Raw genomic sequence first — 67,500 nt, 5'->3', positions numbered from 1 at the left:
CTGTAATTATTCTTATAACTGAATCAATTATATTTTTATATAATAGTCTATTTAATTATCTATCTATTTATGTAAATATATTTTATATAATAATAATATTAATAATAAAACAAATAAAAATAAAAAATTATTTGAAAAAGTTTTTTAAAATTCTCTACACTTTACATTTTGGATTAAATTAACCGTATATAATTACGATTTTTTATGTAATTATTTTAAAAACTGAATAAATTATACTTTATCTAATAACCTATTTATCTATCTATCCATGTATACATATATATTTTATATAATATTAATATTAATAGTGAAAATAAATAAAAATTAAAAAAATGAGTAGGAGAAGAACCAGACGATTCGATAAAGTCTACGGATTCTCCACATAACATTTAACATACTCTGCCTCCCTTATATGCAAATTGCTAATGCAATCCCAAAAAACCCTTAATTACAGCCCTTAATTCCCTTAATTACCATAACCTCCCTTAACATACCCCACCATTTAAACCATTAGGAACCACCTAAAATACCCCTGACCCTTTAAAAAGAAATCACGGACGGAGAAATTAAATAAACCGTGAGTTTTTCCTCTCCCCATAATACAAGGCTGAGTCATCCGCCATTTTCTCGCGTCTCACTCTACGGCACCTCTCTCGACCAATCAGCGTCGAGGAAAAGGGATCGGCTCTCGACCAATCAGGGGGGGGCGTCGTCTGCCGTTCCCTCCGCATTGATTTTCTGGGAAGGTTTTTTTTTTTTATTTTTTTAGTTTTGGCGCCAAAATTGTCTTAATATTTTTTTTTAAGTTTATTTTTGGCGCCAAATGGTTTGTTTTTGGCTTCTGTAATACGTTTGTTTATGTATATATATAAATATATATTAATATATACTTTGGACATATAACCAGTCACTTTCTTTTATGAATTCTCGTACAAAGATAATTATGATGGATGTATTATCTAATATATATATATATATATATATATATATATATATATATATATATATATATATATATATACATACATACATACTATCCATATATTTATATATATATATAATTTGAAGCCAAAATATACTTACTTTCCTTATCACAAACATAGTTTTGTATATCAGTTGTATATTGACACACAAACATAATAAATATATATCCATCAAATTTCATTCCCTCAACCACGAGATGGATCCCACAGGTGGGGGTGTAAAGGGGAGGAACAACATGGCCCCGTAAGGCAATGTCTAATCAGCCTGTTTTAACTCTCTTTCTCTCTCTCTCTCTCTTAAATTTTCTCCCTCCTCATTGCTAAATTAATTCTCTTCCTCACTGTTAAGTTCTCTCTCTCTCTCTCTCTCTCTCTCTGTTAAATTCCTTCGTCCCCTCTCAGTTTAATTATCTCTCTCTCACTTTTTGTCTGTTAGAATCTACTCAATCTGTTAAATTCTCTTTCGCCCTTAAATTCTCTCTCCCTCTCTCTTTATTATCATAATTATTCAATTACCTCTACCTGTTAGGCTGCTAACCTGTGTATTTGTTTATCTACTGATATCTCTTTCTCTCTTAAATTCTCTCTTTCTCTCTCTTAAATTCTATCTCTTTCTCTTTCTTAAATCCTCTCTCTCTCTCTCTCTCTCTCTCTCTCTCTTTAATTCTCTCTCTCTCTCTTTCTCAAATTCTCTCTTTTTCTTTCTCTCTCTCTCGCTCGCTCTCAAATTCTCTCTCTTTCTCTCTTAAATTCTCTGTATCTCTCTCTCTTTCTCTCTTCCTTAAATTCTCTCTCTCTCTCTCAAATTCTCTCTCTTTCTCTTTCTGAAAAATTTCTCTTTCTTTCTCTTAAATTCGCTCTCTCTCTCTCTCTCTCTATCTCTCTCTTTTAAATTCTCTCTTTCTCTCTCTTAAATTCTCTATCTCTCTCTCTCTCTCTCTCTCTCTCTCTCTCTCTCTCTCTCTCTCTCTCTCTCTCTCTCTCTCAAATTCTCTCTCTTAAATTCTCTCTGTCTCTCTTAAATTCTCTTTCTCTTTCTCCCTCTTCCTCTCTCTCTCTCTTTCTCTCCCTCAACCTCTCTCTCTCTCTCTATCAAATTGTCTCTCTTTCTCTCTCTCTCAAATTGTCTCTTTCTCTCTCTTTCTCAAATTGTCCTCTCTCTCTCTCTCTCTCTCTCTCTCTCTCTCAATTCTCTCTTTCTCTCTCTCTCTCAAATTGTCCCTCTCTCTCTCTCTCTCTCTCTCTCTCTCTCTCTCTCTCTCTCTCTCTCTCTCTCTCTCTCTCTCTCTCTCAAATTGTCTCTCTTTCTCTCTCTCTCTCTCTCTCTCTCTCTCTCTCTCTCCCTCTCAAATTGTCACTCTCTCTCTGTCTCTCAAATTGTCTCTCTTTCTCTCTCTCAAATTTTTCTCCCTCTCTCTCAAATTCTCTTTCTCTCTCTCTCTCAAATTGTCTCTCTTTCTCTCTCTCTCTCTCAAATTCTCTCTTTCTCTCTCTCTCAAATTGTCCCTCTCTCTCTCTCTCTCTCTCTCTCTCTCTCTCTCTCTCTCTCTCTCTCTCTCTCTCTCTCTCTCTCAAACTCTTTCTTTCTCTCTATCCTCTCTCTAATTGTCCCTCTTTCTCTCTCTCAAATTTTCTCTCTCAAATTCTCTCTCTTTCTCTCAAACTGTCTCTCTTTCTCTCTCAAATTGCTTCTCTTTCTCTCTCTCTCTCTCTCTCTCTCAAATTGTCTCTTTCTCTCTCTCTCAAATTGTCTCTCTTTTTCTCTCTCTCTCTCTCTCTCTCAAATTGTCTATCTCTCTCTCTCTCTCAAAATGTCTCTTTCTCTCTCTCTCAAATTGTCCCTCTTTCTCTCTCTCAAATTTTCTCTCTTTCTCTCTCAAATTCTCTCTCTTTCTCTCAAACTGTCTCTCTTTCTCTCTCAAATTGCTTCTCTTTCTCTCTCTCTCTCTCTCTCAAATTGCTTCTCTTTCTCTCTCTCTCTCTCTCTCTCTCTCTCTCTCTCTCTCAAATTGTCCCTCTCTCTCTCTCTCTCTCTCTCAAATTGTCTCTCTTTCTCTCTCTCCCAAATTGTCTCTCTTTCTCTCAAATTGTCTCTTTCTCTCTCTCTCTCTCTCTCTCTCTCAAATTTTCCCTCTTTCTCTCTCTCTCAAATTGTCTCTCTTTCTCTCTATCTCTCTCTCTTTCAAATTGTCTCTCTTTCTCTCTATCTCTCTCTCCCAAATTGTCTCTCTCTCTCTCTCAAATTGTTCCTCTTTCTCTCTATCTCTCTCAAATTGTCTCTCTTTCTCTCTCTCTCTCAAATTGTCTCTCTTTCTCTCTCTCTCAAACTGTCTTTCTCTCTATCTCTCTCAAAGTGTCCTTCTTTCTCTCTCTCTCTCTCAAAACTCTACCCTTAAAACAAGGTCAGGTCATTGTGCGAGAGAGAGAGAGAGAGAGAGAGAGAGAGAGAGAGAGAGAGAGAGAGAGAGAGAGAGCTTATTTGTTTACAGATTTCAGTACCTCCTCTCTCATGTCACCTTTAAGACAAGCTTGAGAAACCCTTCCTCACTTCTCACTTCTATAGCCCAGGGGTCCTCCCGAATTGGGGAGAGTGGGGGGGGGGGCACTGTGTGTGTGCGTGCGTGTGTCCGTCACCCTCCCCCTTGACCCCCTAAGGGGTCCTATGGCTCGGGGGGGAGAAGGGGACGAGGACCCCTGGCAGCGGTCCAATTTCAGGTTAGCACAAAATGGCTGACAATATTTCCTTGGGATGGAAGTTGAATTGGATATTAGTGACTATTAGTGTGAATATTAGTAAGGATGTTTGGCATGAGTGTGTTTGTGTTCTCTCTCTCTCTCTCTCTCTCTCTCTCTCTCTCTCTCTATCTATCGATACTTCTTTCTGTGTCTATGCACCTTTCCTATTCTGACAGTCTCTCCATTTCTGTTAATATTTCCTTTCTTTGTTCAATTCTGTGTGTGTGTGTTAAATTTATTTTCTCTCTCTCTCTCTCTCTCTGTTAAATTCTCTCTCTTTCTCTTTCTCTCTCTTAAATTCCCCCCTCTCTCTCTCTCTCTCTCTCTAGTAAATTCTCTCTCTTTCTCTCTCTGTTAAATTCTCTCTCTCTCTGTTAAATTCTCTCTCTTCCTCTCTCTCTGTTAAATTCTCTCTCTTTCTCTCTCTCTCTCTGTTAAATTCTCTATTCCCCCTCTCTCTCTCTCTGTTAAATTCTCTATTCCCCCCTCTCTCTCTCTCTCTGTTAAATTCTATCTCTTTCTCTCTCTCTCTCTGTTAAATTCTATCTCTTTCTCTCTCTCTCTCTCTCTCTCTGTTAAATTCTATCTCTTTCTCTCTCTCTCTCTCTCTCTGTTAAATTCTCCCTTTCTCTCTCTCTCTCTTTCTGTTAAATTCTATCTCTTTCTCTCTCTCTAATTTACCTGATATTTTTGTCATACATCTATATACATACATACATACATATATATATATATATATATATATATATATATATATATATATATATATATATATATATATATATATATATAGAGAGAGAGAGAGAGAGAGAGAGAGAGAGAGAGAGAGAGAGAGAGAGAGAAAACCCACTGGTTATCTAATTTTTTTTTAATCCTTATCCCAGTACGGAGAGGCCGATGGGAGTGGCAACGCAACTCATCTATCTACATACATAAAATATTTTGATGACTTTGAATGCTAAATTTTATATTAAAAATATATCTTATATTTAAAAAATAATTTTTTTGAAAATTTCTCTTCTTGAAAATTCATCAAAACTGCTATACCTATTTTGGCTAAATTTTTGGTGGTGTAAAAATTGGTTATTAATATAGAAAATTTTTATACAAACTGGTTATATTTAAAGTAATTTTTTGTAAAAACTGGTTATATTTAAAGTAATTTTTTGTAAAAACTGGTTATATTTGAAGTAATGTTTTGTAAAAACTGGTTATATTTGAAGCCTTTTTAAAACTGGTTATATTTAAAGTAATTTTTGTAAAAACTGGTTATATTCAAAGAAATTTTTTGTCAAAACTGATTATATTAAAAGTGAGTTTTTGTAAAAGCTCGTTGTATCTAAAGTAATTTTTTTAAAACTGCTTATATTCAAAGTCATTCTTTTGTAAAAACTGGTTATATTCAAAGTAATTTCTTGTAAAAACTGGTTATATTCAAAGTAATTTCTTGTAAAAACTGGTTATATGCAAAGTAATATTTTGTAAAAATTGGTTATATTCAAAGTAATTTTGTTGTAAAAACTGGTTATATTCAAAGTAACTTTTTTGTATAAACTGGTTATATTCAAAGTAATATTTCGTAAAAACTGGATATGTTCAAAGTGATTTTTTGTAAAAACTGGTTATATTCTAAGTAATTTTTTTTTTAAATACTGGTTATACTCAAAGTAACTTCTTGTAAAAACTGGTTATATGCACAGTAATTTTTTGTAAAAACTAATTACATTCAAAGAATTTTTGTGTGACAACTGGTTATACTCAAAGTAATTTTTTTATAAAAATTGGTCGTATTCAAAGTTATTTTCTGTAAAAACTGGTTATATTCAAAGTAATTTTTTGTCAAAACTGGTTATATTTAAAGTTATTTTTTGTAAAAACTGGTTATATTCAAAGTGATTTTCTGTAAAAACTGGTTATATTCAAAGTAATTTTTTGTAAACACTGGTTATATTCAAGGTGATTTTCTGTAAAAACTGGATATATTCAAAGTTATTTTTTGTCAAAACTGGTTGTATTTGAAGTAATTTTTTAACTGGTTATATTCAGTAATTTTTTGTCAAAACTGGTTATATTCAAGGTGATTTTCTGTAAAAACTGGTTATATTCAAAGTAATTTTTTGTCAAAACTGGTTATATTTAAAGTAATTTTTTTGTAAAAACAGGTTATATTCAGTCATTTAAAGTAATTTTTTTGTAAATACTGGTTATGTTCAAAGACTTTTTTTTGTAAAAACTTGTTATATTTGAAGTTATTGTTTGTAAAACTGGTTATAACTAATGTAATTTTTGTATAAAATGGTTATATTCAAAGTAATTTTTTGTAAACACTGGTTATATTGAAAGGAATTTTTCCTTAAAAATTGGTTGTACTGAAAGTGATTTTTGCAAAACTGGTCATATGCAAAGTAATTTTTGTAAAAACTGGTTTTATTCAGAGTAATATTTTGTAAAAACTGGTTATATTTAAAGTAATTTTTTGTAAAAACTGTTCATATTCACAGTAATTTTTTTCTAAAAACTGGTTATATTCAAAGTAATTTCTTGTAAAAACTAATAACATTCAAAGATTTTTTTTTTAAAAACTGATTATATTAAAAGACTTTTTGTAAAAACTGGTTATCTTGAAAATAATTTTGTTAAAACTGGTTATATTCGAAGTAATTTATTGTAAAAACTGGTTATGTTCAAAGTAATTTTTTGTCAAAACTGGTTATATTCAAGGTAATTTTTGGTAAAAAACGGTTATATCTAAATTAATTTTTGTAAAAACTGGTTATATTTGAAGCATTTTTTAAAACTGGTTATATTCAAAGTGATTTTCTGTAAAAACTGGTTATATTCAAAATAATTTTTTAAACTGGTTATATCTAAAGTATTTTCTGTAAAAACTGGTTATATTCAAAGTAATTTCTTGTAAAAACTGGTTATATTGAAAGAGATTTTTTGTAAAAACTGGTTATCCTGAAAATAATTGTTGTAGAAACTGGTTATATTCAAAGTAATTCTTTGCAAAAACTGATTATGTTCAAAGTAATTTTTTGTAAAAACTGGTTATATTCAAAGCAATTTTTTGTAAAACCTGGTTACATTCAAAGTTAATTTTTGTAGAAACTGGTTATATTCAAAGCAATTTTTTTTTAAAACTGGTTATATTCAAAGTGATTTTCTGCGAAAACTGTTTATATTCAAAGTAATTTCTTGTAAAAACTGGGTTATATTCAAAGTAATTTTTTAACACTGGTTATATTCAAAGCAATTTTTAAAAAACTGGTTATATTCAAAGTAATTTCTTGTAAAAACTGATTGTATTCAAAGAATTTTTTTGTCAAAACTGGTTATATTAAAAATAATTTTTTGTAAAAACCAGTTATATCTAAAGTAATTTCATGTAAAAACTAGTTATATCTAAAGTAATTTCTTGTAAAAACTGGTTATATTCAAAGTAATTATTTTAAACTGGTTTATTTAAGGCAATTTAAAAAAAAATGGTTATATTCAAAGTGATTTTCTGTAAAAACCGTTTATATTCAAAGTAATTTCTTGTAAAAACTGGTTATATTCAAAGAATTTTTTTTTTTGTAAAAACTGGTTACAATCAGGAAAGAGGGAGAACGAAGATATCAGAAGAATTAGAGAGCAGGTGGAACTAATCAAGAGCGACAAGAACATCCCAGTGACCGGGAGAAGGAGGAGGAGGAATTTCAGTTTGTGAAAGAATTAATGCTTCCTGAAAGCTGTTTTAATATTGCTTCCGTAGATGCTTGTATAGATGCTTGCACAGATGCTTGTATAGATGCTTGCATAGATGCTTGTATAGATGCATCCATGCAAGCAAAAGGTGCTGTTTCAAAAGCCAATGTAAAGGTGTTACATTTAACTATATTTTTCTATCGAAAATATTAAAACGATGATTATGACCGATCGCAGAATTCGAAACTTAACTTTTGCAACGATAAAAATTCAGTAGAATCACAATTTCGTCGATGGCCTCGTCCTCTGTGACGCCAGGTTGCCAAAATTCAATCAGAGAACTATAATATTTGGGAGAAAATGAACCTTAATATATATTGTGTGTGTGTGTGCGTGTCCGTAACGCTTCGCACGTACATATATAACATAAACATAAAAATATATATATTGATCTCTAGACAGGAAGTCCAATAGTATGATTAATTCATGAGGCAGCCATTTGTAAGAGAGACGTTCAGGGGGTTTTTGTGTGGGGAGGAGGGCCAAAGGAACCGCCTTGTGTTGTTACTTTGTTCCTTTGTTCCTTTCCTTGCTAAATCGTGTGTTACTTTGCTCCTAGAGAGGCTGAAGGGGGTGGCAAACTGATTATATTTTAAATTTATATATATATATATATATATATATATATATATATATATATATATATATATATATATATATATATATATATATATATATATATATATATATATAGTCTCAATAATTGGGCAGCTACTTGGAAATCTTAGCTTAATGATAAATAATATTGCCAAGACCAGGAAGAACATTCTTTATTACAAGCTTTCACATGTTGATTTGTTTTTTGAATATTTTAATTCTCGTCACCCTAACATTTCTTTTACTTGTGAGACGGAACAGGATAATAAGTTGTCATTTTTAGATGTACAGGTATACAGAAATAGTGGCAAATTTGAGACCTCTGTTTATAGGAAAAGTACTTTTACTGGCTTGGGATTGAATTACCTCAGTTTTTCATAAAGTTGTATAAGATGAACTCAATACGCACTTTGATTAATAGAGCCTACAATGTTTGTTGTGATTTTAATTTATTTCATCAAGATATGGTTTTCCTCCAGAATTACTTTTCTGAAAACTCATATCCCATTTTTGTATTTTACAAAGTTCTGAAAAATTTTTAAATGAAAAGTTTTGTCCCAGACCGGTGTACAGTACTGCTAGTAAAGATGTAAAGTACATTAAATTGCCTTACCTTGGTCATAGTAGCTATATGGTCCCAAAAAGTTACAAGAAATTCTTAAGCATTGTTTCCCTCAAATCAGTTTCCGGTTTGTTTTCTGTAATCCTTTTACAATAAGATCATTTTTGAGAGAAGCCTACTCTGCCTGTGGACCTTAATTCCTGTGTCGTTTACTTGTTCACTTGTTCGCAGTGTGGTCTCGATACGTGGGATCTAGTTCCCGCTGGCTCAGACACAGAATTTTGGAACACAGAGGTCTTTCTATTAGAACTAGGTTTCCCCTTTCCAAACCACCCTTTTCTGCCATTAGAGAACACAGTTTAGCACAGGACCATCCTTTCACTGACCTGGATTTTCGGGTACTGTCTTTTGTTCAAATAGACTGGACCTTTTAATTTCAGAGTCGCTGACTATTAAAAGATGGAGCCGGAATTGAACAACAACTCGTCTGGTATTCAACTAGCTATCGTGTAATTTCATAGTAGGTACTCAGTTAGGTCGTTAAATATTTTACTTTGTGAGTGGTAGTTTGTTTACATTTCACACCCTTTTAGTTTGTATTTACTTGTTCATTTTATATTTCGTTAGTATTTTTGCTGAAGATTTATTATGACAATTCATTTTATTGTAATTTTATTGATTCTCATCCTTGTCGGTTTTTTCAGCCTGATGATGAGGTTTTATACCTCGAAAGCTTGTAATAAAGAATGTTCTTCCTGGTCTTGGCAATATTATTTATCATTAAGATATCATTAATATATATATATATATATATATATATATATATATATATATATATATATATATATATATATATATATAATATCAAACATTGGTGTTATCTGATTGAATATTCTCAACCTGGCGTCACAGAGACCAAGGTCAGTCATGAAATGTTAATTTTATTGATTTTTTTTATTCAAAAAACTTAATTTTCAAGCTTATTAGATTCTATCTGTTATTAAAAGCATAATTTATGTATACATATATATACATACACATAAATATACATATAATGACCAAATCCAGGGTGCCAAAGTGAGGCGGGTAACTATCACCTTTCCAGGATGAATTTTTCCGTAACCTATACCCCCTGGACCACCCTGAAATCAGTCACCCACGAAAAATGGAATATTCATTATATTTGAATTTTATTCATTGAAAAATCAGGTCCTGACCTTAATTTATAGTTCAAGGTTCATATTTCAAGGTGGAGTCTAATAGAAATAGTCCTTAAGGGGGGTTGTGGCTCCCTTGGGGTGGGAAGTGGTCATTCATGCAATGTATTTATAAAAACTGTATATATTTTATAAGAGTTTCTATACAAAATTATTCTGTATTTATATTTTATCAATATTTTTACATCATTTTAAATTCACATTCCATTCTTCAGCAAATCTCAAAAACTATCTGACCGAAATCAGTCAAATTTGGTGTCAATTTCGCCTGTGGAACGAGAAAGATTTTGGTTCATTTCAGGATGACCTGTTGAAGGAACATTCCCATTCCAATTTCCATTTATATTCCATTCTTAAACAAATCTCAAAAACTATCTGACCGAAATCAGTCAAATCTGGTGTCAATCCCGCCTCTGAAACGAGGAAGATCTTGGCCACATTTCAGGAGGACCTGCTGAAGGAACATTCCCATTCCTGAAATATTCCTTCAGATCCTCCTGAAATTTGGGTTGAATCTTCCTCGATTCAGGGTTGATATCGACACCAAATTTGGTTGAGATCCATTCAGTAGTTTTGGAGATATATGTATAAATATATCTCAAATGTCCCATAATTCTCCGTCTATCCATCTACTCTTTACCTATAACAAATTACAACCGTTGAAGTTGTAATAATGCAAGAGACCACTTTAGGAAGTGGTTGTGAATCCCTTGGTTGTGGAAAAATAGAATCAAATATAAAACTTAAATGAAAATTCAGTAAATATATATATATATATATATATGCAAGCTACTTGTGCCAGGGCAGGCAAACCAGTTTGCATGGGGTGGGTGGCTGTGTCATGTCTCTCCCTATTGTCACCCGGGGAGGACAAACAATATCAGATCCTCTCGGATATTATTATTATTATTATTATTATTATTATTATTATTATTATTATTATTATGTCCAAAAATATAGAAATATATCTATAAAGCTTTTTTCACATATTACTAGAAACCATATTCTATAAAATCCTACGAAATAATCTTTATAGACATAATTTAACCTGTAAATAGTCTATACCTATTAAATATCTGCTTATATAGATTCTCCTATATACTATCTATATCTGATATCTATCTATATATTAGTATGAGTGACTTGAAGTAATACTTATAAATTCCTATATATAATTTATAGATCAGTGGTTGTAAATTGTAATAGACAGAGAGATAGATAGATAGATAGAGAATTATGGGACATTTGAGACATATTTATACATATATTTCCAGAACCACTGGATGGATCTCAGTCAAATTTGGTGTCAACATCGACCCTAAACTGACAAAGATTCAGTCTAAATTTCAGGAGGATCCGAAGCAAGCTTTCAGGAATGGGAATGGGAATGTTCCTTCAGGGGGTCGTCCTGAAATGTGGCCAAGATCTTCCTCGTTTCAGAGGCGAAATCGACATCAAATTTGACTGATTTCAGTCAGATAGTTTTTGAGATCTGTTTGAGACTGGAATATAAATCTAAAATAATATATGAGAAATATTGATGAAATATAAAACAAAGAAAATTGTATATAGAAAGTGTTATTTATTTATATATATATATATATATATATATATATATATATATATATATATATATATATATATATATATATATATATATATATATATATATAATTTATTATCAGTAATTACAGAAACAAAAAACAATTATTAAAAGACATGTTGACATGATAGCAAATTTCGGCTTGACATAGATACATAGATTTATAAATGGGTAGTCTATATATCTATCTATCTATCTATCTATCTATCTATCTATCTATCTATCTATCTATCTATCTATCTACCATATGTCTACTATCTACTGCCTATTATCTATCTATCTACAATCTAAGGCCCCTTCTTCTGGAGTCACTTCTACACACAAAAACGTAACTTTCTTTCTCTCTCTCTCTCTCTCTCTCTCTCTCTCTCTCTCTCTCTCTCTCTCCTAGGCGTTCCACTCTGCTGCTTCTAACCCCCCCCCATTAGATAAGGGGGTGGGGGGGGAGGGTAAAGGGGTGGTCCAACTCCCGAAAATATTGCACCCCTAGCCTTTGAGAGATCAATACTCGAGTCGCCACTGTTCTGAGCCAGAATTTCTCTCTCTCTCTCTCTCTCTCTCTCTTTCTCTCCCCTCCGGAAGAGGGGGAAGAGATACATTGGCCCACCCCCTCCCAGAGGCCCCTTCCAGGGGCCTCCCGGAGGCGCGCCTCTGACGGGTAAAGGGAGAGAGAGAGAGAGAGAGAGAGAGAGAGAGAGAGAGAGAGAGAGAGAGAGAGAGTGAACCTATCTATTTCATCTATTCTATCTATCTCTCCGTTACAGACACACACACACACAGACATTGAATATCACTGTATCTGTGCCCAAGAGCCCGGGTTCGATGCCCAGATGGGGCAGATTTATACTTTCAATATTACTGAAAATTATCTGTAGACATATTACTGTTTGTTGGCGTCAAAACTGATAAATAATGTATATTATTGGGAAATATATTGGTAAATATATCTTCAGTTTGGCGCCGAGATACAAATAAATATTAAATATAGAATATCAATAATTAGATATATAGTTATATATATATAAATATAAATGTAAATATATGCTAAATTTGTCTCCAGAATATATATTACAGCATACTGATAAATATATCTCATATCCGACGGCAAAATTTAAATAAACCCTAAATGACATCTATATTTTGGCGCCAGAATATAAATACATACAAAATATCGGTAAATATAGCTTCCATTTGGCACCAAGATATAAATAAATATTCAACATTCATAAATATATCTTTGCTTCGGTGTCAAATGTAAAATAAGTATATAATAATATTGATAGATATATACCTATGATTTGGCACCGAAATATTGAATTATTTATTATCAGTAATTATAAATAATCAATAATATATCTTCTTTGTTGGCGCCAAACCACAGACAAATTATAAATATCGGTAAATAAATCTTCAATTTGGCGCCAAAATATCAATAAATGAAAAATAAATATCGGTAAATATATCTTTCACTTGGCGCCAAAGTACAAATAAGTAATAAATATCGATAAATATACCTTCATTTCGGCGCCAAAATAGAGTAATAAAATAGTGATATATTTATAGACATATATCTTCAATCTGACGCATAAATTTCAGTGGAAAAATATCGGTAAATATATCGTTAATTTGTAGCAAAAACATATATAAACATTAATATATAATAATATATATATATATATCCTCAATTTCGCCCCAAATTATAAATAAGTATCATCGATAAATATATCATCAACTTGGCGCCAAATTACATACAAATATTAAATAGTATTGATAAATAGATCATTAGCGTGGAACCGAAATATATATATATATATATATATATATATATATATATATATATATATATATATATATATATATATATATATATATGTGTGTGACATAAATATATCTTCCATTCGGCGCCGAAATATGAATAAATAAATCAATATTAAATATCGATAAGCATATTCTCAATTTGCCGCCATATAGGCAAATATAAAACATCAAATAATATCGATAAATATATCATGTTTATTGCGCCAAAATATAGATGAATATTAAAGAATATGATAAACATATCTTCAATTTGTTGCCAAAATATAAATGAATAAAATACATCGGTCAGTAAATATATCTTCAGTTTGTTGCCAAGATATAAATGAATAAAATATATCGGTAAATATATCTTCAGTTTGGCGCCAAATAAAAATACATGATAAACATCGACAAATATATCGTCAGTATGTCGCCAAAATACGGATAAATATATCTATTGATAAATATATCTAATAATATTGATAAATATAACTTTGCTTCGGCGCCAAATATAAATAAATATTAAATGATATAGGTAAATATATCTTGGGTTTAACGTTGAGTAAAAAATAGATATCAAAAGTCGATAAATATATCTGGAATTTGGCACTAAAATATCAATAAATATTAAACAATGACGTATAAATATTTATAATTATATCGATAAATATATCACTTGGCGCCGTCGTGAATCTGGCGCCGAAATATAAATAAATATTAAAAAATATCGATAAATATATCTTTGGTGTGAAACCGAAATATAAATATAAATAAATATTGAATATTGATGTAAATATCTTCAGCTGGCGCCAAGTGTAAATAAATATTAAATAATATCATGTAAATATATCCTTAATTTAGCGCCAAGAATATATACATCAGAAGTATCAATATATTCTTAATTTGGCGCTGAATGTAAATAAATATTAAGTGACATCTTATAAATATATCCTCAATTTGGGGCCAAATATATATGAAATATAAGTAAATATATCTTATTTATTGGTTGCCAAAACATAAATAAATAATAAATAATATCGATAAATATTAAAACCGAAAATTAAATATTGATAAATACATCCTCAATTTGGCGCCAAAATATAAATATATAATATTAAATTCTCAAAAAAGTATCTTTGGTGTGAAGCCGAAATATAAATATTAAAAATAAATATATAATGATTAATATATCTTCTATCTGGCGCCAAAAAAAAAACAATCTACATACAAATTAAATATTGATAAATATATCTTCAATTTGGCGGAAAAAACAAATAAATATAAAAAATAATTATTGACAAACACATCTTCAATTTGGCGCCAAAGAAATCAATATAAATAAAAAATAAATATAGACAAATATACCTTGAATTTGGCGCAGCAAAAACAAATCTAAATAAAAATAAATATAGATAAATATATCTTCAATCTGGCGCCAAAGAAATAATATAAACATTGATCAATATGTCCTTAATCTGACGCCAAAGAAATATATATAAATATTGATAAATATATCCTTAATCTGGCGCCAAAAAAATAAATAAAAATAAGAAATAAATATAGATAAATAATAATAATAATAATAATAATAATAATAATAATAATTTTTCTGCACAGAACTGTCTTCCTGTGGTCTCGGCATAATGCTGCGTGAGCCGCGGCCCGTGAAACTTTAAACATGGCCCGGTGGTGGCATGGCCTATATCGTTGCCAGACGCACGATCATGGCTAATTTTAAGCTGAAATGAAATAGAGACTGAGCAGGAGGAGGCTAGAGGGCTGCAATCTGGTATGTTTGGTGATTGGAGGGTGGGTGATCAACATGCCAATTTGCAGCCCTCTAGCCTCCTCAGTAGTTTATTATGAAATATGATGAAGAAATAACCAGTATTTTTTACAACATATAATGAATAAATAACCAGTTTTTAACGAAATATAATGCAGATATAAATAATGAGTCTTCTTAACAAAAATATAATGTAGATATAACCATTTTTTTTTACGAAATATAATGAAGAAATAACCAGTTTATTATGAAAAATCATTATTCAGATATAACCAGTTTTGTTTACGAAATGTAATTTAGATATAACCAGTTTGTTATGTTATATGATGAAGAAATAACCAGTTTTTAACCATTTTTTAAAGGAATAAAACTGGTTATTTAAGCTTCCTCAGATCTGAATAATGTAACTATACTGATTTACAATGATTTCCTTCATAAAAATGATTGTTTCTGCATTATACTTCGTTTACAACTGGTTATTTCGTTAACAAAACAGGTTAAATCTACATTATATATATATTTTTAAACTGGTTACATCTTCATTATATTTCGTTAACAAAACTGGTTAAATCATTATATATATATTTTTAAAATGGTTAAATCTTCATTATATTTCGTTACTAAAACTGGTTAAATTCATTATATTTCATTACCAAAACTGGTTATATCTTCATTATGTTTCGTTTACAAAACTGGTTATATCTTCATTATATTTCGTTACCAAACTGATTACATCATTATATTTCGTTTACAAAACTGGTTATTTTCTACATTATATTTCGTAACCAAAACCAGTCAAATATACGTTACATTTCGTTACCAAACTGGTTACATCATTATATTTCATTTACAGAACTAGTTAATTCTACATTATATTTTGTTTAAAACTGGTTACATCTTCATTATATTTCGTTACCAAACCTGGTTAAATCTTCATTATATTTCGTTAATAAAACTGGTCAAGTATACATTATATTTCGTTACCAAAACTGGTTACATCTTCATTATATTTCGTTACCAAACCTGGTTAAATCTTCATTATATTTCATTACCAAAACTGGTTACATCTTCATTATATTTCGTTACCAAAACTACCAAAACTGGTTACATCTTCATTATATTTCGTTACCATTATTTGTAGATTATATTTCGTTAACAAAACTGGTTAAATCTTCATTATATTTCGTTACCAAAACTACCAAAACTGGTTACATCTTCATTATATTTCGTTACCATTATTTGTAGATTATATTTCGTTAACAAAACTGGTTACATCTACATTATATTTCGTTACCAATTCATTACGTTTCGTTAACAAAACTGGTTAAATCTTCGTTATATTTCGTTAACAAAACTGGTTATTTGTACATTATATTTCGTTAACAAAACTGGTCAAATATACATTATATATCGTTACAAAGCAAAACTGGTTACATCTTCATTATATTTCGTTACAAAAACTGGTTACATCTTCATTATATGTAGTAAACCATAATTTATTTTTTATAATCACCTACAAATGGGTTACGGTCATAATCTACTTTGTGAATATACTGGTTATATTCCCGCAATATATTTTGTACAAACTTTAAAGAAACGTGGGTCATAAATACCAGTATTTAATGTAACATGGGTCATAAATAACCAGTATTTAATGTAACATGGGTCATAAATAACCAGTAATTAATGTATCACGGATCATAAATAACCAGTATTTAACGTAACATGGGTCATATATAACCAATATTTAAAGTAACATGGGTCATAAATAACCAGTATTTAAAGTAACATGGGTCACAAATAACCAGTATTTAAAGTAACATGGGTCACAAACAACCAGTATTTAATGCAACATGGGTCATAAATGACAAGTATTTAACGTAAAATGGGTCATAAATGACAAGTATTTAACATAACATGGTCATAAATAACCAGTATATATTTAATGTAACATGGGTCATAAATAATCAGTATTTAATGAAACTTGGGTCATAAATAGCCAGTATTTAATGTAAAATGGGGCATAAATAACCAGTATTTAATGAGACGTGGGTCATAAATAACCAGTATATATTTAATGTAACATGGGGTCATAAATAACCAGTATATATTTAATGTAACATGGGTCATAAATAACCAGTATTGAATGAAACGTGGGTCATAAATAACCAATATTTAATATAAAATGGGTCATAAATAACCAGTATTTAATGAAATGTGGGTCATAAATGACAAGTATTTAATGCAAAATGGGTCATAAATAACCAGCATTTAATGCAATATGGGTCATAAATAACCAATATGCAATGTAATATGGGTCATAAATGACCAGTATTTAATGAAACTTGGGTCATAAATAGCCAGTATTTAATGTAAAATGGGGCATAAATAACCAGTATTTAATGTAACATGGGTCATACATAACCAGTATTTAATGCAACATGGGTCATAAATAACCAGTATTTAATGCAATATGGGTCATACATAAACAGTATGTAATGTAATATGGGTCATAAATAACCAGTAATTAATGTAACATGGGTCATAAATACTGGTTATTGATAACCGACTTTATATTGACTGTTATTACGGATACGGCAATGTTTCCCTTTCTTCGCACACTACGACTTTATCTCTTGCTCTATAAAGCTGGTTTTGGTGTCATTTTAAAGCTGAAGACTTGTACTTTATTCTGGTATGCTCAGAAATGTCAAGCATCGAAAATAAAACGTCAAAACATTATGCTAAAGTTTGACAAAAACTAAAAATTCTCGGTGAATGGCGTCATGTGATGTCTACAAAATCTCAGAAGGTCGAGATGGTAAATCATTCCAGTTGGATTTTCCAGTGATTCCAGTAATTCCAGGTTCTCATTCTCCATTTATCTAAATGTATTTTAAATCTGTAAATATATTTTCATCAATCTGATGTATTTCCAGCCAATATATTCATACCAAATCTCTTTACCAACTGGCATTTTTGGGCAAAGTCAAATATGGTAAAACACTCCTTTATGGAATATGAATATAAGCATAAAAATAATTTTCTTTTATAAATTTTTAATAATTTATTTTTCGATATAGAATCCTGATTTTGGTCTCAATTTGAAGCCAAATCATTGTAGTTTATTTTGGTATAATTGAAGATTGAAAACAACTTAATTAGATGGTAAATATTACGTACTGAATTTGGATGAGAATATATATCTTACTGTTTTTGCAAATCAGCGTTGAAGATATGGTATTTTTAGACAATTCAAATCCTTTCTCTCTCTCTCTCTCTCTCTCTCTCTCTCTCTCTCTCTCTCTCTCTCTCTCTCTCTCTCTCTCTCCATTTCTATTTCTGCCTGATTTATTATAGTTCCTGCCTGATCTGTTATAGTTCCTGCCTGATTTATCATAGCTCCTGCCTGATCTATTATAGTTCCTGCCTAATCTATTATAGTTCCTGCCTAATCTATTATAGTTCCTGCCTGATCTGTTATAGTTCCTGTCTGATCTATTATAGTTCCTGTCTGATCTGTTATAGTTCCTGCCTAATCTATTATAGTTCCTGCCTGATCTGTTATAGTTCCTGTCTGATCTATTATAGTTCCTGTCTGATCTGTTATAGTTCCTGCCTAATCTATTATAGTTCCTGCCCAATCTGTTATAGTTCCTGCTTGATCTATTATAGTTCCTGCATGATCTGTTATAGTTCCTGCCTGATCTATTACAGTTCCTGCCTAATCTATTATAGTTCCTGCCTGATTTATTATAGTTCCTGCCTGATTTATTATAGTTCCTGCCTGATTTATTATAGTTCCTGCCTGATTTATTATAGTTCCTGCCTGATCTATTATAGTTCCTGCCTGATTTATTATAGTTCCTGCCTGATCTATTATAGTTCCTGCCTGATCTATTACAGTTCCTGCCCGATCTATCATAGTTCCTGCCTGATCTATTATAATTCCTGCCTCATCTATTATAGTTCCTTCCTAATCTATTCTAGTTCCTGCCTGATCTATTATAGTTCCTGCCTGATCTGTTATAGTTCCTGCCTGATCTATTATAGTTCCTGCCTAATCTATTATAGTTCCGGCCTGATCTGTTATAGTTCCTGCCTGATCTATTATAGTTCCTGCCTGATCTATGATAGTTCCTGCCTAATCTATTATAGTTCCTGCCTGATCTGTTATAGTTCCTGCCTGATCTATTATAGTTCCTTCCTAATCTATTATAGTTCCTGCCTGATCTGTTATAGTTCCTGCCTGATCTATTGTAGTTCCTGCCTGATTTATTATAGTTCCTGCCTGATTTATTATAGTTCCTGCCTGATCTATTATAGTTCCTGCCTGATCTGTTATAGTTCCTGCCTGATCTATTATAGTTCCTGCCTGATCTGTTATAGTTCCTGCCTGATCTATTATAGTTCCTGCCTGATCTATTATAGTTCCTTCCTAATCTATTATAGTTCCTGCCTGATCTGTTATAGTTCCTGCCTGATCTATTGTAGTTCCTGATTAATCTATTATAGTTCCTGCCTGATTTATTATAGTTCCTGCCTGATTTATTATAGTTCCTGCCTGATCTATTATAGTTCCTGCCTGATCTGTTATAGTTCCTGCCTGATTTATTATAGTTCCTGCCTGATTTATTGTACTTCCTGCCTGATCTACTATAGTTCCTCCATGATCTATTATAGTTCCTGCCTGATCTGTTACAGTTTCTGCCTGATCTATTATAGTTCCTGCTTAATCTATTATAGTTCCTTCCTAATCTATTATAGTTCCTGCCTGATCTGTTATAGTTCCTGCCTGATCTATTATAGTTCCTGATTAATCTATTATAGTTCCTGCCTGATCTATTATAGTTCCTGCCTGATCTTTGTAGTTCCTTATAATCTATTATAGTTCCTGCCTGATTTATTATAGTTCCTGCCTGATCTATTATAGTTCCTGCCTGATCTATTATAGTTCCTGCCTGATCTATTATAGTTCCCGCCTAATCTATTGTAGTTCCTGCCTGATCTATTATAGTTCCTGTCTGATCTATTATAGTTCCTGCCTGATCTATTATAGTTCCTGCCTGATCTATTATAGTTCCTGCCTGATCTATTATAGTTCCTGCCTGATCTATTATAGTTCCTGCCTGATCTATTATAGTTCCTGCCTGATTTATTATAGTTTCTGTCTGATCTATTATAGTTTCTGTCTGATCTATTATATTCTGCCTGATTTATTATAGTTCCTGCTAATCTAATAGTTCTGCCTGATCTATTATAGTTCCTGCCTGATCTATTATAGTTCCTGCCTGATCTATTATTGTTACTATCTGATCTATTACAGTTACTGGCCCAGAAGACCAAAGCTACTGCAGGCTCTATACATGGAAATACAGTAGCTAAGGGTACCTTAACACGTCAAAAGTGGCCAAAAATCTGGGAATATTGCAAAATTGACATGCCCGAGGGGCCTTTGTGGGTATCGCGCAATATCTGGGCACCATTTCACCCCACTATTTCCTAAATTCTTATTAATTCAGTACAAAATGTTATTCAGAATCAAAAAATGAAATAAAACATTCATTGTATATACTTATTTTTATGTATTCCTACAAGTTTTTTTATAAAACCAGTTTGTTCATTTCTTTAAAATTTCTGTAATTCTTTAAAAGAAAATCTAAAAATAAGTTGTTTTAGAAATGAAATGTAACCTATAGTTTAGGCCAAAGGCCAAATGCTGGAACCTATGCGGTCATTCAGCGCTGGAAAGGACATTGAGAGTAACAGGTTTGAAAGGTTAAGTAACAGGAGGAAAACCTCAAAGCAGTTGAAGAACTATGAATCAACTGTTAGGAGAAAGGCAGTTAAGGAAAGCAAGATGGAAGAAAGAGAACATGAACGGAGGTACAGTAAAAGGAATGGAAGGGGTTACAGCAGCCAAAGGTTTTTTTGGACGTCCTCTTTTCTTTACTTCTACAAACAGAAACTGAAAATTATATATATATATATATATATATATATATATATATATATATATATATATATATATATATATATATATATATATATATATATCATATATCAATCCTGATTCTCTGAGGATGAAATCGAGGATTGGTCGAGAGGATTGGGTGCAAGGGGATGCAATAATTGTTAATCTCTCTCTCTCTCTCTCTCTGTCAGTCTTTCTTCTCTCTATCTCTCTCAGTCTGTCTTCTGTCTCTCTGTCAGTCCTTCTCTTTGTCTCTTTGTCAGTCTTTCTCCCTCTCTCTTTCTCTTTCTTTGTCAGTCTTTCTCCCTCTCTCTCTCTCTTTGTCAGTCTTTCTTCTCTCTCTCTGTCTGTCAGTCTTCTTTCTCTCTGTCAGTCTTTCCTCTCTCTCTCTCTCTCTCTCTCCCTCTGTCAGTCTTTCAGTCTTACTTCTTTCTGTCTGTCAGTCTTTCTTCTCTCTCTCTCTCTCTCTCTCTGTCTTTCTTCTCTCTCTCTCTCTGTCAGTCTTCTTTCTCTCTTTGTCAGTCTTTCTTCTCTCTCTCCCTCTGTCAGTCTTTCTTCTCTCTGTCTGTCAGTCTTCTTTCTTTCTTTGTCAGTCCTTCTTTTCTCTCTCTCTCTCCCCTCTGTCAGTCTTTCCCTGTCTGTCAATCTTTCTTCTCTCTGTCTGTCAGTCTCTCTCTCTCTCTCTCTCTCTGGTAGTCTTTCTTTCCGTCAAGGTTTCTCTCTCTCTGTCAGTTTTACTCTCTTTGTCAATCTTTCTCCCCTCTCTCTCTCTCTCTCTCTCTGTCAGTCTCTCAGCCTTTCTCTCTCTCTCTCTCTCTCTCTCTGTAAACTTCAAGTCATATCGTTTCTGGGATGGCTAAGAACTGAACTGAACACAGAATTTAGGCCAAAGGCCAAGCGCTGGGACCCATGAGGTTAATTTGAGGGAAATGTAGGATTTAGATGAAGCAAAGAATAACTCACCAAGTTTCGACCAAATCTGGGTTTCAACTTAGTCGGGGATGGATGGATGCATGTATGATATTTAGGGCAGAAACCCAGGCACTGGGGCCAAGAAGGTCATTCAGCGCCGTAACGAAGAGAAATAAATTATGTTAAAGTTATGAATTCATGAAGGAAATGATTTTAATAAATAAAATGAAGTGATGTGACCAATAAATAAGGGTATGAAGTTTAATGAATGATGTGATATACACATAATAAAAAATCTAATGTCATTCAAATTCTACGCGATGCAATAAATATATTAACACCTTAAGCGTCATGCGTACCACCGGTGGTACACTGTGAATAAGACTTAAGGGCCAAATGTACCACAGGTGGTACATTTTTTTTATATACATATATTTCTATGTTTCATAGGTTAGGGTTAGAAATACCACAGAATGCATTCGAATTAAAGTTTCATTATTGAAGAAAGTAAAAAAAATAAAATAAATTCTTCAACTATAGAGGAAAACATTTAGGTCTTATTTATGAAATAATATGATCGCGCCAAAAAAGCAAGCAAAAAGTTCCTTATCTGAAAGCCTTAAGTATATCTACCTATATACCACATTTTACATATATCCCAGTAACATCATAACTCTTCTGAATGGAGTCTTTCAGAGCATGAGGGCCATAAATTCCTTTCCAGCCTTCAGATCTTCAGTTGGTCTACCGGTCAGAAGTGACAGCACTGCAGATTCAGGACATTTTCTCACTGAAATTGGTTTGCTTGTGTGAAACTTGTCGAATAGAATATATGCATTTACAACTGATGTTCTGGGAAGGAGTTCAAAGGCTGCTTTCCTGTACCACTTCCTGACTTTTCGTAGAGGAGAGTAATATGAGGGCATCTGGTCAGAGTCATTCAAAACACATTGTGGCTTCTCTCTCTCTATACCACGTCTTATCTTACCAGTTTTGACTAGTTCTGTTGTGTCCTCAGACTAGTTCTGTTGTGTCCTCAGACTAGTTCTGTTGTGTACTCAGACTAGTTCTGTTGTGACTCAGACTAGTTCTGTTGTGTCCTCAGACTAGTTCTGTTGTGTCCTCAGACTAGTTCTGTTGTGTACTCAGGGACACTTGTTAGCATAAGAACATCACGCTGGTCTTTCCACTTCGTAACTTTCATACCTTCATCATTCTGCTGTTCCTTCTACCTCACCTTTTTTCAATTTTTTTTCCTGTTACAGTTTTCAGGGACACACTTTCTGTTACTTCTTCGACAAAGGCACAGAGGTCCGCCCTCTAAATAAAACCGTGCTTTCATCAATCACTGCTTTCTCACCAGGCGTAAATTTTTTTAAAGTTTCTTGATAAAAGCTGAATCAGTGGCTGCAGTTTGGAGAGTCTATCACTTCCATCAGAGAGACTGTTATAGACATATGAAATTCTATTCAGTAGGAAGAAGTGACTACGTAAAATAGTGATGATAAGTAGAGTACAAAGCAAATAAAATAGCATAAATATTAAGTTTCACTTAGTTTTTATTTAATTGCAAAGTTATTATGTAATTCGCCAAAATTTTTAGTCGATTAGAGGAATTTATTTCTGGCGACAGAAATTCATTTCTCGCTGATAATGTGGTTCGGATTCCACAATAAGCTGTAGGTCCCGTAGCTAAGCAACCAACTGGTTCTTAGCCACGTAAAATAAGTCTAATCCTTCGGGCCAGCCCTAGGAGAGCTGTTAATCAGCTCCTCAGTGGTCTGGTAAATCTGAGGTATACTTAACTTCTCTCTCTCTCTCTCTCTCTCTCTCTCTCTCTCTGTGTGCATCTTAAATCACTGCCAACAATATACTGGGAAGGACACAGTTCTGAAGTCATGGCGGCAGGGGAACATTTGAACACACTTTAAAAAAAAAGAGATGATAGCAGAAATATCTCCCAAAATATCAGAGAGGGATTTACCCTGAAAATATCTTTCCCTTTGGTTAAAATATCTGGGGCACACCACCAGAATGATGCTCCACTGTTAGTGTCTCGTCACAGTAAGCACACTCTGGAGGGGGGCTGCTTCCTTCTAAAACAGTGGTTCTTAAACTTTTTTAGCCTTGCACCACCCCCCCTCTGCGTTAGTTATAGGCCCCACGGCCCCCTACCCCCGAAATTTTTGCCAATAATCTATAAACAATATGTTGTCTATTTCTATGCTATTATACTTATCATGACAATAAAAGACAATTCATAAACAAGATTTGAAATTAAAATTGACTTATATTTTGAATTTCTGGCATGTTTTGAGATAATCAGAAAATATATGGAAGCAGTGATAACGTTTTTGGCAATTTTGTAATTAACAACACAAATTAAAAAAATAATAGGCACCGTCTGGCAATTCTGCTTGCGCCCCCCTTGGAAGCTTCTGGTGGCCCCCTAGGGGGCCACACCCCCCAATTTAAGAATCACTGTTCTACAATAAACTGATGGGTTAGACGAGCGTGCCCAATCCTTAATCTGGTTAAAATAACCTCTGTCCGTCTGTCAAGCTGGAATGGCGAAGACCACGGTATAGTATATTATCCCTAATATTTCTATATTTCTTATTATTGGCAAGAAGAGGAGAAGTCCACCTTTCTCGCCACTGACTCAAAACGTAAGATCTGATGGGACCTTTTAGGTCTATAGGAGTCACTTTTCTGAAAGAGGTTTCTGATTTACGCCGACAATAGATACGAAAAAGCCACTCCTGAACTCTTTGAATTAATGGATGGAAGCTATCAAATTGTTTAATAGCTTCTAAGGTGCTTCTAGAGTCTGAGTATATGACGAAATTAGAGTCACTACTTTGAAAAACTAAACCTAAGGCACAGATTACTATGGCTGATAATCCGGCTGTAAATATTGATGCAGAGTCAGGTAATTTAGCTGTGTACGCTGTATCACCAAGGATAACAGCGCAACCAACACCACTATCTGACTCTGTATAGATCTTTGTCAAATCAGCATGGGTAACACCGTGCTCTACGAATTTTCCCCTAATCTCTTCTTCAGAGCAGTCCTTTTTGTTAAACCGTTTCTTGAATACTGATGCTTCTGGAATAAGCCATGGCGGATTTACAGGATATTCTGCTTCCAGGACCTTCTGGGATTGAAGATGATTATTCCTAACATCCTCATTCAGTCGAATCTGCAATGGTTCAGAAGCTCTTGTACCAGAAACACTTCGAGAGTCTGTTTCCTTTAGTGCTTGAAAGGAGGGATTTTTGGGAGCACTTTTCATTCTAGCCATGTATCGCGACCCTGGCTCTTGCCCTCTTGGATCCAGGGGAAAATGATCTGTGTCGACGTACATGCTTTCAACAGGCGAAGTTCTAAAAGCCCCTGAGCATATTCTCAACCCCATGTTGTGTACAACGTCCAGTTCCTCTAGCTTGGTTTTACAGGCTGAGGAATCAATCTGACAGCCATAGTCTAGCTTAGATCGACACAGAGAGTCATGCAGCCTCAGAGGGGATTTCTTATTAGGACCCCAACTAAATCCAGAAACAACCTTTAAGATATTCATAAGATTAACATTAAACTTTAGGGCATTTATGTGGCTAGCCCATCTTAATTTAGGGTCAATAGTCATCCCCAGAAATTTAACTTCACTCTCGTAAGGAAGGATGGACCCTTTTAGACTAAGCGTGGGAACCTCTTCCACACGCCGGCACCTGGTGAATCTCACTGTAACTGTTTTGGAAGAGGAGAATTTTAAACCATTCTCATCAATCCACTTAGTAATAGCATTAACAGACCTTTGCAAATGCTTCCATACAGACAAGGAATCATACCCTGTGCAGCAGTCTATTGCAAGTTCATCGACAAAAAGCGAGCATTTAACAGGGGGTGAGATTTTTTCAACCACACTATTTATTGCCACTGAAAGGAGTGTTACTCTTAAAATGCCTCCTTGGGGAACTCCTTCCTCCTGCATAAAAGGTTGGGAGAAGGAGTTTCCCACTCTTACCTTGAAAAGTCTGTCTGTTAAAAAGGAATATATAAACCTGATCATTCTTCCACATATGCCCATCTTGTGCAACTGTTTCTTGATGCCAGTTCTCCAGGTAGTGTCATGTGCTTTCTCCAAGTCGAAAAAGATGCCAATGGTCTGACACTGTTTGGCGAATCCTTGCTGGGTTTGGTTGGTCAGCGGGGGATCAAGGGTGGAGCGGTTTTTTCTGAAACCAAATTGAAATGCCGACAGTAATCCTTTGGTCTCCAGGTGCCAGACTAGTCTAGTATTTATCATTTTCTCCATCAGCTTACATTCACAGCTGGTAAGAGCTATTGGTCTATAGCTGGTGGCTTGGGAAGCATCTTTATTAGGCTTTTTCATAGGAACAATTACGGACATTTTCCAGTCCTTGGGCAAGATTCCAGTTTCCCATATTTTGTTTATAATCTTGAGTAAATAGTTTTTGGCATCATCTGGGAGGTGTTTCATCATTTCATATACGACTGTATCCTCACCTGGAGCTGTGGATTCACTTGAGGAGAGCACCTCACGAAGTTCTCTTAGGGAAAATTTGTAGTCGAGTGGTTCAGATTTTCCCGAATCAAACTTCAGACACATTTCAGGATTCCTAACTCTTTGAAATTCTGGAGAATAATTGTTAGGGCTGGAAACTTTAGAAAAGTGTTTTCCTAGCTCATTTGCAACTTCAGTGGGCTCTGTTATGAGAGTGTCATTATTTGTAATGAGGGTTATGGTGACGCAACAAATTTTCCACTCAGTTTCCTTATTTTGCGCCGCGCCACTCTTGGTGGGATCTTGGAGTTTATTCCATGAATATAGTAGAGCCAACGTTCTCTTTTGGCTTTCTTATAAAAGCGGCCCTGCTTGGCTAAAGCACATTTGTAGATTCATTCAGACTGAGGAGAGCCACTAGTTTTGTAACGTCTGTAGTACTTCCTGGTCACTTTTCTCAGAATACCACGTCTTATTCCACCAGGGAACTGCAGGTCTACGAGGTTTGCCTTTTGTTTTTGGAATCGAGCCTTTGGCACTCTTCAAAGTAGCTTTTCAATAAAGTAATCACAGGCATCTAGATGAGAATGAAAGGACTCAAACTCCCTATCTAGATTGACACCCTTACTGAACTTATCCCAGTCTGCGTCCTCTGCCCTCCACTCAGGTGAAAGGTCAGATGGAGCATTTAGAGCAGTAAGCCCCCTGTATTCGCATTCTCAAGGTTCGCGGGCTCACGCATTTGTGGGTTTCTCTGTGGAACATATCTGGCCATCATTCGCGGAAAATTCGCCCATTCGCGGTATTTTTCACTGAGAAATATTCGCTAATTACTGCATTTTCATATGATTTTCATGAATAAATGCACTTTTTGTGATAAAACTATTGAAATACTCAGGTATAAGCATTTTTACAGGGTTTATCTTGGTTTAAGCTATCAAAATGGGCAGTTCTAAGTGTTTTTAGAGGGGTTTTAAGCATTCGCGGATTTGACCGGGTAGTGATCACTTCCACTTAAATCTTCATTGACAGACCAATTGAAATCAAGGTGGATACTAGCTGAAGAAACACTGAGGTCCAGTGCAGAGAGACGATTATCGTGAATGTCGTGGAGAGTCACTGACCCATTATTATATAGCGTAACATCATTCCTGTCAGTAAGGTCTTCGATTCATTTCCATTTGCTGTCTAAAAACCGACTTCCCCAAAGTGGGTTGTGGGCATTAAAATCACCTAGGAGAAGTAAAGGAGCTGGAAATTGGTCGATTAAGGACTGAATACCTCCAATGTTAAAAGCAAGGTCTGGTGGAAGGTATAAGGAGTAGATTGTTAGCCTCTTTTCCAAAAGGACTGAAATAGCGACAGCTTGTAGAGTTGTATTTAATTGTATTGTGGAGTGCTGTAGAGATTTATTCATAATAATAATTGCACCACCTCCACGGACACAATCACCAGTTGGGGATATGATAATGTTGAATAATTTAGTCCAGGATTTTAAGCAGAACTGCTCGAGTCTCATAACCAGCTTTTATTGGAAGGTTCTTTCCGTACCGTTTTAAGTTTCCAATGGGAATGGAACCAACCTTGCTCTCAATGCATTCAGCGGCTTCTATTAAATTTTTCCCCCCCTCCTTGTAGATAGCAACATGCCATAGAGGGGGAGGAAGAGCTCTGGTACATGGGACTGGTCCATGTTCTCCAGTCTTTGGAATAAAATCAAACGGCTCATCATTCAAGTTTTTCACTGAAAACACTTTCGTGCTGAGAACCGAGTCGTTTAGAATATGGCCACAGAGTCTTTGTTGTGCTTCCAAGGGAGAGGAAAATTTAACAAAATCAATTTCTTTCCACTTTTCCAAATTGTTTTACTACACTGTATAAACATTCATAATCTAATGACAAGCCTACATTAGCGCAATAAAGGACCCTATTATTTGAATCAACCCCACCAGATTTGCTAACACCCTGGTGTCTCAGTGTTTGGTTCTGTCCAGCAGCCAGGCCCGTATCCATGTTCGTAACAGGAGTCATTGCCAGTGCCGTCAAGTCGTCGGATCCAGGGGAGGGAGAACTAATAGCCAAATCCATAAATTTAAACCAAAAACTACGTAGGATGATTCGTCAGGACCCGGGCCCAAAGGCCAGGGTCCCTTAGCCCCTCACCTCGTCAAGGTGTCCTACCCTGGGGGTCGGGGGAGGGGGGGGGGGCATACGAAGACCTCATAAAATTAGGGTTGTGTACGACGAGAGATGAATGACATTATGATTTTTATTGTATTTCTGTTTATTTTATTATTATTATTTTTAATATTTCTTACTATTTATTCTCAACATTATTCTTGTCATTACTGTTATTATAATTACTAATTTTTCTGTCTTCAGCAACTGCGTGGATATTGCCAATTATACCTTCTCTGTATCTAGATTGTAGACACATTATGATTATTATTATTAGGAGATTATTATAACATAACAAAAACACAACATGATGATTGCCAATCTTTGGATGTAAATGACAAAACCTCCTTCTCCAAAATCTGTTTAATTATATCCTCATGAATCTATAATGAAGTACAAAATTGCTCTCTGAAATATACCAGAGCAATCTGAAACCAGGAAAAAATAAAAGGAAATTGCATTCATTATCTCTTGGTAGAAGTCCTCACGATGTACATGGCAATTTTCTCGAGCAGGTTGGGGGCTAAGTAGGACAAGTACAGAAACAGGGGCATCATCATGCCCCTGGTCAGCTTCTCGTCGGAGAGAGAGTCGCCGGTCACCAACACTACCGAGGGCTCCTCCATCTTCTGCCACACGGTCACGATGAATTCGAGCGTGGCTGCCCCGGTGGGACACCTGCCGTTCTCGTGTCCGATGTAGTTGGCCATCTGCGCCTGCGTCACGGCCATCTCGTACTGGAGGGGATTGGTGTTCAGTATGTTGGGCACCATTTTGGAAGCCTTCCTCCGTCCCACCCATAACTGGTTCTCCGTCGAGCACCTGTATTCCGTCACCTTCCGGTACGTGGGGACGACGTTGACCACGTTCCCGTCCGCGTTCTTGATGCGCTTTCCGCTCCCAGTGCTCTCCGGGGACTCGGACTTCCGCTTGCCCTCCTCCGCCGAGGAGCTACTTGCGGGATTGACCTCCATCTTCAGACACTGCTGCAGGATGAAGTGGATGAGGGAGCTGGCCGCGTAACCTATGTCGTCCTCCGACTTCATGACCTCCTTCCCTCCCGAGATGCAGCCGTCGAAGGTGATCGTGAATTCTTTGACCGTGGCAAAGTTCATTTGGAACTTGAAGAATTTCTTCTCGGGCTTAGCCTGAGGGTCAACGGCTACGGGAGGACTCTTGCTGCTGCTCTTCTTCTTGGCCACGCCGTTCTCGTTCGCCGCCTCTGCTCCCGCGTCTCCGTTGGGGATCTCCTCGACAGAGGAGTCGTTTGTGTCCTCGTCACAAGGAATTTCTTCGACGGACGACTCCCCCTCGTTTGCCTGGCATATCTCTATCTCCTCCTCTTCCGCTTTCCGCTTGGCTAAAAAACCAGCCCCCTTCTTCTTCATCGGGTTTCCGTTCGCGTTCGAAGAACTGCTACTGGCCCTGGGAGATGCCGAAGGGACGTCGTGGGGATCCTCCTCCGGATCTGGCGTCACGTCGACGTCCAAGATCTCTATCTCGTCTTGCGAGGCGTCGCCCTGCGATATCTCGTCAGAGTCGTCAAGTGTGATGATTTCCTCCTGGGTGACGTCGCCCTCCTTGGAGACGGGGGAATCGCACGCCTGGATGGAGCTCAGGATGGACTCGTCGATGAACACGTCCTCGAAGAGCTGGCCCAGGGGCTTCTCTTGGCTGATGATCTCGCTGCAGACTTCCGCGGCCTTCCGGCACTTGTACTGGAACTCGGTCAGCGGGCCCGCGTGCAGGCCCCTCGTTATGTTGTAGGAGTGCTCGAAGGGGTCCTGCAGGCACAGGGCCGTGTCTAGCTGGAGATCAGTGTCCTGGCTGCAGTAGTACTCCATGCAGGGGGGCAGCTTGCTTTTGTCCTTCTGCTTGATGGCCGTCTTGTCCAGGAGCCGCCCCGCCAGGGGGCTTATGACCCACTTCCGGGGGTCGAACTTGCCGTAGTACTCGAAGAACTCGCACACCAGCTCCAGCACCGTCACGTTGTGCTTCCTGCCCGCCCAGTGGGTCACGTCCTGCCCGAAGCTGCAGTCCCACCCCTCGATGGTGTGCTCTCCGCGCACGTTTGCCGGACACTGGGCCTTCAGCTGGGACACGGAGGGGATGAGCGGCTCGCTCCTCACCATCAGGTAGAAGAGCATGAGCATGGTGAAGCCGTAGTTGGTGATGAGGTACGTGGGCTGCGCACCGCCCGCGATGTCCTGCAAGCGAGAGCAAACCTCGAGTCAGTTTCTACAGGTGGTTTTGCCTATCTTAAATCTATCTTAAATCTATCTTAAATCTACTTACATGCTTTCAATGTTCAACTTAGATTTGCTTGAAGTTAAGTCATGTGCTTTTAACCGATTCTTTTATGCTGTTTCTTAAACCTATCTTAAGTTTACCTAATGTTAAGTTACATGCTTAACTTAATTCATGTAAAGTTATGCGTTTCCGCCCGTTTCGTTTTCATTACGAGAACTTCATGTCTTATTCCATTAAACCTTCCTGCTACAAAAAATTAAAACAATAAACACCAATAATAAATATAACATCTCTTACAAATATACTTAATTGTTCCCGGGTGTATTCATGAACTCCATGTTTATCTGTCACAGTCCTAAACAAGAAGAAAATCCAGGTTAACATAATTTACGTAGTCAAATCCGGACCATGATGCATTTCTGGTATAGCAGACTCAATATGCAAAGAACAGATGTTTTGCCTGACTAAATCTTGAAGCTGCAGAGACGAACTTGAAGTTCATCCTCGCTTACAGAGTGCCGCGTTTGGTTTTAACTTGGAAACAAGCTCTCGGAATTGGTTACAGAATGTTGCACTTGGTTTTCAACTTGAAAACGAGCTCTTGGAATTAAAGAATGTTGCATTTGGTTTTAACACAAAAAGAGAGCTCTCGGAATTAGTTACAGAATGCCGATAGCACGAAATGATTACGGCACAGTGGACCCCTGCCTATTGGCGGTCCCAGATTCGTAGCTTTACCTATTCACGGGTTTTTCTGTGGAATGTATATACTGTACACACTATTCGTGGAAAATCTGCCTATTCGTGGTATTTTTCATAAATATTCACAAATTACTGTATTTTCGTATAATTTTCACGACTAAATGCACTTTTTGTGATAAAACTATTAAAATACTCAGGTATAAGCATTCTTAGAGGGTGTTTTTGGTATTTGAACATCAAAATAGGCAGTTATGAGCGTTTCTGTGGGGTGTCAAGTATTCACGGATTTTAGCTACTCGTAGGGGAGTTGTGGTACCTATGCCCCGTGAATACCAGGGGTCGACTGTATCATTTTTGGCAGTTTCTGTGCACTGACAATCTGAAATTCAACTTCAGGTGAAACTGATGTCACCGTTTAGACTTCAGCTAGAGATTAACCATAAGAAAATGAATGAACATGTCCTTTAATGATGAGGATAAAACAAGATCTTCAATGTATATACTGATATATTATTACGAATACAATCAAAATTCTTTGGCTTTACGAGGAATACTGTCCCACAGATGAGGACAATGAGTACCCCTCATAAAGCGCAAGGATTTTAAGTGTATTTCCAACAATATAACAAGCGCTACACTAAAGAAAAAGGTCTTGCATTATCCTCAAGGATTCATCTTTAGGAATTCATACAGATAAAATATATCTGAGGTTTTAATATTTACACAAAAAAAAAAACTGTATACATTTGATCACCCGATAAGTTTTCTTCGGGACTGCAATTTCAACACCAACAGCACACGTTTCGATAACCCCCAAAGGTACCAAGGTATCTTTACGAACACCTGATTTATGACGTACGAGGAGGGAATCGCAAATAATCAAATACACCTCCTATTCAAGTAGAGTATGATATAAAATCAATATAGTACTGTCCATTTTTCCATCCAAAACACAGTACCTGTACACTGTACATAATGTACGTACAGAACAGGTGCACAAAACAAAATCTGAACTTAGGGATGACAAAGGGAAGCACTCTGAATACAACTTTAAATAGCGATCCAGTTTCTTTCTATCTCTGAATGTTTGAAAGTTGTACTGTTTCCGACTAAATCACCCTCCGCATTGGTGTCTTTGCTTAAAGAGCTGACGAGACATAACAAGCACAACTGCACCAGAAGGCCAGGCGTTCGGAAAAGCCTGAAGCTTCAACGCACGACCTAGTCCTAAGTCCAGGCCTACGTACATTCGAGAATTTCCCAACTCCTTTGATCGATCTTGTGTGATTTACTCGACTGCTGTCTCTACGAGATCCATTTACGTCGATTTACGGTGAAAACACGTGTGTACTGACCAGACACAAGTTTTGACAGGACACAATTGGAACTGGAACACAGGACTTTGGACCAATGGCCATGTACTGGGACCTATGAGACCATTCAGAACGGAAAATAATGTTGAAACAAATGTTAGGAGAATTAATTTGAATATAGAATTTAGGCCAAAGGCCAAACACTGGGGCCTCTATGAGGGCATTCAGTGCTGAAACAGAAATTGGCAGTAAAAGGTTTGAAAGGTGTGACAGGCGGAAAACCTCCAAGCAGTTGCACTACGAAATAACTGTTAGGAAAGAAAGACGAGAGAGAGAGAGAATACGAAAGGAGGCAGAGTAAAAGGAACGAAAGGGGACGCTGTTTGGGGCCGTGGAAGGGGGATTCTGCAGAGAGCCTTGACTAATGACATGGAACAATTAATCCCTGCATTGTGGTGGGTTAAATTTGGGTTTGTACGACGAAAGACGGTTTGTGTGAATTGATTGTTCCGTTTTTTGTTGTGGTGATGTTTTATATTATGTTTATTTTGTGTTTTTGTTAAGAATGTCTGATGGAAGTTTTCATGTTGTTTTTTTTCTTTTTTTACTTGGTTTGCTTGAGAGTGGTAGGGTAGAGTAGACTCCCCTTCACCTGAATGCCCAAAGTGCTTGGATTGAGAGAACCTGGTTGAGAAACAGTGAAGGAAATGAGGCCTTTATTTCCCTCCTGAATGCTTTACGGCAAGTATTTACAAATTAGCTGTGTGACCCAGAGGCTCACTTATCCAAGTCTCCAGTAGAAAATGATAATACGAGACACTATAAACTGACTGTTATAGATTTGTTCCAAGGAAACGAAAAAACATTCAGAGGAATCACAGTGTGAATCAGGTTACGGTGAAGTTGTGTACAGAATTCTACTTAAAGAAAAGCATGTTTGGTTCTCAAATGATCTTTGTTGGACAATCCCAAGTAGACTTTGAAGACTGATCTTTCAAGCATTGGATGTGTTTCCATTTTGAGGATTAAGAAATAAAATTAGATTAGGTTCTTGAAATTACTGGGCAAAAGCTATAATAAGTTAGGTTAAGGAACTAAGGATAGGTTTTGGTGATCTATAGTATTAAGTTAGGCTAAGTTTAAGTATAGGAAGATTGTTTTGGTAAATATTAGGAGTAAGTAGGAAATAAGTGTAATGTTAAGGAAATAAATTAGGTTAAGGAAAATCAGAGTTTAATTTAATAACCTCCAAAACTGTCCCCATCACACTGCCCCAATTGTGTACTGTAAAGAGAAAGCCCCTACATAATGAGGTTCAAGTTGAGACGGACAGCTTCTGATTCTATTAGACCTAACCCGACCATGATTCCATACTTTTCAACTTACTCGCAAACCAGAACATTAAGCTACTACGAACGTTGATGAATATCCAATTCGCTCTGCTTGGAAATAATACTGAAAGAGAATTATAACTGATTAGTGGTTCGCCACCTGGCGGACTTGAGCCACCGACAGTAACAACCTCCACGTTCAGTGATGGGCCAGGCTACCTTTTTAAAGCTAAGTGTACAGTCGACTCCTGGTATTCGTGGGGTATGCGTACCACAACGGCCGCGCCCCCATAGCTAAAATCTGCTAATACTTAAAACCCCTCTAAAAGCACTTTTAACTGCCTATTTTGATGGTTCAAAATACCAAAAAACCCTCTATATATGCTTAGACCTGAATATTTTAATAGTTTTATCACAAAACGTGCATCTAGTCACGAAAATGATATGAAAATACATTAATTTGTGAACATTTTCTCTATTAAAAATACTGCGAATTTTCCACAAATAATGTGTATATAAGTTCCACATACAAATCAGCGAGAGTACAATTTAGGTTAGCCTGGTCAGAGTCATGGAGTTACTGCTCGAATCTCCAAGCGTAAATTGTTTTATTAAAGTGTCCTTAAGTAAAAATTAAAAATTAGAGCATTTGAAAACTTGAAAGTGGCATATCACAATCTGATGACTCATAGGTATAACAATATTTTTCTTTTATTGTCTACTGTCAACTTACCCTCTGTCAAACAAACTTTGCTTTTGGTGTCATTTGGATGCTAAATATTCGTACTTTAACAAACTTTGCTTTTGGTGTCATTTTGATGCTAAATATTCGTACTTTATTGAAGTACGTCTGAAAATGAAAAATCATAAATATCAAAAGTCGAAATGATTCACTGAAGTCGCCAAAACGCTTCCAACACATGACATATCTGCGATCTAAATCTCTGGTGTCGGCATTTGCTTGGCAAAAAATATCATCGGAATCTACCGTTACCAGGCCCGTAACATTACACGGGGCAGAAACCTGCGCACTTAAAACAGGAAAGAGGAGGGGCTGCTGGAAAGGACCAAGACGAGGATGGTGAGACGGATTGCTGGAATATCACTGCTGGAAAGGAGGAAGAACCAAGATACAAGGAAGAATGTGTGGTATATGTGATGTACAGGAGAAGGAGGCTAGGGAAGTTCGTCTGAGATGCTATGGCCGTGCAATAAGAAGCGGGGAGGTGGAACCAATCGCGAGAGCTAAGAACGTGCCAGTGATGGGGAGGAGGAGTGTGGGGCGTGGCCACCAAAGTCATCTGAAGAACTAGGGTGATGAACACTTGGTTGATCAAGTGTTCATCACCCTGCAAGAGAGGGCTGAACATTGGAGGAGGGGTATGGGTGAGGTGGGACCGGGGGGAGAAAGATGAAAGGAATAGAAATAGATGGAGAGAGTTGACTCGAGCGGCCGGCGCCCAGCTATACAGTGGGACTGGTGAAGTCGAAAGAAGAAATATTATCACAATCTCAAAGGGCTAATACCAAACTAATTTACGATGCCGTACGTAAAAATGACTTACGGAATACAGGGGCCTCATTTGGCTAATTTACAAGGAGGTACAAACTCTATCGATTGAAACAAACGAGCACGGGCGACTTTTGAGCTCTGGGAAGCTCTCTACCATGACAAGTGAAACCTTTAGGAAAAAATCCCATCAATGAAATATATCTCAATGTCTTGTTTGTTCCATATACAGACACCATCCTACTTACAAACACGTACAGTACTGTGTTGTCTTTATATCATTCTGTACTGAAATAGGCATGAAGAGTACGGTAACCAACTTCCAAACAATTAAAGGTACCAAATACAGTATTTACAAGTTCTGTTCTTTGTCCAAAAGGACATGACGAAGATTACAGCAGGAACTATCGTCAGCTAAGAACAGTTCTGTGTAGTTTGTGAAATTGTGTATATGTTACAGCAAGACTGAAATCAGGGATTTCATGAAATCCCTGAAATTTTCAGGGAACTTGTGACATCACCAATCCACTTAGGAACATCTGACCACTGGGGGCTGTGCTAAAAATGATGGAACAGTGATTCATCTACACTTTTTCGCCGTGTTCAGTACTAGCCCTCGGGGATGAAATGTGTTTCGCCGTGTTTAGTACGAGCCCATTGGGGATCAAATGCCCCCAAGTGCATTTGATTCCCAAGGGGCTAGTACTAAACACGGCCAAACACATTTCATCCCTGAACACGGCGAAAGAGCGTAGGTGAATCACTGTTTTGCTGTGTTTAGTACTAGCCCCTTGGGATCAAATGCTCCTAAGTGAATTGGTGATTTCACAGTCTTACTGTAACAGATATAACAGAGAACACTAACACAATTTTAAATCCTGGATTTTTCATCTTATCATCAACTGCGATGTGATTTTCTGTTGATTTGGAATAGGATTTAGGCCAGAGTGCTGGGACCTTGAACGAAAAGGAAATTGAGAGTAAAGGAGGTTTGAAAGGCGTAACAGGAAGGGGGAAAACCTTCTGCATTTGCACTACGAAACAACTGTCAGGAGATGGAAGAGAGAGAATATGAAAAGAGGTACAGCCAAATGAATGAAAGGGGTTGCATCTAGGGGTCCAAGGAGAAGTTTTTATCAAGTCGAGAAATTTAAAGCTGTTTCCCATTAGCGTACAAGATGGTTTAAACCTGACTGAGCCTATAAGGTTACATCAGTATCTTGTCTATGCATATAAAAAAAACGACAAAAACGTGCAACGAATATTTAGAGTCATGCATGAGCATCAGAAGTCAGCTGAGAGAGAGAGAGAGAGAGAGAGAGAGAGAGAGAGAGAGAGAGAGAGAGAGAGAGAGAGAGAGAGAGAGAGAGAGAGAGAGAGAGAGAGACTGTACAAGCACCCTACTTTAAAAATTACACTTGTGAGGAGCTTATTTCGTAAATTACAGCATTTTATTTACTGAATAATTTTGTTTAAATTACCAACAAGTGAAATTAAAAACATCGACGGGTCTGACACACTTTCTAAAAGAATCACCTCGAGAAATGCGCAGACATGGAGCACATTAAACTCACAAATGCATATGTTATTTATGAATGATATTACTGTTATCATTACTCAGAAGATGAAACCTATTCATATGGAATAACATTTAAACAAGGGACGAACTAAGAACGTAAGAAATGTAGAGGGTTCTGACACAACTTTCCCAAAGAATTATGTCAAAAAATGTGCAGATGTAAAGCACATTAAACTCACGACTGATTACCTTATTTACAAGCGATAACATTTAAACAAAGCATGAACTAGGAATGTCAAAAATGTAAAATCTTCTTCTACCAAACTGTCCCAAACATTTCGGTCGAGAAACGTGCCAAGGAAACAGCAGGTGTGGGACACATTTAACTTACGAACGCAAATGTAATTTATGAATGATAACATCTAAACATGGCACCCTCTGGAAACATTAAAACATCCAAGGTTCCGGCACATTTTCCCAAAGAATTACGACAAGAAGTGTGCAGACGTGAAGCACGTCAAACTTACGAATGGGTATGTAATTTACGAACGATAACATTCTCACATGGCACCTGCTGCAAACGTGACAAATGTCGCAGATTCTGACACACTTTCCCAAGAGACTAACACCACAAAATCACAGTAAGCATAAAAAAGACGACAAAGAAACTACAGTACCTGTATTTTGGCCCAGTATCGGATGACCATCAGATATGGCCTAACGAGCAGATGTGTCCGAGTGTACTGGCAGATGAGCTGGGTGTTGTAGATTGGCATCCCGTTTCTAAACGAGAGGTCCACCTGGAGTCTAGTCAGGGCATCCTCGAATTTGACAATGGGCACGCGGGCTTTGGCTATCGCCTGGACCTGTGGAAGGAGGTCGGATGAAATCGGAAACTGTGGAAGGAGGTTCGGAGATGGTTCCTTATTCTAAAACATCTTTGTGAACATTGGAGTAAAACCTCAACTTGAGGGACTTATGTTAGGTACCAGCTATGTCATGACGATAATATTTTGCTGCGCTGCCATTTTACACTTGGTACACTTTCAGACGAATGCTATTTGGGCACACAGCCACCACCCCACTTATGAATGAGTTACGTTCCGGACGGCCGTTTGAATGCTGAGTTGCTCTTAAGTTGGTTACTGTACTCTACATGCCTATTTGAGTACACCATGATAAAAATTCAATACAGTAATGTACTATTTTTCATCCTAAAACACAATATACTTTGTACATACAGTACTATATTTTATAGAATAGGCGCGCAAAACAAAATTTGAACTTATGGGTGGCAAAGGGGAGAGCTCTGAACACAATTTAAATTTGCGATCCTGTTCGCATTTCTGAATGTCTGTAAGCTGAATGTTCGTAAGTAGGGAGGTGTCTGTACTATTAGAGTATTACCATTGCTAGAGCCACTACGAAGACAGTTTCACGAGACAAGGGGTCATATGGGTGCCACACAATGGGGCTCTTACAAAATGGAAAGACCACAATGGAACTGGAACATATAAAATTGAGGTCAAAGGTCAAGTATGGAAGATGGAAGATGAATGGAGGAGATACAGTCAAAGGAGTGAAAGGGGTTATACCAGCCAGGGGCCAAGGAAGGGTTTAACAGGGCAGCGAACTGACACAGACAAAACCTCTACCAAATAAAGCTCTCTTGACAAATACAACCGTTTGAACTTCTAATTCAACGTAAGCGACCACAATTGACTTACTTTGTACCCTCGCTTCGAATTCTTCAGCTTCCTGGCGAGGTACCAGGTCAGGTCACGTGCTTTGGACTCCTTTTGTGCTGTGAAGAAGAGGAAAAAAAGAAAGGTCAATCTTAAGTACGCACACACGAATGACGGACGCCAATGCTGCAAATCTCTGAGAGATAAATTTGGTGACAATGGGGTCGGTACTTTTTGAGTTCTGCTTTCTGTTGCATTAATAGAAGAGAATGTAGAATTTAGGCCACAGGACGAGTGCTGGGACCTCCGAGATTATTCAGCGCTGAAACGGAAGCTGACAGTAAGAAGGACTGAAAGGTATAACAGGAGGAGGAAAGCTTTTGACAGTTGCACTGTGAATGAATTGTTAGGAGAGGGCTGAGGAGAGTCAGATGGACGCAAGAAAACATGAACGGAGGTACAATAAAAAGGAATGAAAGGGTTGCAGCTAGGGGGCGTCAGTAATGCCTACAGGTGCACCGATGCCACTACCCCGATACGCGGTCTGCTGAATTAATGGTGAATCCCTTGTGTGGAAACCTTGAACGAACCATACACCACGTTCCAAGAAGTCTCATACACAGTGAAATGCCCCTCAACAACAAAATGTCCCATTTGTCTAGGCAATGTCTAGTCTTCCTCACAGTATTATGAACCTTTTTCTAGATATATTACAGAAACTACATCGCTCCATCCGTTATTTTAAAAGTACTATTTTAAAACTTAGACTCAGTTCCTCCACAGGATTCTTAACCTTAACCACTACGTTTTCCCATCCACATACGTTACGACAGGGCTACGATAGAAAACGAGATCTCATCAGTAACATATCAACCCATCTACAAACATGGCATCACTTTCCACACCAGTACACCTAGCTTTGGTACAACATAAACGACCTGACATACTTTCCCCTGCCCTGAGACACTTAGAGTAAAGTAAAATGACTTTATCTTCCACACAGAAACAAACAGGGGCGCTCACCAGCAACAAACCAACCCGTCCACACATACACCACACTGACAAACACTCACTAAAAAACAGAAACAAAAGCCACATCCGCGAATACGAATTCTCACGAACCTTTGGTTCCCTCGCTCCAGGGGTCGACACCCAGGTGGACATACAAGTCCACGTCGCAGCCCACGAAGCCGAGGTTGTTTGCAGACGAGCCAAAGACGCAGGCCATGGCCACGGGGAAGTCTGGCCTCAGGAAATTCTCCAGGGTTTGTCTGGAAAATAAAGGATGTATTACGGAGTGAGCTGCAGTGGACACAATGGCACATCTAATGTTTTCAGCCAACCTTTCTCTTCCTTTCTCACTACATATCCAAACCATTTCTATATATATATACTCATATATAAACATATACACACACACACAACACACCACCCTCCTTACAAACATTCAACTTACAAACACTCAGAGATACGAACGAACGGGATCGTAAATTAAAATGGTGTTCGGTACGAAACGACTGTATTATCGTCACATTCACTTAGGTTTTATGTATCATTCATATTAATAAAGTACCATACTCTATGAAATACAGTACTGTACTGTATTGTGTTTTAGGGAAAAAAAAAGCATACAGTACTGTATTGATTTTGTATCATACTGTACTTAAATAGGCTGAAGACCAACTTACGAACGCTTCAAGATGCAAACGGCCCTCTGGAACGCAACTCGTTCGTGTATAGGGTAGTGTCTGTGTACGTATGTATATACAGACACCATTACAATTTACCATGAACAAAAAATAACATATCAGACACCAGTGGAGTTGCCACCTACAAAACACTTTTTCTGGGCTAACTGTTGCCGGTACTTGATGTCCTTTGTACTGTATCTTCGGCCCGGAGCTGCAATGCTCTTTTAATATGAATTAATATGTAATTTTAAGCCTCTCGTTTATGCAAGGGATTCCTTCAGAATTAGCCTATGAGTTCAGGAATCAAATTTGGGGGTTCGGATAAAGAATAAATTAGGAATTCAATTCAGTCTCGATATACTAATGTTGACGATATATTATTCAACAGGGCCAGAATGGAATTGGAATTTATAAAGTTTAGGCCAAAGGTCAAATGCTGGGGGCTATGACGAAGCCATTCAGTGGTGAAAGGGAAAATGAGAGGAACAGAAAGGTCCTATGGGGTTTCACAGGGCTGGTTCTTTGAGCAAATTCTCCCTTGGCAGTCTTGACAGAACTTGGGGCCCCGAGATGAAAGCTCTCTAAAATGTCCTAATGATAATTACAGGCAGTCCAAGGTTATTGGCGATCTGGTTTTACGGCACTTGTCCAGTGATGATGGTAACTGGATTTTCGGTGCCACGCCAATTGCCAGTTATCGGTGCCGATAAGCACTGTTATCACTGACTTTCAGTCATCGACAATTTTTGGCTATCGTAATGTCTGGTCCAAGATTATAATTACAGCAGAAGAACAGCCAAAGACACAAAGAAAACGGAGACCGGGAGAAAGGAGGAAAGGTGACAGAGAGAGAGAGAGAGAGAGAGAGAGAGAGAGAGAGAGAGAGAGAGAGAGAGAGAGAGAGAGAGAGAGAGAGAACAACAAAAACTCGTTCTTGAAGACTGACCTCAAAAACTCACGTTGTTCGTAGTGTTCCGTTTTGAGCTCTATCGACTTCACCAGGGCATCGATCGCGTGCCACTGGCTCTGGGCGCTCGATATCGTCTGCTTCAGGGCCATCTGGGCTCGCCAGTTCAGCCTCAGGGGCGAAGAAGACCCTGCGGTCAGAAAGGGAGGGAAAGCGGTCGAGATTAGACGAGGAACCTGGAGATGAAAGTGACTGAAAGATGGCTGACATGACAGAATGAAGCTGGGTATCGAAATGGCATAAAACAGTCGAGATTAGATGTTGGGGATGAAAATGGCATAAAACAATCGAGATCAGACAAAGATGTTTGGGATGAAATGGCATAAAACAGTCCAGATTAGACGAAGACGCTGTGAATGAAAATGACAAATATCAAAATTGAGATCAGAGGAGATATAACTGAACTGAAAGTGCTCAAGAAAAACTCATGAGAAATAACTGATCGACTCATCGATTCTTTCAATCAAGTCCGGAGGTAATCACCTGTGGCCTGCGACTGATGCCTCAGGCTGACTTTCAGTTTCTGCAATCCTATGAAGTGCTCGTCGTCCAGACATTTCTGCACGGTCTGCCTGCAAAAGAAACATATTATATTATTATTATTATTATTATTATTCAGAAGATGATGGACCCTATTCACATGGAACAATCCCACCAAAGGGGCCACTGGCTTGGAATTCAAGAAGCTCCCAAAGAATGTTATGGTGTTCATTAGGAAGAAATAACAGATGGTAAAGTGAAATAGAGGAAGAAGAAATCTCACTCATCAAAAATGAAAAAATAAATTTACAAATTAAATAATAGATAAAAAAGTACTAAAATGCAAGGAGAATGGTATTAGGGTCGCAATCTGTTGCACCTATCCTTGAACTTTTGAAGTTCAAATTGCAGAACACCCTTAGGGAGACTATTCCACAGTCTTCCAATGGTGTGAGGAGGAATAAAGGACCTCTGGAACTCTGGAGAAGTTCGACAGCGAGGCTAAACATTTACTGCATATTGGTGATTCCGCTGTTCAGCAAATCTTGTCGCTCTCAGCATGAAACGGGGATCAAAGATCAATTGCGTGTCAAAGCGATTCAACTTAATAGTTAGTGCTTTTAATATGAATTTATTCCACTGGAAGTAAAATTATAGCACCATCTGGTATAAGCAAGTACCCTTTTAGTGAATATCCGATATTAATTTATTCCAATGGCAGTCAATACAAGGGTACAAAAAGCCAGTATTAATTAATATATATAAAAGTGAGTACTGTACCTTCAAGTGAATAGATACACTACGGATTTATTGCAATGGAGGCTAGTAAAATCGTAGCACAAACCTGAGTTAAGAAATTTACAAGCAAGTACGTTTTAGTGAATAGATACAGTCCTTCACATAAGCTACAGAGTTCCAACCCACGAACTTTCGTTCTCTACGCACAAAGTTTCAATTTACGAACTTTCAAAGATGCGAACTTGAGTTTCCACAAGACATATAGGACATACGAACTTCATTTCATGTACTTCACTGCCACATATCCAAGTTAAGATTAAAAAGATTAATGATTTTTATCTATTACAAACTTTATTTCACGAAGTGATCAAATCGTCTTGATACAAAGCTTTATAATTGCAAGGTGCATTATGCTGTAGGCCAACTACAAAGCTGGGTGCCTAGGCTAACTTTGTTCGGCTTTAAAACTGAATCAATTTGCGAACGAGTTCTCGGAATGGAACCAGTCTGCAAGCATAGTACTTACAATTATTATTATTATTATTATTATCACCATTATTACTATTCAAAAGATGAAGGGCCCCACTGACATGGAACAAGAAGCCGACGGAAGGAGCCACAGACCTGAAACTCACGAAGCTTCCAAAGAATATTACGGTGTTAACTTCAAAGTCACAGGAAATACAGAAAGAGATCGGTTATTAGAGTGAGAGAAAATGAATGAACAAAATATTAAATAAGCAGATAAAAATGCAATACATTACACAGACAAATTAAGTGCGATGCAAGGCGAAATCATATACAAGAAACAGCAACAGTGAGATACATTCGGAGGTTACAATGAACGGGTTGGTACCCAAGTCTCAATTAGTGGTTGGACAGCGAGATAGGAGAGATATTAAGAGATTCATGGAATTAATGAGACGAAGTACAAGAATCTAAAGGTGACACTAAGAGAGAATCCTACAGCCGCACTAAGATTAGAGAGGCTGGGCAGCAAGGTGGAAGGAATTGGAAATGACGAGGTCATTCAGGGCTGAAAAGGTTTGAAAGGCAAACTGAGAATAGAAAGGTTTAAAGTTAAGTATACCTTAGTTTAACCAGACCACTGAGGAGGAGCTGATGAAGAGCTCTCCTATAGAGGGCTGGCCCAAAGGATTAGACTTAATTTACGTGGCTAAGAACCGACTGGTTACTTAGCAACGGGACCTACAGCTTATTGTGGAATCCGAACCACATCATGGCGAGAAATGAATTTCTATCACCAGAAATAAATTCCTCTAACTCTTCATCAGCCGGCCGGAGACTCGAACTCGGGCCTAGCCAGTGCTAGTCCACAGCTCTACCGACTCACCCAACGAAGAGCTAATAGAGAGGTTTAAGAAGCATAACAGGAGGAGGAGGAGGAGGAGGAGGAGGAGGAGGAGGAGGAGGAGGAGGAGGAGGAGGAGGAGGAGGAGGAGGAGAGAACCTTTCGCAGTGAAACAATTGTCAGGAGAGGGTCGAGGAAAGTAAGACGGAAGAGAGAGAATATGAACGGAGGTACAGCAAAAGGAATGGAGGGGGTTGTGGCAGTTAGGGCCCAGGGAAGGAACACTGCAAAGAACCTTACTAAGTAACGCCTACAGTGCATCGTGTGAGGTGCGCCGACAGCGCTACCCCGCTACCTGAGAAGTTGGGAGAAAGGAAGCCGGAATGGCAGTCGATTCAAAGGCTGGAAAGTGTGCGCAGCTAAGGGCCGAAGGGGCGCCCCAAAACAAGCTTTCGAAATGGGCGAATTTACAAGCCGACGAGTAGATTGAGACGTCCAAGACGGAGAAGAGATGAATCTCAAGAGACGAAGACGGTACAGAGAGCCTTTTGAGATTTGACGAGGACCAAAACCTGTATGTGGACTGGCCACAATTTCCTTTGTTGCTTGCTGAACACCTGTATCTGAGAGAGAGAGAGAGAGAGAGAGAGAGAGAGAGAGAGAGAGAGATACGTACCGACTCTTCAACTCCATGAAGCAGTAGCTTAGAAAGGGGCTTATGTTCACCACCTCGTACCTGTAGAAGGTACCGACCAGCGTCTCCAGAGGGGTGTCTTTTTTGAAGCCTGGAATGGAATGGCAATAGTCAAGTTTACCATTACTGGAATGGAACTGGAATATATATCTTCTTGATTTCACACACGTGAATATATTCTAGATATCTTACATATGCAAGTACGTCTAGTTCCCATCCTAAAGTGACCTGTACTTTACACTCAACATTCAATTTGAGAGATTTATCTAAAAATTTATCGCTGTGAAATTTGATCAAAACAATGCAACTGATAGGGACAGGAGTCTGCTAAGTCGAGGTACGCGAAGCTGGGGCATCACTGTACCTTCAGGGAATGCAGGAGGTACCTACAGGGATAAGGAGGTAGCTACAGGGGGATACAGGAGGTACCTACGACACCCGTAACAGGGATGGCCATCAACGCACCCGTGACGTGAAGAGTCCTGCTCATCTCGTCCTTCTTCAGAGCTTTGCTTCTGTTCTTCAGATTCTTCTGGTGCCTCTTCCCCAGGATGTGCGTGACGTAGTGGATCTTCTCCAGGGGCCCCGACTTGCAGACAGTGCACGCCATCGACAGGCGGTCCGTGATGTCCTGCCCGCCAGCCATGTTTTCGACGTGAGTGAGCCTGGTCCTGGTCAGTCTTCTGCGCTAAACTAATGCTGGTCTACGTCCATCGCAGACGTGCACGAACGGGTGAAAATGTCTTTTGCCACAAAAGTACTCGGCAAAGTTTGTGCAAGACCCTCGTCGGTGTTCTGTGCTAAACTACTGCAGGTCTGCGTCCATCGCAGACGCTTATGAAACACGAAACAGTGCAAGTGTCTTTGAAGCGTTTCGAACGCTTCTGCCACACGAGTACCTAACAAAATTCATGCATGACCCTCGTCAGTGCTCTATACTAAACTAACGGGGGTGTACGTCCATCGCAGACGTGTACAAAACACAAAAAGGGTAAGGTGTCCGTCTCTGAAGCGTTTTGAAAGCCACTAACACAAAAATAGTCCACAAATTAACCACTTTAACACTTTTCTGTGTGGATACACAAATAAAGTTGCAAAAAACAACACCTGGATGACCATCAAGCAGTCCCAACCATCAAAATCATTTCCTCATTTACAGAACCTGTCCGTGAGAATAAAAATGGCTCCCTAAGTGTCTGTTAAACCATCCTTCAATTCTAGTTCACAAAGTCTTTGAATTATGGTGCACAACACACAATTATATTCCATACTCTTGGAGAAAGGGTGCATCAGAGGGCAAGGTCGTTATCCGTGCAGTTGGCCAGTTAAATGAGAAAGTTCTTGATTCCTCTACAACAGTTGGTCTCCTGAAAGTGAAAGAGAAGTTTATATTAAAGCATCACTGGAACTTTTTGGATTTCGTGGAGATAAATTCATTGGGAAAATGTAAAATTTTGTGATTATAATACCCACTTTTTGGACACACCTGTCACTACAAAGCCTTCGATCCAAATGAAAGAATACGAGGTCATTCTGATGAGGATAGTAAGACGGAAGAGACAGAGTATTAACGGAGATACAGTCAGGGGAATGAAGGGGGTTGCAGTTAGGGGCTGAAGGGACGCTTCAAAGGACCTCAAGTAATGCCTACAATGCAATGCCTGAGTTGCACTGATGGCACTAACTTCCCATGTGGATCTACTGTAGAATATGAGGATGAGATTATCTTGCTGACCTGACCACCTTCCACGGTCAGGTCAGCAACGTGACCTTGTCGTGTCAGAATCACTTTATATTTTTGCACTTGGATCTAAGGCTTTGTGGTGACAAGTGTATTAAAAAAAAATGAGAAGAATTTGAGAAATTGAGAGGGCACTGTGGTTAACTGCAATCACATATATATCCAGTCAAAAGCGACCACTTGATTCTATATATATATGTGAAACTTTCTCAATTCTTAATTGTTATATAATGATTATTTCTCATCAACTGAGGTTATGAAGATTGCTGTTGGTACAAAAAACCGAATATTCATGACAATTATTTTGTGCATATGGTGTTCTCTGTACAACTTACGGTTTTTCTCAGGGAATGCCCGACAAAAACAATTACAAGTAACCCCAGGCTTACGGAAAGGGTTCTGTAGTAACTGGAAACATTGTTGAAAATTGTAAGCTGCATTTGCATTGAGTTTTCCATCAAAAAACCTCCAAATTTTGACATTCTGCCCTTTGTCGAACTATATTTCTTCCATCGGATCGGCTTTGTAAACCCAGAACGTGTTTTAACCCGGGAAATAATTTTTGATGGATAAATTTGAAGAGCGTTGCAAGCTGAGCCTGTCGTAACCTGGGGACTGCCCTTACTCACCTTGGGAAACAATTACTGCTTCATTCAAGATTCGTACTGTTACCTGTACAGTAAAACCCCCCGTATTCGCGTCCTCCCGATTCACAGACTCACACATTTGCAGGTTTCTCTGTAGATCATACCTACCCATTATTTGCGGAAAATTTGCCCATTCACGGTATTTTTCACTGAGAAATATTCACTAATTGCTGTATTTTCATATCATTTTCATGAATAAATGCACTTTTTGTGATAAAACTATTAAAATACTCAGGCGTAAGCATTTTCGCAGGGTTTTTCTTGTGTTTACACTATCAAAATGGGCAGTTCTAAGTGTTTTTAGAGGGGTTTTAAGTATTCATGATTTTAGCTAATTGCGGGGGTGTGGTATGCATCTCCCACGAAATAAAAAGTATATTAAATTCTAGCTAGTATATTGCAACTCCTTCAAAATTTCACGACTGCTTAGACTGAAATCGATGGAAACGGAATATGAAAAACTGGGGCCTACGATGAGGACCCAAGACGACTAGGACAGTTTGAAAGGGAAACCGAGAGGAATGAAAAGGCCTGAAAGGTGTAACAGGAGGAAACACTACGAAACCAACTGTCAGGCAAGGGTCGAGGAAAAGACAACGGAAGATAGAGAACACGAACGGAGGTGCGGTCGGAGGAGCGGAAGGGGTTGCAGCTAAGGTCCGTGGCAGGGGCACTGCGAAGAACCCTGAGTAATGCCTGCAGGGTGTCACGTGAGGTGCACAGACAGCCCTGCCCTCCTACGGGGTAGCTGAAACTGATGAAGATTCTGACAAAGTTCCTGAAAGTAGCTTATGACGATCAATGTCCACGTATCTAAATAGTCACATGAACATTTACCAATGTATGAGTCCATTGCACAAGATACATTACGATTATCCGTCCGTTTTTTAGTCTCATTATCCACATGGATAGGGGACAGGTAATTCAATTCTAATATATTACAGTCGACCGCCGGTGTTCGCAGGGGAAGTGCACCACAGCCTCCCGCAAATTGCTAAAATCCGCAAGTACTTGACACCCCTCTAAAAATGCTCAGAACTGCCTATTTTGATAGTAAAAACACTAAAAAACCCCTTTAAAATGCTTATACCTGAATCTTAATAGTTTTATCACAAAAAGTGCATTTACTCAGGGAATTATGAAAATACAGTAGTTAAGTGAATATTTCTCTATGGAAAATACCGTGAATTGGCAAATTTTCCGCGAATAATGTGTATATACATTCCAAGGAAAAATCCGCGAACAAGTGAACTGCAAATCTGGAACTTCGAATAGGCGGGGGTCCACTGTACGCACTTTTGTAAATTTAATCATTATTACTTTGTTACTTTCATTAAATGGGTTAGTGAGGGTGCAGAGTATGCTGTCCATTTTATTGGGTGTTTGCAGAGCCAGTCCTCTTTTTACGTTTGGAATGGGACAATGGTTTTGCTGTGACGTCATGAGACGTACGGTAAGGAGACTGCGGCAGTGACGGAAGGTTGCGAGCGCTCTCGACTACGGTTTGTCACTCGGGTTCGTAAGTCTTTCTTTTGTTTACTGAGGTTGTCAGCTGACTTACATGAACAGTACAACAAGAGCAGGTCAGTAAATTAAATACAGGCAGTCCCAACATTACGAAGTGCTCGGCTCACGACATTCCGAGCTTACGATACTCTTCAAATACATTCATCAAAAATTATTTCCCAGGTTACAACGCACGTTCCGGGTTTACGATGCCGACGACATCGATGCGACGGAAGGAATACGGCTCCAAAAAGGGCAAAATGGTCAAAACTTGGAGTTTTTTTTTATGAATAACTCAATAAAAACGCAGTTTACGACATTAACAAGACACCCATATGATTAAAAGTAAGGTTTTCTTATGACTTTTGACGATATTTTGGGTTATGTATTAGTCAGTCTAAGTGTTTATTCACACTACACTATAGTTCTCTAGGTGGGTGAAGCTACCTTCCTTAATGACAGACATATGCATAAACACAAGCCTTCAGTCCCCACAAATCTTACTGCTGAAATTACTTATAAGCATTAAAAATTGTAAGCCCTGGATCTCCCATTCCCACTACAGGTCAAAGACATCTTTCGTACAATTAAACCTATATCTCTTCTCGAACCTGAGGCTGAGGAAATGACCTCTCTTACCTAACCCTAAAGAATGATGATGCAGAACGGCCAGAGGACTATTCGGGGAAAACGAAAGCAATAAATTATTTCTGGAGCTTGGAACTGAAAGTTAAGGAGGAGTACACCATTACTCTCTGCTCGGATACTTACCAGAGCTCCGATCCACAACTTTGAGGAAATATTCAGTGGGTACGATGCCCTCATGGTTCCCCGGGCACAGAATGACATCATTGGCTGACCTGAAGAACTTCAATCCACCTACGAAGGAGCAGGAAAATTGAGAATCAATAACACTGAGTTGTAAAATAGTTAGGTGCCATTACTAAGCGATTTACAAAAGTTATAGCGAGACGAGGTATCCACCAACCAGCAAATATGTAATGATAATCAGGACAGTGACATTAGAACAGAACACAGAATAGAGGCAGAAGGCCAACCGCTGGGACCTACGATAAGGTCATTCAGCCCGGAAATGGAAATTGAGAGGAACAGAAAGGTTTGAAAGGCATAACAGGAGGAAAACCTTTCAGAGCTGCACTATGAAACAACTGTTTGGAGAGGGTGGATAGCAAGGTGGAAGAAAGAGAAACTGAATGGAGGAACGGTAGGAGGCGATAGCGGCATTAGTCCGAAGGAACACACAATCATTTACATAATTCTTTAACTCGAAATCTAAAGCAGAAATTGGAAAATGGCGCTGTAAAGAAAATGAAGGAGTGATTTCGTAATATATGAGGTTTGTGCTGTAAATGTGAGGAAAGCAAAGTCAAATTTGGTGGTTATTGAAAATCGTCGTTAACTGGAACATCACAATAATTATGGCAATAAATGGTGTTTATGATGCAAGCAATTGACCAATATTCATATCCGGTGGTTTAGTGATGTGTAGGCGGTAGTTCTCGTTGAATGTCGACTAGTTTCGCCCTCCTCGTTAGGGCATCATTCAGCCGACCTTCAACGAGAACTACCTCCTAAACACCACTAAACCACCGGATATGAATACTGGTCAATTGCTTGCAACCATTCCAGCACAAGAAAAACAATGAATAAGACGAACTGAGCGTTTACTATATAAAATAAATGCTGTTGAAACTGCCATTTTGTTTAACAAAACCTACCATTATTATTATTCTTATTCCGAAGATGACGACCCCTATTCATAGGGAACAAGTCCACAAAAGGGGCCATCGACTTGAAATTCAAGCTTCCAAAGAATATCAAGGTGTTCATTTGGATAAAGTAAGAGAAAGTAAAAGGAAATAGAGAAAAAAAGAGATCTCGCTTACTGGAAAAGAAAAAATAAATTAATAGATAAAAAATGAGAATAGTCCTGGGGTAGTACTGCATTGCATCTTCGCTTGACCTTCTGTAGTTCAATTGCACGACATCCTCTTAATCTTATGCAAGGAGAACATTGTTGCCATTTCATTTTCAATCGCGTTTCAGCGACTTCTGTGTCGTTTTCACGTCAACTTTAGCTGTTTACAGTCTTTCGTGACGGTTAAATAAAACCAGTTACTGTCAACCTGTATGCATGGAATCTGCTTGAAACAGGACAACTGGAATCTGTATCATAATGCCCTCTCTCTCTCTCTCTCTCTCTCTCCCTGAAAATTGATTTATTCCTAATATGTCTTCCCACTGAACCCTGGCAAAGAATCATGACATCCTGTACTTAAAACCTCTTCAAGTCTCAAAACTTGCCTTCTAAGTAATCAAATTTCTGAAGAGGTGTAACTATAGTGTCATGATTCGTGGGCCATAAACCTCTCCCAAGGCTCAGTAAAAGTTACATTTCTAAGCCTTCCAAAACGTAACCAATTCTTGCTCTGCCACAAAGCAAACCTTTGGTGAGACTTCTGTCAAAATCCACACTACTCTTTGGCCTAATCCTGACGACAAAGACAATCAAACTAGATTTCTCATCAAGAACATTAATAATACCAGACTATAAAACTGTCACATTATTTACACATTTTTGTTTGGGAATCCTTTGAATTCGACAGAAATTCCATGGATAAAAACTTTTTAAACTCCTAAAACTTCGACTCACGGCCGATATGGAAAGGCGCGTCTCCCTGTTTGGTTAAGATCACCTTAGATCAATCTAAGCGCTCCTGGATTGTAGCATTTTATGAGTGAGAACCTGACTTACCAGGTTCATGGTGGTAGCTTTCTGCTTCCTAACATTCACAATTTTCCTGCTGTGGACAACCATATTTGCTGAACAGCAGTATCAATATGCAGTTAATGTGGCTCACTGTCAAACTTGACAGTTCCAGAGGTCCTTTATTCCTCACACCATTGGACTGTGGAACAGTTTCCCTGAGGATGTTGTGCCACGGAACCTAAAAGTTCAAGCGAAGGTGCAACGCACTGCTAACCTAAAACAATTTCACTTGTATCTTGATAAATTACTTATATTTTCATCTATTTATCAGTTACTCTTAATTCACTTTACCTTGTCTAATAACTGACTTCTTCTTTCTGTTCCCTATCACCTTCGGTTACTTTTTTCAAATGAACACCATAATATTCTTTGGAAGCTTCTTGAATTTCAAGTCAATGGCGCCTTTTGGGGGACGTCTCCCCTATGAATAAGGTTCATCTTCTTAAAATGTTCCAGGGGCCTTCTGGTAAGGAAAAGATGCTATATACTATAGCCTACTCTTCAACATTTTCACAAAAACAAAATCTAAAGGTAACCTCCCATTATCTGTAGCCTTAACTAACCTGCACCTTACACCAAATCTTCAGACGAGGAGATTTACGTTAAAAATGCAACACGTCTAAATACGTGGCCTGGTAAAAAAAACCCATTATCAGTTGATAAGTGATAAGTGAAAAGTGATAAGCAGGGGTCTGATAAGTCTAAGTGTTGCTAAATTTAGGTTAAGCTCACAGTCGTAAACATGTTCACGTCCTGTACAGCCATCTTTGTCAGGTACCGCGTCTAAGACGAGGGGCCATCGATTATAACCGTTCTATTTTCCCAAAGTCTGCTTGTCTGAAGATGGGATTAGATGTGACATGAGTGAGCTCTCCTGACAGATGACCCTTCTGCTTGCATTCCCACCTGGTCTGGGTCTTCACTTGCCCGTAGTTTTGTAAATTAAAATCATCTTGATTCATAGTGGTGGCTATGACAGACATAGATATCCAAAGGATCAGTTACTAAACTCTTATTTTAAGCATGGAAGTGGAAATGGAATATGAAATTAGGCCAAAGACCAAGGACGGGTTGCAGCTAGGCGCCGCAGAGGGGATGCCGCAAAGACCCCTATCAAGTAATGCCTACTCTGAAAAACGTGAGGTGCACCGACGGCACTAGCCTCTACGGAAAGGCACTGGGATCTGTAATCGTAACGATTTTAAAGGCAGGATCTCTCTTTGTGGGGACTGAGACGTGATTTCATTCACGATGTGAAAATTACGAGGAAGCTTTAGATAGAGAAGCTGGACTGTTCATTACAATAAGACCTCCATAGGGGCTTAAGAACAGGTCTTTGCGCCCCTACGATTTCGGCCTACAATTCTGACCTGTGATGCCGACCTACGACTTCAGCCCAATATTTTGGCCTATGATTTCGACCCATGATTTCAGCCTACAATTTTGACCTGTGATCCAAGCCTGCCGTTTCGACCAACAATTCTACGATTTTGACCTACGACTTTCACCTGAGATTTCAACCTGCTGTTTCGGCCCACGATTTCGACCTATAACAGATTTTTGCCCGAGACCTGACGCATGAGGAACAAAGATATGTGGTTTCCATATCATATTATTATTGTTGTTGTTGTTATTATTATTATTATTCAGAAGATGAACCATATCCACTGACCTGAAATTCAAGCAGCTTCCAAAGAATATTACGGTGTTCATTTGAAAGAATTAACAGAAGGTAAGAGGAAATACAGAAAGAACTCAGTTACAGTATTACAAAAAAAGATAAATTAAATAAATAAGCTTAAATATAAATAAAAAAAAAAAAAAATGTAAGCAAATTATTGAAATACAAAGAGGACTGTTTCAGGGTAGTAATGAGTTATATCTTTGCTTGAACTTCAAAGGTTCTAATTACACGACGGTTCCACAGTGGAACGACGGGGAACATACAGCGAGGAACAGACTAATATCTCCACAAACAACTGAAGTGGTCTGACATTGGTATACACCGACTCGTCCCCAGTTGACTGACAACACAGAAATCACGTAACTTAAACACATATAAGTAGCACCTCAACTTAACACATGCTTTGGATAAGTAACAAAGTGTGTTAAGAAACAGAGACTCTGTATTAAAGCCTGCACTTCAATAAAGCCTGTTCAGCGACGTAGACCCCCTGGTATTCGCCGGGGATGCGTACCGCAACCTCCCACGAATGGCCAAAATCCGCGAATACTTGACACCCCTCCAAAAATGTTTACACCAAAAAAAAAAAAAACTAAAAATGTTTATATCTGAGTATTTTAATAGTTATATATATATAAAAAATGCATTTAGTCACAAAAATATGAAAATGCAGTAATTAGTGAATATTTCTCTATGAAAAATACCGCGAATGGGCGAAGTTCCCGCGAATAATGTGGGTATACATTCCACAGAAAAATCTGCGGATAGGTGAGTCAACAAACCACAAAGGGGCTGAACTGAATTATTTTCTAGATAATAAAGTCTGTTTAGTAGCAAAGACCCTATTTTCTAGGTTTCCTATAAGTAACAAAGAGCCTGTATTACATAGCCTGCAACTGAATGTTTTCTAGGTTTCCTATAAGTAACAAAGGGCCTGTATTATATAGCCTGCAAGTGAATGTTTTCTAGGTTTCCTATAAGTAATAAAGAGCCTGTATTACATAGCCTGCAAGTGAATGTTTTCTAGATTTCCTATAAGTAACAAAGAGCCTGTATTACATACCCTGCAAGTGAATGTATTCTAGGTTTCCTATAAGTAACAAAGAGCCTGTATTATACAGCCTGCAACTGAATATTTTCTAGAAACCATACAGCAATTCCATGTAGTTCCTCACTCAAACTAACCTGTACATTATGCTTTACACTTAACACTCGATTTAAGAGATTTATCTAAAAATGCACCACTTATAAAATGGCAGCACCGGGAAAAATAACAACAACAATGTTGCTGCTAAGCACAGAATATTTCAAGTCGAACTGTTAACTTTAATGACACCTCCAAGACACAAAACCTTCTAGTGCCTTTGACAGGTCGACGTAAGCACAGAACTGAGACACAAACCTTCTAGTGCCTTTGACAGGTCGACGTCAACACAGAACTGCGACACAAACCTTCTAGTGCCTTTGACAGGTTGATGTAAACATACATCTGACACGACTTCCGGATGCCGCTGACACCGGCGACCTCGTCCGGCGTTTTGGAAGTGAAGTGGACGTGGTTCCTGTTCATCCGTCGAAGGCCCTCTCTCTTGATGCTTTCCCAGGCCTCATAGTAAGTCCCGTGGATGACCGGGGTCCCCTCGTCCACTGTTATCTCTTCCAGTTCCAGATCTTCGACCTGGAAAGTTCTCAATTATGTGACTGAGGGGACTTCTGATGTTATAATGGTAATAATAATAATAACATTTACTCCAGTTCAAGGCCACATCCACGCATCTAAGAAAGGTTCAAAAGGTGTAACAGGCAGGAGGAAAAAATCTCTTGCAGTTGCACCTTGAAACAACTGTCAGGAAGGGAATACGAAAGGAGGTACAGTAAAAGGAATGAAAGGGGTCATATCAGCTTTGGAAGGGAGGCTGCAAAGAAACTTCTAAATTAATGCCTACAGTGCACTGTATGAGGCGCACTGACAGCACTAACTCCTCCCTACAGGGGGAGAGGCTGTTTGTCAAAGCTAATGTTATGCTACCCGTCATATTTTGCATGTTTTCCGACGTTTAATACTACTTAGTTTCCTGTATTATACAACATCCCAGAGTGTATGAATTCAACTATACAAAAAACTGAGAAATTTGTAAATTATCAACACTACAAAGTTCATTACAATATAGATTAAATGACACACAGTACTGAGTAAATGGTACAAATAAAAAATATTGGCTAGGACCACTTTTATCAATCTGCTGAGACGTACATTTCACACCTGACACCATCTTCGATATCAAGAGGTCCCTAATTCAGACTTCAAGCTTAAACCACGATATAATTCAAGCTTTGCTTTTATATGACATGGATTTCTTGTTATGAGTCACACCATGGATACAAGTATCATTTCATGTACTGTACTGGATTATCTCTGGTACAAGTATCACACTACAACTTGAAATTGATCTAGATCAGTGATGTGAATGGTTTTTTTCCGGTGGAAAAAAAAAAAAAAACCAGTTTTTTCTCGTATAAAATCTTCAATAATGGGAAACCAAGCTAAAAACAAAAACTCTGTATAAAATTAGTCTATTGTAGCTGATGTGTTCTAAATAACATTTAGACAATACACCACTTACGATATCCAGCCGCACATGGCAACTTTTATAGGAGTGGCTGTGTGGTACACAGTCTTTCTCTCACAGTTACTTATATAATTTGCTTAAGAAACTCGTGCTACATGTTTGGTAATGCTGTGCTAATTTCTTAGGAAATATTGCAATAAGTTTACTTATGTAATAGATACATAGGATAATGGACACTGCATTATCAATTTATAAGCCTGATAATATGTCAGTTGTTGAAATTATTAGTTAATGTAAACAATTTAACCTTCAAGAATTCATTCTTTAGCAGGCAACTCTGAGACATACAAATAATATAAGAAATGATAAAAGTACCGGAAAAATTTGGAAAAAAACGGAAAAATACAGTTTTTTCCCCACCCTACATTAAAAAAAACTGGGTATTTTTTACATCACTAATCTAGACTGTCTTACCACTGTGTATATCTAAAAAAAAATAATACTAAATACAGACTCCACCCTACTTACAAACATATTCAACTTACAAATATTCATGAGATCAACAAACAGGATTGCAAATTCAAATTGTGTTCAGAGCAGGCCCTTCGTCGCCCACAAGTTCAAATTTTGTTCTGCAAGCCTATTCTGTACACACAGTACCGTCTGTACAGTGTACTGTGGATGAACAAACACACAGTACTGTACTGACATCAAACTGTACTTCAACATTTCAACATACAAACAGCTGCCTGGAACGTAACCCGTTTGTGAGGAGGGTGGCGCCCGTCCCCGAAATATAATTCATCAGTTTAACACGACAGCATCGCCGTACATTCCTGGACGGCAAAGCGAAGTGTCCCACGCGTGGCTTCGCGCCGCAGGAGTTACGGTTAATTGACGCTGCTGCTGCTCGAGGAACCTCCGATTTTTTTAGACGGCGACGCGATGCACTACTGCCCTAAAAATTATTTCTCCTTGCCTTTCAATACTTCAATTGTGTTTTTATCTATTTTTCTATTCATTCATCTTTTTTCCTTATTTCATAACTGATCTCTTATTCTGTACTTGCTATCACCTTCTGTAATTTCTTTCAAATGAACGCTGTAATGAATTTCAAGTCAATGGGGCCTTTTGTGTGGGCTGCTTTCAAATGAATAGGGTTCATCTTCTCAATAATAATAATAATAATAATAATAATAATAATAATAATAATAATACTGTATTCTGATTTTAAGAAAGTCTGGCCATCAAGCCAAGCACTGGGTGGGCACTATCGGCCATTCAGCGCTGAAGACAGCAAAGTGGAGTTAGAGTGGCTGGACAGCAAGACCAACAGCCCCAGGTGGAACTGGGAGAAAACCGCACAGCTACGACAAGAAATGCTTAGAGAAGTTGGACAGCAAGACTGAAGAAAGGAAGATGGAATGGAGGTCAAGTAAAAGGTTTACAGGTAAAAAATGTGCCCAAGTTTCTTCGGTGTATTTGAGTTTTCTGTACAGCGTATAATGCTGTATCAAACTTTCAGCCATGGTCTAGTGGTGGCCTCAGTCACGGCCCGTGAAACTCAGCCACGGTCCGGTGGTGGCCTGCATTGTTGGAACCCGTAGAGGTGCCAGAGGCACCATCATGGCTAACTTTAACCTCAAATAGCCTAAAAACTACTCAGGAGTCTAATCAGTAGGAGGCTGGAGGGCTGCAATTTGGTATGCTTGACGACTGGAGGCTGGGTGATCAACATGCCAATTTGCAGCCCTCTAGCCTCCTCCTCAGTAGTTAACAAGATCTGAGGACTGACAGAAAAAGTGCAGAAGGACAGACAAAGTCACCTCAATAGTTTTCTTTTACAGAAAACTAAAAAGTGGGTGCATTTAGGGGCGGAGGGGACGTTGCAAACGCCCTTTTAGTAATGCCGACAGCAGGGTGTCTGAGCGTTCAAGTGCCGGCGATCATCCTTTTCCTTCTCTGAAGGCAAGACTCTGGACGTACCTGGCTATTCTTATTATCATTGTTATTCAAAAGATGAACCCCACAAAAGGGGCCAGTGACTTGAAATTCAAACTTCCAAAGAATATTACAGTGTTCATTAGAAAGAAGAGGCGGTACAGGGAAATGCACAAAGAAGAGATCTGACTTATTAGAAAAGAAAAAATAAATTAATAAATAGATAAAAATGTATTAAAATGCAAGGAGACTAGAATTAGGGTAGTAATGCGAGATACATGGACTGAGGGGGGTACTGTACCGAAACCAATACATTCCTCCACGATCATACGCATTTACCTGCACGCTATGACCTTGGTTAGCTCTGATGTACAGCTCTCCCTCTCTCTCCTCGAGTTTAAAACGCTGCTTGGGGCAGTTGGCCACAACCTCCTTGATCTTCTCAACTTTTACCTGCGAAAGACAGCTGGATTAGACTTCGATTTGGAGAAATCTGCGAGCTATATGATTAATATGAATAATTAGTTTCCCTAGAGCAATAAGTCAACGTTCTGAGGTCTCGTATTTCAGACGTGAAATTGGTCAAGGCTCCAACAACGCTTCACCCAAAGATTTACTTCTAATGCTCCATGTACGTCGCTGGTTGAAAGGTTGAAAGTAATGAATCACTAAAGACAATTAGACTGTAAGAAATGAATGTTAATCACCAACTACTCGGGGGTCAGACGACTGTGACCAGTTTAAGGACAGGATAACATTTCAGGGTTCTAATTCCCCTGAAATTAACGCAGAAACAAAAAATGAAACGTAGGGACCAGGAACTTGATGTTCAAGTTGATGAGAGACTAGAATGTAGGATTTAGGCCCAAGGCCAAGCACTGGGACCTAGGAGGCGATTCAGTGGCGAAAGGAAAACCGAGAGTAAGAGGCTACAAAGGCGTAACAGGAGGAAAACCTCAAAGCAGTTGGAGCAAAACCTCAAAGCAGTTGGAGCACTATGAATCGGTTGTTAGGAGAGGGTTAAGGAAAGCAAGATAGAGAATATGAATGGAGGTACAGTAAAAGGAATGAAAGGGGTTGCAGCTTAGGGCACTGAAGGGACGCTGCATAGAACCTTGAGTAATGCCTACAGTGCACTGCTTGAGGTGCACTGACAGCATTCCCCCCCCTCCCCCCTAATGGGACCAAGTTGAGTCCCAAGTGTGGAATTCACCAGGAAGTCATCTTTTTATCTAAGGTTTCTGGGGCATCTGTCTACGTCAGGATGGGAATTTGGGGTATACCACAAATAAAACTGGGAATTTGGGGTACTCCACAAATACAACTACGATTGGAGTGAAAGGGGACATGTGGACTAGAAGGGAATTCAAGCCAAGGGTACAAGAAAGAAGACGAGAGGAGTCTCATTGCAAGAAGACAAGAAAGGTCTTATATCAAGCACATGAAAGCAAAATCTGACATAAAATCGATATTGCCAATTTAAAGTTACGTCTAATCCTGGCAAAGTTTTTACTCCATTTCCCAAATGAAAGACATAGGCTGTCGACTGGCAAAATACAATCCTAGGCGCTTGTTACTCAGAGATTCTGCAGTGAGGAGGTGAAAAGAAATCTACGACGATAAAAGACCAGTGAATTATCCAATTTTTCCCTCGCGCTCTCTCTTCCCCGGCAGTTTAGGGGACCAAAGGACCCATCTCTTATTGAATAAACTGTAGAAGTCAATTATAATAATAATAAAGACTTTCACATTCCGTTTCCAAAACCTGACAAACATCGTTAGTCTACATTTTAGACATTCACATATATTAGGCTCAACTATAAAGACCTGTTTCTACTGTGTATTGGTGACTGTATGTATTCTGCTAGTTACCTGAACTTACAGGGTCATACATGCAAGATGTACATGAACAATGATAAAAATGACCCAGCAATCAGGTATCCCAAAGTACAAATCAACTCGTAACCAGTCAGACGAGGGTACGACAGCCAAAGAGGTTTTACTAAGCTTTAGATATTTTGTATATGAATACAAGATATAAATAATTTGGTAATCGGGTATCCAAGGGTACAAATCAACTCGTAATAAGTCAGACAAGGTTAGGACAATTCAAGAAGCGACACCACAACTCGAAACACACTGGCCGTTACCTTTTTGAACTGCGGTCTCCCCAGAATGTCGCTGAGCTTGGCCCATCCACCAGAATCCAGGGCCAGGCCTTCTTGCGCGGCTCCGTGCCTGAGGAGCCAAGACAACGACTTGCTCAGTTTGACGTTTGACTGCGGAAAAAGATTAACGGCGTCAAATTTCAACGGTTTCAAAGTCGGTGTCTTTATCACAGTGTCTCAAACACCTTTGCAATCTTCATAAATTAATTGATCTTTTCCTAAAGAAATTCTGACATCATCGTTTGCAAACATGCAGCTGTCAACCCTTCAAATTCTGATGAGAGCAAATCATGTCTTCTGCAGATAATACTCATCCCACTTTGCCTTATCATTTTCACTTTGCAGTTCTGCTGCTTCCCATTTTTTAACATTCGAGAATAAAGTGCATGCATCTGGCTTTGAAACAGCACCATAACCATCATTCTACCATGAAAAATAAATCAACAGCAGACAATAAAATAAGGACATTGCTATACCCACATCAAGTCCATGATCTACTACACATCAGACATTGCCAATATTCTACGATAAAAGATAAATAACGTTCTTACAAACCCTTCACTACTTTCACACAAGATTCCACGTGCAGTATATCAGAGAGACGACATTCTAAAATCTATGCTTATCACAGTGGTATTAATTGAGGGGAAAACACATCAAATTCTAAAATTTCTAGTTTTCCTATGTATGCAATCCATTCTCTATCACACAGAAATATTCCTCAGTGCTGGCACCTCCTCACAGGGAGAGATGTGGCCGCAGAATGGACGAAATCGTTGGGTATACACTGACACAGACATAAAAGTGCTCACGCACCTAATCGCAATGTGTATATCTTCAATCGCTATACTTTTGCATTCATTATTATAATAATTATATTATAGATGCACTATATCCATAAACATTTGAATTACACAGGAAACCACAGCAAATATGGCAAGCGATTGCATGTCTGAAGCAGTGCAGAATGGAATGTAATATATTATATTTATTATTATATTATTATTATTATTATTATTGAAAGAGAAACCCACAAGATTCTTGTGTATAACTTGTTTACTGGTAAATATTTACATATATTACTTTGATCTCGAGCACTTTCAGGTCCTAACTGTGAAGAAAGCTGGGCCTTGAACCAGCCTGACTACCTCATCTCTTGAAAAAGGGTCACAGTTAGGACCTGAAAGTGCTCGAGATCAAAGCAATATGTAAATATTTACCAGTAAACAAGTTATACACAAGAATCTTGTGGGTTTCTCTTTCCATCTTCAGAAGAAAACTGAAAGAAGTTTTTGTTTGGTTCATCATTATTATTATATTACTCAGTAGATGAAACGTGTTCATATGGAACAAGCCCACCACAGGGACCATTGACTTGAAATTCAAGCTTCCAAAGAATATTAAGATGTTCATGAGGAAGGAGTAAGAGGAGGTAAAGCAAAATACGGAAGAGAGGAGATCTCACGTATTAAAAAAGAAAATATAAATCAATAAATCATTAAAATGTATTAAATTGCAAGGCGAACAGTATTAGGGTAGTAATGCACTGCATTACCAAAGGCTGAGTGCTGGGACCTAGGATGAGGTCATTCAAAGCTGAAAGGGAAACTGAGAGGAATAAAAAGGTTTGAAAGGTGTAACAGGAGGAAAATGTCAGGAGAGGCTCGAGGAAAGTAACACGGAAGAATGAGATGACGGACCGACGTACGGCAAAAGGAATGGATGGAGTTGCAGCTAGGGGCCGAAACGACGTTGCAAAGGACCTCAAGTAATGCCTACAGTGCACTGTATGAGGTGCACTGGTGGCACTATCCCCCTAAGGGGTTAAATGGTGTGATTACCCAAGATTTTTGACTGCAGAAGAATGGTTATATTTATGGAAATCATAGCTTCATGTACTAAATTTCAGAAAATAAACCTTAACGATAACCATATTGCTAAATGACGAGGGGAAAGTTACATTCAGTTTATGGAAATCTTTGTTTTAAATGATAAATTTCAGATGAATGAAAATAAACTTCATTCACGGCCAATTTGGTTCATTTTTGAGGCCGATCTGGTTTTCAAACCTAGCCTATGATGAGAAGCTTACACAGGCTAAGCTAACACATAATTACTCTTACAACATGTTATATTATCAGCAACTTTGAGGTTAATTTGCTGTGATGGATTCGTACACTTAAGTTTCTTCTTTCAGCGAAAATATAAAATATATAAATATGAAAAAAAACACACATGAAAATCGATGAGCAAGAGCCTAGACTACCATTGTCACCAAAATAAAATTACCCAAAAAGGCCTACATCATAAGAATCCATCCTAACCTAACAATACTTTAGTCTGACCTTAAACAAAGGCGCTGCAATCAGACTTATATATTCTAAATCATTTTCTTTCTATATACTATGCAAAAGTTAATTAAAATGAATGAAAACACAAGATCATGATGCCAGAAAATCCTTGAGGGTACTAACGAACCTTAAGCTAGCCTATCCTAGCCTAGGGGATTGTGCATTGCCTAGCAAACTCTAATCTGGCGGTGCCGTTGTGATCCCAACCGAAAAATACAGGTCTCATGAAATTTTTCCCAGTGTAGGCCTCGTCTTTAGCTTACCGGCTACGAACCCTAGGCTGGAGTTGCTTACATGATCCTAATAGTATTCTCATCAAATTTTTCCTGGTGTAGGCCTCGTCTTAAGCCTACTGGCTATCCCAGTCTAGCCCAGGGGGTCGTCCCTTGCCTAACAAGCCCTAGGCTGGCATCACAACGACCCTAGTGGTGGTCTCGTCGATTTTTTCTCAGTGTAGGCCACGTCTTATAACTACCGGCCACTCATAAACCTTAGGCTAGCCCATCACAGACAGGGTGCCGAGCACTGCCTACGACCCCGCGGGTGGCGTCGTAACGACCTTGGAGGCAGTCTCGTTGCATTTTTCCCAGCGTAGGCCTTGTCTTAGGCCTACCGGAAACTCCTAGCCTAGGGGCCATACCTAGCCTAACAAACCTTGCTTTCTAACGACCCCAACAAAGGTCTCGTCAATTTTTTCCTAGTATAGGCCTTGTCTTTAGCCTAGTGGCTACCCATAGACCTTAGGCTAACCCATCCCAGCCTTGGGGGTCCTTCCTCGCCTAAGACCCCTAGGGTGGCATCGTAACGAACCTAAAAGAGGGTCTCGTCGATTTTTTCCCGGTACAGGCCTCGTCACAGGCCTATACTGCACAAGATGGTAATAATTCAGAGCAGCGGAGGTAAAGAGGCCAACCTCACCCTAACCTAACCAGCGGCCCAACCAAGCCTCCCACAGACCCAAAGGCAAGAATAGGCCTCACCTATTTTAGGCCCTGGGGGCTCCCAGACGGGCCTAAGCCAGCCCCCCAGGTGCCGAAATGGGCAGAGAAGACCCTCCTCGAGGTCCAGGGGCGCACCGAGGCGGGGCAAACGCCCCAAATAACCGAATCAACAGCAATAAATAAGGAGAGAAGATCGTCAAGGCCTTAGGCATCCCACGAAACAGTTCGGGGGGTAGGAACCCCCCTTTCCAAACCCTCCCCCCCACAATTATGCCCGGGATCGACCCCCCGGGGCGGGGGACGAGGACCTTTACGATAAATCTACGATATCTACGACGTCATACCATATCAGTACCTGCAGGCGGGCCGTAAATAAGGCGTCAAATAATGGCGGCTTCCTCTCCGGTACGTCAACAACAACAGCAGTCGGTTTCCACAACAGACGGGGGACGGGCCTAAAGTCATTTTGGGGGGGTGCAGACCCCACATGGCAACAGATAATCGGTTTTATTTGAAGGATGCAACTACATAAATCATAAAAAGTTAATTATGCTATTCTCATCATCGGAAATTATCGGGTAGTTATCATTAAATACGTTAGCAACGGCTTTGTGCGGACTACGAGCCTAACATTATTATTGTTATCGGACCTCCATGGCAACAGATAATCGGTTTCATTTAGAGAATATAATTATACAGTTCATAATGAATTAATTTTTACATTATAATAACCGTAAATTATCGCGTAATTATCATAAATTACATTAGAAACGGTTTTGTCCGGACTACGAGCCTAACAATGTTATTACTCTTAGACGTATGCCGGCGACAGATAATCGGTTTTAGTTAAAGAATATAATTATATAATTCATATATGTCTAATTATTGCGTTATAATAATCGTGAGTTATAGGGTAATTATAAATTACTTTATTATTGACACGGTCGATGGCGGAGTACGAGCCTAACATTATTATTGATACCCGACCCCCATGGCAACAGAAATTAGGTTTTATTGTATAAATATTATCATCATATGATTAAAATAATTTGATAATTGCATAATAATAACCGTAATTTATCGTGTAATCACTATAAAATTCACTAGAAACGGATTACGAGCCTAACATTGTTATTGTTATTGTTATCGGACCACCATGACAACAAACATATCGTTGTTATTTTAAAATTTCAATTATACAGCTTTGTTTTCATTAATGATTTGATTATAATTATCATAAATTATCAGATAATTTTCTTGGAATTCATGAATTACGACGGTCAGCGCAGTACGAGCCTAACAATGTTATTGTTATTGGACGTATGCGAGAGATTATTTTCATAAATAGATAAATATTTCAAAATTCAACTGAAATATGTTATATGCAAACTATAATTTTATTGTAATATTTATTTTAATCTAAAGGCGATATATATGCAAAAAACAGCGTCGTATAATTGCATAGCAAATTATTTCATTAAAGCAAACTGACATTTAAATATAAATAAATATATAATTCAAATATCCGAGGCTATATCTGACTAATATGATAATCCAGGAGGGATTATAATCATACGAATTATTCCAACAAATCCGCAATGATTAAATTTAGTTTCCTATTGCAAGTGTCCTGACACACACACACACACACACACACACATATATATATATATATATATATATCACACATTACCACAGGTGAAAAATAAGAAACGGGGTGTAGGTCCTGACCGGTTTCGACTTTATTTCCAAGCCATTGACGAAGGACTGATACAGAGTGTGAGAAGTCACAAATATATATACTACAAGAACAGTACTGACGAACATACACAACCGTTAGGGACTCCATATCCCCACTCCAGGCCGGTGTCGAGGTAGGGTGGCTTTAAAACTCATTTGGCTAAAAATCACAATAGACTCTCTGGGGACATTGCTGATAAACAGACCATACCCACCTCAGATCCACACCTGACAGGTGTCATGGAGGCGGAGTTTGGAAACTCATTAACATTACTACCCTCGTACTGTGTTTACAAATATGATAGTCCTATTTTCATACATCTCTACTGCCTACCTTAAAGTTTAAACAATTTACAAATTTCTTTTGATATTAAAGGATCAAGTTTATACATCCCTTGACTGATATTCATATTATGGTTTGTAACTTTCTTTTATAAAGCTAGATTCAATGATGTTCCTTTCAGTGCATTATTAGAATATACAATCCTTTTGCCCTTCCCAGTTGATAGCATGATTGTTCTCACTAACATGTACAAATATACCACTGTTCCTTGTGCATACCTCACATTTCTTATGTTGTTCAATTCTTTTTTCCAGTGCTTTCCCGGTTTGGCCAATATAAAAGTTGTCACAAGACTTACACAGATTTTATATACACACCCTTTAGTATTGTCTGAGGAGTTCTTGATAAGTACATTTTCATTGTTGTATTGTTCTTAAATGCGGCATTAACACCAAAATTCTTAAGAAGATGAGGATATCTTTCATATTATTATTATAAGGCAAAACAAAGCAAATTTTTGTGTTGTAAGGTTCTTTCTGGTTTTGATACATAGTCTTTTTTGCCGCTTCAAATGCACTGTTTAATACACTATCAGGATATTTCAATTTTTGCCTGCATTCCTAATCTTATCTATTTCATCATCAATATATTCAGGGCTACATACCCGTAATGCTCTTAAAAACATAGATGAAAACACTGACTTTTAACCTTATTGCTTTGTCCAGAATAAAAATGTACATAGGAAGAAATATTAGTGGGTTTTCTATACACTATATTTAAACCCACTACTATTTCTTCGTATGAGGACATCCAAAAACAGTAAGCACCCATCATTTTCAATTTCCATCGTGAATTTAATTGATGGTACTAATTGATTAACTTGGCAAAAAAGTTTTTACATCTTGGTTCCCTGGCCATACACAAATTATGTCGTCAACATACCTAAACCATGTTACATTACGTGGGATTATGTTGTTTAATATCTTCTTTTCAAAATTCCATATATAAGTTACTTAACACTGGGGATAGAGGTTTCCCATTGCCATACCAAAATTTTGTGAGTAAAATTTACCATTAAATTCAAATTTACAATCTTTTACACATAATTTAATCAGTTCAATTAAAGTACTTTTAGAAAATGGGATATCCAGCTGTGTGTTCTCTAACAATTCATGTAACATGGTTTAAAATGTTGACGACATAATTTGTGTATGGCCAGGGAACCAAGATGTAAAAAACTTTTTGCCAAGTTAAATCAATTAGTACCATCAATTAAATTCACGATGGAAATTGAAAATGATGGGTGCTACCGTTTTTGGATGTCCTCATACGAAGAAATAGTAGTGGGTTTAAATATAGTGTGTATAGAAAACCCACTAATATTTCTTCCTATTTGCATTTATTCTGGACAAAGCAATAAGGTTAAAAATCAGTGTTTTCATCTATGTTTTTAAGAGCATTACGGGTATGTAGCCTGAATATATTGATGATGAAATAGATAAGATTAGGAATGCAGGCAAAAAATTGAAATATCCTGATAGTGTATTAAACAGTGCATTTGAAGCGGCAAAAAAGACTATGTATCAAAACCAGAAAGAACCTTACAACACAAAAAATTTGCTTGTTTTGCCTTATAATAATAATATGAAAGATATCCCTCATCTTCTTAAAATTTTGGTGTTAATGTCGCATTTAAGAACAATACAACAATGAAAAATGTACTTATCAAGAACTCCCAGACAATACTAAAGGGTGTGTATATAAAATTCCGTGTAAGTCTTGTGACAACTTTTATATTGGCCAAACCGGGAAAGCACTGGAAAAAGAATTGAACAACATAAGAAATGTGTGAGGTATGCACAAAGGGAACAGTGGTATATTTGTACATGTTAGTGAGAACAATCATGCTATCAACTGGGAAGGGGCAAAAAAGATTGTATATTCTAATAATGCACTGGAAAGGAACATCATTGAATCTAGCTTTATAAAGAAAGTTACAACCATAATATGAATATCAGTCAAGGGATGTATAAACTTGATCCTTTAATATCAAAAGAAATTTGTAAATTGTTTAAACTTTAAGGTAGGCAGTAGAGATGTATGAAAATAGGACTATCATATTTGTAAACACAGTACGAGGGTAGTAATGTTAATGAGTTTCCAAACTCCGCCTCCATGACACCTGTCAGGTGTGGATCTGAGGTGGGGTATGGTCTGTTTATCAGCAATGTCCCCAGAGAGTCTATTGTGATTTTTAGCCAAATGAGTTTTAAAGGCCACTCCTACCTCGACACCGGCCTGAGTGGGGATATGGAGTCCCTAAC

At 37.9% G+C, this 67,500-nt stretch overlaps 1 protein-coding gene across 2 annotated transcripts; it reads right to left on the bottom strand.

The window, feature by feature from the left end:
* Positions 1-28,969: 28,969 nt before the first annotated feature.
* Positions 28,970-63,761, bottom strand: LOC136838120 (tRNA 2'-phosphotransferase 1-like). Of its 2 annotated transcripts, XM_067102967.1 has the most exons (10): positions 54,535-54,555; positions 49,479-49,586; positions 45,279-46,180; positions 44,796-44,904; positions 42,073-42,161; positions 41,569-41,719; positions 40,054-40,202; positions 38,974-39,050; positions 37,924-38,112; positions 28,970-30,828 (listed from the first exon to the last, which is right to left on the bottom strand). In XM_067102967.1, exons 3-10 carry the CDS (start codon positions 45,457-45,459, stop codon positions 29,086-29,088), a joined length of 2,688 nt encoding a protein of 895 aa, XP_066959068.1. In that variant the 5' UTR covers positions 45,460-46,180; positions 49,479-49,586; positions 54,535-54,555; the 3' UTR covers positions 28,970-29,085. The 2 variants fall into 2 exon arrangements, with proteins under 2 accessions (XP_066959068.1, XP_066959069.1); XM_067102968.1 differs by lacking the exons at positions 28,970-30,828; positions 37,924-38,112; positions 38,974-39,050; ... (3 more) ...; positions 44,796-44,904; positions 54,535-54,555 and adding exons at positions 54,635-54,860; positions 58,033-58,146; positions 59,844-59,972; positions 63,498-63,761.
* Between the last annotated feature and the right edge of the window lie 3,739 nt (positions 63,762-67,500).

This window comes from Macrobrachium rosenbergii, unplaced genomic scaffold (genome assembly GCF_040412425.1).
Source record: "Macrobrachium rosenbergii isolate ZJJX-2024 unplaced genomic scaffold, ASM4041242v1 171, whole genome shotgun sequence".
Taxonomy (NCBI): domain Eukaryota; kingdom Metazoa; phylum Arthropoda; class Malacostraca; order Decapoda; family Palaemonidae; genus Macrobrachium; species Macrobrachium rosenbergii.
This window is presented reverse-complemented; position numbering and strand designations above follow the sequence as displayed.

Coding starts and splice junctions, on each gene's coding strand:
- LOC136838120 (XM_067102967.1), bottom strand. CDS start 45,459: ATGGCTGGCGGGCAGGACATCACGGACCGCCTGTCGATGGCGTGCACT. Junction 40,203..41,568: donor GAACAACGTGAGTTTTTGAG/GTCAGTCTTCAA, acceptor TTTATTTTCCAG/ACAAACCCTGGAGAATTTCC. Junction 39,051..40,053: donor CTGGAGCGAGGGAACCAAAG/GTTCGTGAGAAT, acceptor TCTTCTTCACAG/CACAAAAGGAGTCCAAAGCA.